The following is a 69,595-nucleotide window of genomic DNA, read 5'->3' on the forward strand; positions in this document are numbered from 1 at the left end:
AATTAACAAAAAAATGATTCATGTAAAGCACCTAACTTAACAGGACTTGAGGCTTAATTTGTTGTTATTATTTATTAACTATTTTATTATTATTATTATTATTATTTCTTTTGCTAGGCAAGTGGGTGGTGTTGTCGTAGCCTCCAAACGAACCAAGCCGCCAAGAGCTAAAATTGGTAAGGGCTCATTCAGGCCTGTTTATTATCTAAATGAGTCCTAAACCAAAATTTAAGGCTCATTTATAAACAAGCCGAGTATGAGCATAGCCGGGCTTGATAACTGGCTCAAATGGGTTCATTTATTAAACTCGCTAAGGAGTTCATTAATGAGTTGACCAAACCCCAAGAATCCAATCGGACCCAAACAAAATAAATCTATTATAATTAGGTCATTTATAAAATTTCAGCACGAGTCCATGCCTGAACTGCAAATGGATTGAGCCCCAACTTGAGCCCAACTTTTTGAGCTTGAACCGAGCTGAGCTCAAGCTGACTCTACGAAGCCAAGTCTGCACATGCTGAAGCTCGACCTGGCTCGGTTTGTTTGCAACCCTAGTCCCCAATCTATCATCCCTATACATACTTGTAAGTAAAATACTTTGAAAATAGTTTTAATTTTACCCCACCGTTGTTCTCCAAAAATTCCAAGTTGGCGAGCAGTGTATCCAAATAAATAGCATTCATAATCCCGAATTATTGATTAAATTATATACAATACCAAAATGGGAAATAGTCATGAAAGTCAATAGATTGGAGTAGTGTCTAAAACTGCCGATTGAGCCTGACTGACTGACACTGAGTTGAGGAGGGCAGTCCGTCTCAACTGCACCTGGCACGCTGCATCCTCACGCATGTGCCTCATGGCCTCATGCCCCTACCCTGCAAAATGCAAAGGGGGATAGGATATATCCCCCACCTCAATCAGACGAGCTCACAACAAGTTTCAAATTGCGAAATGATAAGACATATCTTTTGAATTTTGAAGGAATACGTTTCCAAATATCCATTGTATTTTTTTGGTCGAATGTGATTTTTGAACATCTTTTGCCACCGTCTACCATCTGTGCAGCAAGGAGACTTCACTCAGGGACACAAATTCTCATGGAATTCCTTTCCATGGTCACAAATTTTATGTGCAACTCATCCAATCCAATCCAACATCATGGCAGTCAGCTGGAGCTTTTCTACGCCTAGGAATTAGTATTTTATGAGCGCTGGTAGGGAGGCATGAAGTTCAACTAAGCACTGGAAGACCCAGTTTATGAGTTGTTCTCTTGGTAGCTCCAGAAGAAGTTCTCCCTGCAGAAAACATAGAAGAAAGAAAAGAAGATTAACCAACCAAGCCAAACCAATAAAAAATAAAAAACCACCTCTAACTTCCAAATACAGCACTCACAACTGTACTAAGGGCATAAATACATGTATCTTAGGTGTCAACATCATACACATTGAAGGCCCCCTGTCACTGGCCACACATTGCAGGCACATTCACAGGTTGTAAAGCAAGACCTGGTGATGGATTCCGCTTCATTCCAGCAAGGCAGAATCTCGGCTGAATGAACACCAGTCCATTTGTCACGGTTTATTTTTATTTTTATTTTATTTTTTATTTTTATTATTATTTTTTCTAGCTGATCACCTAAAACATGATCATCTAGAATGCTTACTCATCACACCACAAATTTCTAGTCATCACCAAATGAATGAGGGTGGACTGATTGCTGTAAAATCAGTAGAAAGTAAACTTTTGGCATAGGATAGCTGGAAGTTTCTTCCGTGAACACTTTGCATGCCAGGTATGCCTGTGCTTGGTTGCAGTGCGTGAGAGAGGGAGGACTAATTAAGATTAAAATCAAGTATCATTACACAGAAAACAAATAAACATGTAATTAATACCTTAATCTGGCCATCCTCAAACACCAGAGAATTTCGGTGAACGTCAGAGACTATTGAATCCATTATGAGTTTGAAAACCTCTTTACTCATGTTCGTTTTCAGACCAACCATCTTCCCTAAAGCATAAATTCTGGAAATCCCAAGATCAGCCGCCATTCTCCTCACATAAAGCTTCTTCAATAGAATTTCCATGGAGGATGGCTCTTTTCCATATTGGCGACGTAGATTCTCTGTGAATTGCATTAAACTCCAAATGTCCTTCTCAGCAGCTTTCTCTGCTTCGCTTAATATTTTCATTGGGTTTTCCAGATAAGTTATATACTCGGAAGGGAGGTGAGGATTAATATTTATGTCAAGCTGACACAAGAAATAAAATGCTAAAAAAGTAAGAACTAAATTTACTTTATCTCTCCCTAAATTAATAAAAATAGGAATTTACACAGGCACCCAAGAATAAAATTAAAATAGTCAGAGAAGCATTATACATCCATAAATGAAATAATTGTTTTCATGTTGAACTGAATAGTAAGGGCCAGACAAATAACCATATACTTTTTATTGTTGAGAAAGTTGACCATAATGACAAAATGTATCAGACAGTAGCACGATATAAGATGCTAATTTCTGGCCAAAAATTTTTCAAGGATCTCCATCTTTGAAACCATAGGTGCATCAGGCGCTGGCCATTTGACCAGATTCTGAAAAACTTTGACAACTAAATGTAATTGTTTGGCCACAATGATAACCCAAATCATAATTGACAAAAACACAATATAAAATTGAAAAGATAAATTAAATTACAACACAGAGCTTTACAAGGTTGGCAGCAGACCTACATCCACGGGTAATCAAACATGAGTTTACTTACTATCAAGGTGTAGAGAAATACAGGAAACCTACAAGCCCTTTTTCTAGCCCAAGAAAATAAATGTGCAGGAGGAAGAATCCTAGATGAACCCCTTATAAACTCTCTCTTTGGCTTTAACTTACTCTCCACAACTCTTCTTCTTCTTACATTGTTATGAGACACCACTCTCCATGTAGACTCAACATGCTTATATAATGATTATTAATGACCAACCAACCATTGAACAATCAAACCAAATATCTATGTATTTGTTACAAAAGCCGACATGGCTTCGAAATATGCTTTTGCATGCTTGGAGAGCAGCCACGCACATGCTTATGTAAGGAGTCTTCGAAGAAAAAACAACCATGCTACAAAAGGTCAATCATGCATGCCTTGGACAGGAGCCTTCACTAATACAGCATCAACAAGCCTTAAGTTTCACTAGGTAGGGTTGGCTACATGAATTATTTTTCTCCAATTCACCTAACGAGAGCATTTAGGGCTATTAAATCATTCCTCACTACTTCATTCCAAGTTATTTTAGGTCTACTCCTACCGCTTTTCATGCTAGAAACAATAAATAACTCACTATTTCTTACATGTGCTCTATGAGGCCAGCATTTCAAATGCCCAAAATCATCTAAGTTGCCCCTCCCTCATCTTATCTTGATTAGTGTTATGCCTAAATTATTGTGTATATGCTCGTTCTTTAGTTTATCTTTTAATGTAATACCACTCATCCACCTTAACATTCTTATTTCGACAACTTTTACTTTTTGTACATGTAGTTTCTTAGTTACCCAACGTTCTGAACCATAAAATATAGCTAGCCTTATAGCCATCTTTATAAAATTTTTCTTTTTAATTTTAAGGGTATTCTACAATCACACGATATGCCCCATGCACTCCTCCATTTTACCCAAGTTGCTTTAATTTTATGTATTACATCTTCTTCAATTTCCCCTTCGCATAATAGATCCAAGACAACTTGGTCTCATAAACAAGCTTTGCACAGCAAACTGTGATTCCCATATAGCAAGCTACCTGCCTGTGATGCACTCTGTCGATTATTTCCACTTTGCGCTGGTATCAAGACCAGCTAAAGGAGAAGGGTTGTGTTAGGTTGACAGCCAATGTAGAACTTGTCAGATCACTTCTTGCTGTTTTGTTTGAATTATTTGCGTATTGTCAATTGGATGGGAACAATCCAACACCTATGAGATTTTAGAAGTCAAGTTTTCTCCAAAAGCACTAATATTTCAATAAAATCCTAACTTAAAATTTTCCTGTCTATTATTTTTTAGTTCAACCAGAATTGTAATATAGACCAAACTGAAATTCGTGGTTTTAAAATCCAGACTGGTAACCAACCCAGTGAAGCTACTGGGTAGGTCAAAACAGGTGGAACAATGGGTCAACTCAGTGATCGAATCAGTTATGTCAATATAAAATAATAATAATAATAATAACAATTATTATTATTACTATAAATATAATACTACAAATATGTGATCAAACTCATAATCATGTATTAGCTAATTATAATCCAACAATAACTGTTAGAAATAATTTATATAAAATTTATAATTATTTATTTAACAAAATGTTCTTCAAATTTATTACATAGTAAAAAATTTCTTATATTAACAGCAACAACAAAACCAAGCCTTAGTCCCACTAAGTGGGGTCGGTTATATAAATCATTTTCTGCTAATTTATGCGATCATGGACCATTTCTTTTGATAGATTCAAGGATATTAAATACTTACTCATTATCTCCTCCCAAGTTATTTTAGGTCTACCCCTACCCCTTCTACTGCCCCCCATAGTAACTAAGTCACTCTTCCTTACAGGTGCACTATAAGGCCTACGTTCAAAGTGTCCATACCATCTGAGTCGTCCCTCCCTTATCTTATCTTCTATAAGAGTTACACCTAATTTACCACGAATATATTCATTCCTTAATTTATCTTTAAATGTTCTTCAAATTTATTAAATAGTAAAAAATTTCTTATATTAAGAAAAAAAAATATTCAAAGGCCAAAAAGGAGTTTAATATTTTAAAAAATTCTATGTTATGCCTGGGGCTGGTTAGTAGTTACATACAAGAGCATGGGTATCTAGATAGAGGTGGAAAAAATTGATTTTATATATATATAATATTTCTTCTAAAACGTATCACAGATTGTTATCCGGCTCACTGGTCATACACTCCTACAGCCCTACTCTCCCTATCTCCCTAGTGTGAGGTCTTGGTTTCAACATCTGCCTCATAAAATTGTGCATCCATTTTTCTTTTTATTGAAGAGAACTAGGGTCTGGGTTAACCTGTCCGGTTCAACGGTTCTGTCTGGTTCAGGCCGAGTTGCCCCAGTCTACCCAGGTTGATTTTGGTTCATCCCATATTTGGTTTATTGACATGAACCAGACCAACAAAGTGACCAGTTCCGGTCCAACCAGATCAGACCGGCTGATCTGGTCTGGGTTTTAAAACCATGCTGAAATTTATAGCTTCAGTTTGTAGCTTCAAAACCTGGTATCTATATTCGACTAGAAATATATAAGCATGAAAAGTCACTCTGATATTTTATTTTTCTTCTTCTTTCATAGTATGTTTCTTCTGAGATTGAAAAATAAATAAATACCTGTACTGATTGGTAAGGAATTGAAAACAGCCGATGTTCTTCAACCTGGAAATTGATAAATGAGAATCATACAACACAAACATCAATATTTAGATCAGAAGACCAAGTCAGAGTGTATGCTGGTTAAAAATATAAAAAATGAGACTACTCCAGCAGTGTAAATAATAAATTGGCTGGCCTGTTTAGGCTTGAACTCCTATGCTTTATTCCATGGAACCTAATAGTTAAGTTAACCGACAAGCTAGTCATGATCCAGAAAATACCTTGGACAAGCTCTCAAAAAGCATTTCAAAGAAGAGATCAATGCCTACATTTCCAATATCCCCCGTCTGTTGCTCACCAAAGATATTACCAAAGCCTCTTATACCCATGTCTCTCTCTGAAAGTTGGAAGCCTTGGCCAAGATCGCGGCATTCTTCAAGAGCTGCGAGCCTCTCCTGAAGTAAAACATGAGAAAAAAATTGAGTGTGACAATAAAACAGGTGCAAATAATATAGTACATAAGCGTAAAAATTGGTGATCCACAAGGACAAGAAAACAGGTACAAATCATACATAGTATGTCTAATGATCCATTAGGTATAATAAGTTGAGAATTGATCAAAAAGAAGAAGAAAAAGAACATACCAGCGCTTGATCAGATAGCAGTGACTTATCAGGGTAAAATAAATGCGCATAAGCTTCCTTGTCTGCACGCCCCACCCTTCCACGCAGCTACATGAATTTAAATGAAGAGGAAAACACAGAAAATAAAGAAATGGAAGTTTAGATTCTTCAATTAGAATGTGGACGTATATTAGTGTTACCATAAAAAAGCTACAAAATTGGATTTTGATATGGAATCTGAAAAGGAAAGAAAAGGAAAGAAAGATACATTTTGATAGAGATAAATGAGAAATTAATTCAATAAGAGTTCTTTTTTGGGCCCAATTATCAACTAGAAGATTTAGCTTGTATGAATCGCTATTGGTTTGATACCAATAATGACAGTTAACATACATCCCTAAACCCCACACACATAAGTACTTATATCTGCATATATGCAATGATACAAGTCAATTAGAGTGAAAGATCTTCAAAAGATTAGGGCATTATGCTTGCCTGTGACTGCATGTCTCGTGTGCATAGAATGGGTTACTATCATGTATATTAGTGATTTGAAAGGCGTAATTGAGGCCGCCTTGAGGCGATTTTGGCCTAAAACGCACCAAGGCATAAGTGAAAAAGCGTGAGTCCACGAAGGCGAACACATTAGGCAAAAAAACTTGCCTTTTTGGGCCTCCGATGCAAGGCGTACGCCTTTTGGGATTCTTGGTTTAAATCATATATTTAAAAAGCCAAAAAACTAGAACACACTTGAAACCCTATCCTCCCTCTCTCCTGTGAAGCTTCTTCACCTCTGCTCTCTCTTTGAAGCCTCCAGTCTTCTCCTCTCTCGATGATTCCTCTCAACGAAGCACTCTCTCAACGATTCCTCTCTCGGAGAAGCTTCTTCTCCCTCTTTGAAGACTCAATGATTACCTCCAAAGATTCGTCCAAGCTTCGTCAAGAGAGCTTGGCTAGCTTCGTGACTGCACTTTTACTATTTCACTTTTTATCTGTCCAACATATATAAAGCAAATTTAAAAGAAAATATCTTTTAAATGTATAAATAGATATAAGAAATTGAAGAGGATGTGATATTTTGTATTAAAAATTGGAATCAAAATATAAATTATTTTTTTTACAACTAAAAATCTTGAGACATGTTGTAGAAAATAATTCTTATTTTAATTTTTAATTTTGTAAAATTATAATATAATAATTGAATTTACAATTTTTTCAACATTTATATAAGAAACATAGCAAATATATTTTTTAAAGGATTTTTTAGATAAATATTTAAAAATTAAAAGAAAATTTTATGTTATGAATAATTTTTTTATTTATTAAATATTTTAAAAAATACAATCCCAAAATGCTTACGCATTAATGCCTTGAGGCTTATGCCTCGCCTCCCAAAGGGTAAAACGTCTTGCCTTTTAAAACACTAATGTATATACCAGTGTAAGGTTAATCTTCGAACAAGTTGACGTTTCCCAGTGCCAGAGCTAGAATTGCGTATAAAGCTCTTTAGGGGAGGGTGGGTGTTCATCATTCTATAAAACTCACTAGTCATTGTAAACATGTTTAGCCTACTTGCCTCCCTCACTAAACATACACGGTTAACGGAGGTGTTGGTTTAATGAATTACATTGCTTCGATGTTTACCACTTGCTTGCCATTGCTTTCATGAACTGCTTATTTTTTTCAATAGCAATGAAAGTGTTTTGTTGGTAAGCCATGGTAAACTTTCAGCCGACTAGTTAAGCAAGAGTGCTTTAACTAGTGCCACATGACCCTTCACAAAAGTGGGAAATATTCAGCCCATGACACCTAGTATCAGAGCTTGGTTAATTTCTGCGTGAATTCAGTTGCCTTTGTTGTGGGATTAGGAAAACTTTGGTAAGATATGATATCAATCAATGTTGAGAAAATTGGACTACTAGAAGCACAGGTTGAGACAACAACCAACAATGTGGCCATGGAGATGGCCTGACTTACTAAACATCTTGATGAATTGGAGAGATCACAAAAGCATCAACAAAGTTCCATGGGGGAATTGTCAAAGGGCCTTCACCACACTGTAGAGACATTGCAAGCTAAGATAGTTAATCTCATTGCCATAGTAGTCAAAAGTAGGCACGAGGCACAGTGGGGTGACAAGGTGCCCTCATTATTATTGAGGTGAGGCGACCTTTAAGAGGCACAGGCAAGCGCACTGAAGCACTAGGCACAGTAAGTTGCACCTTGAAATTTTTGAAGCTATTAATAAAGAAAATGTTGCCAGAACAAGCCCTAGCCCTCTTACAACATTCCAAGTTTTGACTCAAACCAGCCCTACTGCCCTAGCCCTTCGTCTTTGAGCCTTTGACTGGAACCAGTAGGATTCATCTTCAACCCTTCGAACCAACACGAAACCAGTTGGAACCCTTCTTCTTCAACCCTTCGAAGCAGCACGACACCAGCAGGAGCCTTTCGTGAGTTCGTCTTTGAGCCTTCGTGAGTCGTCAATTCATCTACTTTGTGAGCCTTCGTGAGTCTTCTTCTTCTTCTTTTTTAGTTCTTCAGTTCTTCTTCTACCTGCTGCTTCTTCTTATAATATTATATGTAATTAATTAAGTAGTTCAATGCAAGTTCATAAATAATATATAACATTTTTTTTTATTGAATTTAGCTGCTGTTTTGTAATTTGTTTGAAAATACAGTATGCCAGTGTACAAACTATAAATTTTTCTGAAATATATTATACATTGCTTTTGCATTTAGGATAATAGGTCATAAATCTTAAATGGATTCAAAAAGTGAAAACTTTGCCTTTGCAAAGAAAGATCCTACATGGAAGTATGCACATTTGGATGATAAAAAAAAAAGAAATAATTTGACTTGCAATTTTTGTGACAAAGTCACAAAGGGAGGAATATTTCGGCAAAACAACATATTGTGGAGGATTTTGAAATGTAAAAGACTACTCATGTATGTGAAGAGATTAGGGAGTATATGTTGAAGAAAGATATAGAGGAGGAAGAAAATGAGTTATTGCTGACTTTGATGACATAGATCATTATGACAAAGATGAAGAGGATGAAGTTTAGGAAATTGACTCTCGTGGCAAAAGAGTGCTTAGTAGTGGAAGTCCAAGTAGAAGTTCATACCAACCCACCTTGAAGAAACCAAAACAGAAGGGGCCTATAGACTTGTTTTTTACTCCTGATCCAAAGAAAGAGTTCAAGCTAGGAAAGAAGGGATGATGAAGCAAACATCAATAAATAAGGCGTGCAAGAAATAATTAAGAAAAAAGGCAATGGCAATTTTTTCTAGGAGGATGTATGATGCTGGAATACCATTTAATGTTGTATGTTTGGACAGCTTTGTAGTAGCACTTGAATCGATTGGGCAATATGGTCCTGGAATAAAGCCGCTTAGCTATCATGAAGTGAGAGTTCCTTTCCTAAAGCAAGAAGTTAGTCAAATGAAAGAGTTGATGAAGGTCCATAAGAAGGAATGGACAAAATATGGATGCTCGATTATGTCTAATGGTTGGAGAGATTTGGTTGCTAATAAGGACATAATAAACTTCTTTAGCGAACTCTCCAAGGGGATCAGTGTTCATCAAGTCTATTGATGGTTCTAATATTATCAAGAATGTAGATAGAATGTACAAACTACTTGATGAGATGTTGGAGAAAATTGGAGAATTAAATGTGATTCAAGTAGTAACTGATAATGTTTCAAACTATGTTGCAGCAGGTAAGAACTTATTTCTAGAACTACATTTTATAAGTGTATATATTGTTTATTTTAATATTTTAATGGTTTCACTCCTTGATTTTTGAATAGGAAGATTGTCGGAAGCAAAGAGGCCACATTTATATTAGACAATTTGTGCTGCCCATTGCCACGATTTAATATTGGAGGATATTGGTAATATTTTTGAATGGTTATATTTATAACCGTGTTGGTGTGGTGAACTTGATGAGATAGTTCATTAAAGGAAAGGAGTTACTAAGGCTTGCAGTTACAAGATTTGCAACTGCTTTCATCACTCTTTGTTTGATCCACCTTCAAAAGAACAACTTGAGGAAGATGTTTACTTTTGAAGATTAGAATACTACTAAAGGGACAAAGGAGGCAGCTAGCAAAACAGCAGCTAGTATTGTTTTGATGCCTAACTTTTGGAGTACCATTGTCTATGCTCTTAAATTGGCAAACCCACTTGTCCATGTACTCTGTTTGGTTGATGGGGAAAAGAAACCTACAATAAGATACATTTATGAAGCAATGTGTGACAATTCAAAATAAATAAATAAATAAATAACACACACACACACACACACACACATATATATATATATATATAATAATGGATGATAAGGATGGATGCATCCTTATCATCTAATCAAATTGAATTCAGATTCAAACTTTGAATCTGACAAAGAAGACACCCCCCCAACGTGCATCTCTCTCTCTCTCTCTCTCTTAACCCTGAAGAAATCCCCTGCAAAAATTACAATTTCACCCTCCCCGATTCCCTATAAATAGGATCATTTCCTAATTCATTTTCATAAGAAATTTTCAAAGAAGAAGTAATGTAAAAAATTGAGGAAAAAGATTTAGTAGTGGACGAAGAATTTTTATACACTTAAAATTCTCACTCTTCCACTCTTTCCAATCTCATTTTAGGAATTCATCTTTAACAACGTTAGAGGAATAGATCAATGGAAGTAGATTGGATTATGTCAATCTTTTATTTAAATATACCTGATTTAATTTAAAGTACGGGGATTGGATTATATCCATTTTTATTTAAATATACTTGATTTAATTTAAAGTACGGGGATTGGATTACATCCGTTTTTATTTAAATATACCTGATTTAATTTAAAGTATGAGGATTGGATTATATCCGTTTTTATTTAAATATACCTGATTTAAATTAAAGTACAAGGATTGGATTATATCCATTTTTATTTAAATATACCTGATTTAAATTAAAATACGGGGATTAGATTATATCTGTTTGTATTTAAATATACCTGATTTAAATTAAAGTACAGGGATTGAATTATATCCATTTTTATTTAAATATACCTGAGTTTATTGCTTTAAAGGAAGTATTTTAATCCACTCGGGTAAATTACAACGTTATAATATTCTATTAACAATAAATAATTATTAACACGCAAATCGTGTGACATCAGCTTAGTACATATTAATTAAATGAATAAGGATGAGATTTTTTTTTTTTATGTTATATTTATTACTTGTTTTATAATGAATAATGATGGAATTTTATTACATGTTTTATATTGAGAAATGATAGAATTTTTATGATACAATTTTATTGCATAAATTATAATGGTATGTTTCAAGAACCCTGATGGCTTGGCGATTACGATGCTTGGTACCATAGCTTATGATTACAGATGATCATAAGTGCACTCACACTATTTACAGAGTGATTTTACATGGAAGTGAATTTCTCCTGAGTGCAGAACTGGGTCGGATCAGGACTTAATAGGGGAAATCACACTTAATGATGATGTTGATTTAGTTTGGTTGGCCAACCGGCTAAGTCCAATCTTTGGACCACACAACTCAGTCATGGGGGTAAACATGACTTACAGTTAATAGGCCAAAAGAAGTTTTTTTTATACGTATTTATATATTTATGTGAACATGACCATTTAATAGGCCTAAATGATAATTTGAAGGAAAAATATGCATTATATATATATATATATATATATATATATATATATATATACAGGGCCACATTAAAAGGGTTTATACGATGATTTACAATATATACATATTTATATATGTGAACAGGACCCCGTTTAATAGGGCTAAATGATGATTTACAGGAAAAGTATAAAGGGAAGTATATATAAATATATGCATACGACTATTTGGATGAAAATAATTAATAAATGATTTATAGTTGTGCAAATGTGGTTTTTAACAGTTACAATATTAAATATTAATTATTGAATGAATTTTGATACTATAAAGCTCACATTAACTACACACTGATAATAATCTTTTCCACTTACTGAGCTTCGTCTCACCATAATTATTATTCCACATTACAGATAACTATGCAGGACGTACTGGGAATCAAACATAACAAGCATCTGGGCGGGATTAAAGAATGCAGTTTAGAATAAATATTTGTATAGTACTAGTTAAAGATGTTTAATATTTCACAGAATGTCAATATTGGAGATACCCATGTATGTACAGTTGTTTAGTACTCAGGTATAAAATATTCAAGATTTTTATTTACTTCCGCTGCTTTATAATTAATGGAAAATTGCACCCTAGACACGACTGGGTTTGGCGTAGCGACACAATGGATAGGGCTAAGGAAGTCATAGCTAAGGCTTTCAGTGAGAGAGACGATAAATTCAAGGAGGCATTTGAAATTATTGATACGAGGTGGGGATGCCAACTCCATCAACCTTTTCATGCAACTGCACACTACTTGAACCCGAAATTTTTCTATTCAAACCCCCACATTTCACAAGATGAAGAAATCATGGCGGGTTTGTACAAATGTATTGCAAGGTTGGTGCCAATCCTTGAAGTGCAAGATAAAGTTTTAGATGAGTTGGAAAATAACACTAGCGCTAGTGGCTTCTTTGGAATTAATTTGACAGTGAGACAAAGGAAGATAAAAGCACCGAGTAAAGTGGCATTTTTACCACCTCTTTCTATCTTTTTTTTGGCTATTTAGCTAGCAGTTTTCATTTAAAATTTATTTTATAATAGCGCAATGGTGGGTGTCATTTGGATCATTGGCTCCAAACTTGCAAAAGTTTGCTGTGAAAATCCTTAACCTCACGTGTAGTGCAACTGGCTGCAAAAGAAATTGGAGCATATTCCAAAATGCAAGTCATTAGGATATCGTGGATTAAAGAACATGATCTACCAGTCTACTACTTTTTAGAATCATTATTTACTATATTACTTTAAACTTTTTGCAACTTCATAGCAAAAGGAGAAATAGGCTAGCCAAACAACGCTTGAATGATTTGGTATTTGTGAAATTTAATCGAACTTTGAGGCGTCAATACAGCAAGCGTGACACCATTGATTCCATCCTTCTAAAGGACATTGATGATATTAATGAGTGGTTGATTGGTAGGATGGATGGTGATTCCGATGAGGATGATGAACTTGTGTTTGAAGATGATCTTTAGACTTGGGTTTTGTTGCTAGAGCAGCTAGAGTAAATACGCCCCTGCATCACACTAGATCAAGAATGAGTGCAAATATATGTCATCATCTTCTAGAGGAAGAGCTTCATCTTGCAGTACTAGGGGCTGAACCACAATGTTGGAACTTGAAGATAAGGATGAGATCGAAGTGGATAGTGCAGAGGAGACAAAAGATGAAAAAGATGTTGGAGAAGAAAATCCTGATGATGAAGAGGAAGATGACGATATCTTGGCAAACTTAGTTGCTGATGAGTGATGACTGATGATTGAGGAGGACTTTTAGATTTTAGACTTTGAAACCTTTTATTGTACTCTTTTCTTTTGATGTTGAACTATGTTGATGCTTTTGGGCTTGCGGCTTGGCAATTTCATTAAATTTCCAAATTTGGCATTGAATATTTTGGCATTTTAAATTCTAATGTTACTAGATGTGTTCACATATCAATTACCCACCCAATAGGCATTGTACACAATTTTAATAATTGTGCGCCTCACGTTCCTGAGGCGTGCGCCTTCGCCTTCGCCTTGCCCCTCGGCTTCAAATACACTTTGCGCGTCGGTGCGCCTTGCGCCTCTAACTACTATGCTCACTATGAAGGTGAATGTGATGGTTCTTGCTGTGGAAAACCCTAAACCTCTGGAGTTTAGCAGGACCAAGGTACCAAAACCCATAACGTAGGGGGGTGCTCTGATGCCAAGGAGTTGGAGAACTTGTTTGATATGAAGCAAAACTTTCACGCTACGAGGACGAACTTAGGCAAGAACAAAACTTCATAGACAAAGAAATCAAGACTTGTTTACTGCAAAACACTTGACTGACTACGCTGGAAAGAATTCCTCTTCATCCAAAGAGAGTGGCGTGGAAGGAAACAACAAGAAGTACTTCAAGAATGGCAAACCCAAAAGTGGGGCAGCCAACAATAAGGTATTAACTTCAAAGGAAGCTTCATCATCTCAAGCATCCAACACACCCAATGGGAAGGGTAAGACTACATGCTTTCGATGTCGAGACCCTACCATTATTGAATGCCCTCACAAGTAATCACTTAATGCCTTACAAACATCCATCAGGGAGGGGGCATTGAAGGATGATGAGGATGAGGAGGATACCTCGAGGATGGGTGCAATGCGGCTAGTGAATGCATTGGAGAGACAGGCGAAAGAATCAAAAGTTACACAAACGAAAGGGCCGATGTTTGTTAACGTGAGGATCAATGGGAAGAGCACCACACTATGGTGGATAATAGGGTTGCCTATAACTTTGTTTCACAACCAAAAGTGAGGAGACTTAACTCATCCTTGGAGAAGGATTCAGAATGCATAAAAGCGATTAACTTTGCAGCCCAATCTACTCTGGGCGTAGCCAAGCAAATCACTGTGAAGCTTCGACAGTGGGCAGCACATGCAAATTTCACAGTTATGCCATCAAATGATTTTCAAGTCATTCTTGGAATGGAATTCTTGAGTAAGACTAAGGCAATACCAATGCCTTTTGCTAGTTCCCTTTGTCTGATGGAAGACCACCCTTGCATGGTGCAAGTCATTGCAAAGAAAGATGACGACAAGAAGTTCCTTTCTACTATGCAACTCAAGAAAGGATTAAGGGGTGAACAAATGTATCTATCCACACTAGTGGTAAACGAAGGCGGCCAAGAGTTGGTGCCTACAACCATCCAAGCTATTTTGGATGAGTACAAAGAGGTGATACCAGATAGGCTATCTCACAACTTGCCTCCGCAATGGAGCATGGAGCAAGAGCTTAAGTTGTTCCCAAAAGTGAAACCAACTACTAAGGAACCATATTGGATGGCAACTCCAAAGCTAGTAGAGCTAGGAAAGCAACTTGATGAACTGTTGGAAGCGAAATATATTTTTCCTTCCAAAGCCCCGTTTAGAGCACTGTTGTTATTTAAGAGGAAATATAAGGGGAGCATACGGATGTGTGTAGACTACAACGCGCTCAACAAGGTGACAACGCACAACAAGTATCCTATTCTATTAATTGTTGATCTATTTGATCAGTTGAGTCATATAAAGTACTTCACCAAACTTGACTTAAGGTCAGAGATGGTGACAATAGTTGATGGGGATATACCAAAGATGACTATGCTATTTGGGCTGATGAATGTGCATTCGAAATTTCGTACCTTGATGAACCAGGTATTTCGTGAGTACCTCCACAAGTTTGTCACAGTATACTTGGATGATATAGTTGTCTATAGTTCCACTTTGAGGGAACATAAAAAGCATCTATGGAAGGTATTTAATAGGCTGAATGAGAACAATCTATATGTGAAGAAAGAGAAGTGCTCTTTTACTCAGAGGAGCATAAAAGTCCTTGGTCATGTGATTGAACAAGATCGTATCAGAATGGATATGGAGAAGGTAAGAACCCTTCAAGAATGGAAGATCCCAACAACAATGACGAAGCTGCATTCCTTTCTTGGTCTTGCCCATTATTACAAAAAGTTCGTATAGGGGTACTCAAGGAAAATTGCTCCTTTAACTGAACTGCCGAAGAAGGTTTAGCAATGGAACTGGACAGAGAAATGCTAGGGAGCCTTTGATGACTTGAAGGATGCCATGATGAGAGATTCAGTACTTGCTTTTCTAGACATATGAAACCCTTTGAGGTGCACATAAATGCATCGGACATTCGGACAACTAGGAGGAGTCTTGATATAGGAGGAATATCCTGTTGCGTACAAGAGTCATAAGCTTAGTGAAGGGAAATGAAAGTACACAGCTTGGGAGAAGGAGATGCTAGCAGTGATCCATTGTCTCCCCATTGGTGACATTACCTACTTGGGTCAAAGTTCATGGTGAAAATGGATAACTTGATTGTTAGCCACTTCTTTAGATAGTCAAAGTTATCACCCAAGTAGGGCCAATGGTAGAAATTCTTGGTAGAATTTGATTTCTCATTTGAGCACAAAGCGGATCGAATGAACTAAGTTACTGATGCACTAAGCAGGATGGCTGAGCTGGCAACCTTACAAATGGTAACACACTTGATGTTGAGTATCATTACCAAAGCGATGTAGGAGCTCATCAAGGAGAACTTGGCTAGAGATCTAGTTGCCCAAAACCTCACGAAGTTGACAAAAGAGGGCAAAGTATGCCAGTTCTAGATGGAAAATGGATTACTAATGATCCATGGTAGTCAGTTCTTTGTGCCACGAGCTGGGGATCCGAGGAAGACATTGCTCAAAGAATGTCATGATACCATATGGGCCAAACATCCAGTATGTTAGCGCACTTTGGCATTATTGAAATAGAGGTATTATTGGCCGCACATGTGTGATGACGTGATCGATTATACCCAAACTTGTCTCACCTGACAAGGTAGAGCGGAAGAAGATTGCACGATTGCTGGAACCCCTACCAGTACCAACCAAACCAAGGAAGAGTGTCTCACTGAACTTCATCACCAACTTGCCCAGAGTGGGAGATGCAAAGTCTATACTTGTGGTCATAGACAGGTTCTTGAAGTACGGTACTTTCATACTTGCACCGAAACACTATTTGGCAAAGGAGACGACACTACTGTTCTTCCAACATATTGTGAAGTATTGGGGTGTTCCCCAAGACATCATCAATGATCGAGACTTAGGATTCACTAGCAACTTCTAGACATAACTTTTTAGAATCCTCGGTTCATAGCTTGATATCTCTTTGAATTATCATCTATAGACAAACAAATAAACAAAGATCTAATGGGCTACTAGACGATTACTTGCGCCATTTTGTCAATGTTAATCAGAAGAATTGGGTGCAACTACTTGACATTACTCTGTTATGTTTCGATGCCCAAAGGAGCTCAACAACCAACAAGAGACCTTTTGAGCTTGTTAAAAAGCAGCAACCGCTGTTACTTACAAAGCAGACGATCCATACAAAGAAAAGAGTCCTAAAGCATACATCTTCACCAAAGAATGGAGACAATATGTAGAGATTGCCTGAGCCCACCTAGAGAAAGCTTCAAAGCAGATGAAGAAGTGGGCAGATTAGGGGAGAAGACCGTGCACTTCAACGTGGGTGACTTTGTGCTTGTTAAGCTCAATTCTGAATAGATTGGGTCACTATGGGGTCAATATAGGAGACTACTTCATAAATATGAAGGACCAGTCCCCATATTGGCAAAAGTCAGGAGATCTTTTGCAAGATTGAGCCTTTGTCTTGGACAGTGCATCCTGTGTTTCACATCAATTGCCTCAAGCTGTTCAACACCAACACCGAAGATCCGAGCAAAATTCAATCAACCAGGGCATTAGGGAAGATAGTGCAACCCCCAAACAAGAAGTTGAAGTCATCCTTGCAAACAAAGAGTTCACATCCTTAAGAAAGAACCAGCACGAGTTCTTAGTGAAGTGGAAAGGCCTTGGAGATGAAGAAATCAGCTGAATTTATATGGAAGATATGCAACCGTTCATGGGCAAAGTTGAAGAATACCTAGCATCGTCATGAGCCAAGCTTGTTTAGGGCAATTATGCTTGCCTATGCCTGCTTATCTCATGTGCATGGAATAATGAATTGAAAAATAAGGAAATAATTGTGGGTTGAAATAAGGAAAGAAATCTTTTGCTTTGCTGTTTGCTATTTTGTTGATAGCCACCCTCAAATTGATGCAGGTTGATCAACAAGCATCAATTTGCTACTTAAGAAGCAATGTCAATGACGAGTAAGAGCCTTGGTGAAGATATCCGCAATTTGTAATTCAGTGGAAATGTGTGTAAGAGTGATAACACGTGCTTCAAATGCTTCACAGATAGAGTGACAATCGACTTCAATATGCTTCGTGCGCTCGTGATAGACAAGATTGACCGTGATCCAGAAAGCACTCGTATTATCAGCATGTAGAGGTGTAGGATCGGTCTCAAAAAAATCTAGCTCAGCAAGCAAACCTCGAAGCCAAATAATATCAAAAAAAGATAGAGACATTGCCCGATATTTAGATTCCTTCAATGACTTAGAAACTCTATCTTGCTTTTTACTCTTCCAAGAGATCAATGCATCACCTAAGAACACAAACCAACTAGTGATGGAGCAACGTGTATCAGCACAACCAGCCTAAACAACATTGCTATAAGCATCAAGGTGAGAAGAATTGCCTGCAGGGAATAATAAACCACGGGCAGAAGTGGCCTGAACATAACGTATGATCCTACGGACAGCAGCCAAATGAAGATGACGAGGAGTCTGAAGAAACTGGCTGACTTGCTCTACAGCAAAAGAAATGTCTGATTTGGCAATGGTGAGATAGACAAAACTACCCACCAACTTCTGGTATAAATTGGGCTTAGCAAGTAAGTCACCCTCTTCTTTGCGAAGCTTGACATTTAATTCCATGGGAGTATCAACAGAAATACCTTTCTGAAGGCCAGCTGTGGCCACCAAGTCACTATCATACTTATGTTGATTGAGTGAAATACCCGAGGGACTAAGATTCACCTCAAGACCAAGAAAATATGTAAGAGACCCAAGATCTTTCATATGAAAGGACTTTGAGAGATGAGTCTTGAGCTGAGCAAGTAAAGCAGAATCGGAACTAGTAATCACAATATCATCAACATAAACCAAAAGAACAACAATACCCATGTCTGATTTCTGAAGAAACAATAAAGTGTCATACTTGCTCTACTTGAACGAAAATTGTAATAAAGTGGTGCAGAATTTATCAAACCAGGCCCTCGGAGCTTGTTTGAGACCATAAAGAGAACGACAAAGCTTACACACATGTGAAGTCAGAGAGGGAAACAAGCCCAGGTGTCACGAGCTAAGCTTGTTCAGGGCATTATGCTTGCATGTGACCGCTTATCTCGTGTGCTTGGGATGGGTTTCCATCATGTAAATACTAGTGTAGGGTTATTTTTTGCTAGTAGAGTCTTTGTAAGCCAAATAAGGCAGTATGACTCCTCGGTCATTTTGATGTTTCCTAGTGTCAGGATAATAATTACATAAAAACCTCTTTAGGGGAGGGTAAGTGTTCATCAGTCATTGTAAAACCCACTAGCAATTGTCAATGTGCTTAGCCTACTTGCCTCCCTCGCTAAGTACACCATGTCAACGGAGGATTTGTTAATAAATTACGTTTGCTTCAATGTTTACTGCTTGCTTGCCACGGCTTTCATGAATTGATTACTGTTTCCGCTGTTATCTAAATGAATGTTAATGAAAGTGCGTCGTAAATGAATGTTGGTAAACGATAGGCTAGCTAGTTAAGCAAGAGTGCTTTAGCTAGCGCCGCACGGCCCTTCACAACAATGTGAAAATAGTCGGACTGTGACATTTGGTATCAGAGCCAAGTCGGTGACACTTGGTGAGAGCCCAAGGTTGAGTTGCTATGTGAATTCGATTGCCTTCGTTTGGATTTGGAAAAGCTTTGGTAAGTGACCATGGCACCAAACACTGCTGAGAGGATCAGCGTGCTAGAAGCACAGGTTAAGACAACAACCAACACTATGGCCGTGGAGGTGACCCAGATGAGAGAACTTGTTGATGAAGTGATGGGATCACAAAAACGTCAAGTAGGTTTGATAGGCGACATGTCAGAGGACTTTCGCCACACAATTGAAACTTTGCAGTCGCGGATGGCAGATCTGGATGCAAAGATGAATGTGATGGTTCTTGCTATGGGGAACTCCAACACTCCGGGAGTTAGCAAGCCCAAGGTGCCAGAACCCAGGACGTATGGGGGTGCCCAAGATGCCAAGGAGTGGAGCAGTACTTTCGCGTTGTGAGGATGGCCTCAGAACAGGCAAAGGTGGATACTGCGACCATGTACTTGATTGGTGATGCCAAACTGTGGTGGCGTATCAAGTACTAAGAAATTGAAAATGGAAGCTGTGTAATTGATAGTTGGGCAGACTTGAAGAGAGAGCTCAAGACCCAATTCTTTCCTAAGAATGTTGAGTATAATGCAAGGCAAAAACTGAGAGATCTCAAGCATACGGGGTCGATCAGCGAATATGTGAAACAATTTTCTGCTTTAATGTTGGATATTCGGGATATGTCGGAAAAGGACAAGTTGTTCTATTTTCTTGAGGGATGAAATCGTAGGCAAGAACTGAACTTCATAGGCAAAGGGTTCAAGACTTGTCAACTGCACAAGCGGCTGCAGAACACTTGACTGACTACGTTGGTGATGATACCACTTCGTCCAAATGGTTTGGCGGAGAGGGAAACAGTGGAAAGTCTTTCAAGAATGGCAAACCCAAGAGTGGGGGAGCCGACTCTAAATCATCAACCTCAAAGGAAGTTTCGTCGTCTCAAGGGTCAACACACCCAATGGAACGAGAAAGAGTAAAATTTCGTGCTACTTGTGTAGTGGGCCTCATAGAATTTTTGAGTGCCCTTACAAAGCATCACTTAATGCTTTACAGGCTTCTATTGTAGAGCAGGCAGTGGAAGACGATGCGGAAGAGGATGATGCCCCGAGGGTGGGTTCAGTGCGGCTGGTGAGCGCATTGGAAAAGTAGAAAAAAACGCCAAAAGTTACACGAGCAAAAGTGTTAATGTTTGTGGACTTGAGGATAAATGGGAAGAGTACTCGCGCTATGGTAGATACGGGGGCTACTCATAATTTTGTTTCGCAGTTGGAAGCATGGAGACTCAACTTATCCTAAAAGAAGGATACAGGACGCATGAAAGCAGTTAACTCTGTAGCCTAGCCTACTCTGGGAGTAGCCAAGCAAGTTACTGTGAAGCTTGGACAGTGGGAAGGTCATGCGAATTTCACAGTGGTGCCATTGGATGACTTTCCAGTCATTCTAGGAATGGAGTTCCTAAGGGGGACGAGGGCAGCGCTGATGCCTTCGGTTGGTTCCCTGTGTTTGATGGGAGATCACTCGTGCATGGTGCAAGTTGTTGCAACGAAAGGAGACAACGGGAAGTCCCTTTCAGCCATACAACTCAATGAGGGATTGGGTCAAGGTGAGCAGACATGTCTAGCCACGGTGGTGGTAGACTAAGAAGTAGGCCAAGAGCTGGAGCCTACGACCATCCAAGCGGTGTTGGATGTGTATAAGGAGGTGTTGCCGGATAAGCTGCCTCCCAATTTGCCTTCACGACGGACTGTGGAGGATGAGATCAAGTTGTTATCAGGAGTGAAACCACCTACTAAAGGGCCATGTCGGATTGCGCCTCGAGAGATAGTAGAGTTGGGGAAGCAACTTGATGAATTGGAAGCGGGATGTGTTCGCCCTTCCAAAACACCGTTGGGAGCATCGGTGTTGTTTCAAAGGAAACATGAAGAGCATCTACGGAAGGTGTTCGACAGGCTGAGGGAAAATAGTCTGGATGTAAAGAAGGAGAATTTCTCTTTCGCTCGGCGAAGCAACAAATTCCTTGGTCAAGTGGTTGAACAAGGTCGTATCCGGAGGGGTATGGAGGAGGTAACGATGATTCAAGAATAGAAGATCCCCACGATAGTGAAGGAGTTGCCTTCCTTTCTTGGCCTTACTAAATATTGCAGGAAGTTCGTTGAGGGGTATTCGCGGAGAATGACTCCAATGATAGAACTACCGGGGAGGTATTATTGGCCGCACACGCGGGATGATGTGGTTGATTATACCAAAACTTGTCTCACTTGCCAACAAGACAAGGGGGAGCGGAAGAAGTATGGTACTTTCATAGCCGCACCAAAGTACTGTTCGGCAGAGGAGACGACACAATTGTTCCTTGTGATTATTGTGAAACATTGGAGTGTTCCCCAAGTTATTATTTGTGACCGAGACTTAATGTTCACTAACAACTTCTTAACAGAATTTTTTAGGATATTCAGGTCACATATTGACATCTCTTCGAGTTCTCACCAACAGACAGACGGACAGATGAAGAGATTCAGAGAGCTGCTAGATGAGTACTTGTGCCATTTTGTCAATGACAACCAGAAGAATGGGGTGCAACTACTTGATGTGGCTCCATTCTGTGGCAATGCCCAAAGGCGCTCAACAACCAATAAGAGCTCTTTTGAGCTTGTTACAGGCCAGCTGCCGCTGTTACCTCACATAGTGGGTGAGCCGTACAGACGAAAGAGTCCCAGGGTGTACATCTTCACCAGTGAAGGGAGACAAAATGTAGAGTTTGCCCAAGCCTATCTAGAGAAAGCTTCTGAGCAGATGAAGAAGTGGGCAGATAAGGGGAGAAGACCGCAGTTTCATGTCAGCTGCCTTAAGCCGTTCAACGCCAACACCAATGACCTGAGCAAAAGTCAGTTCAATAGAGCAGAGTTGAAGATAGTGCAACTTGACAGACATGACGTTGAAGAGATCCTTGCAGATAGAAAGTTCATATCCTCAAGGAAGAAGCGGCAGAAGTTCCTAGTGAAGTAGAAATTCCTTCATGACAAAAAAATCAGCTGGATTTATGCGGAAGATATTCAATAGTTCGTGGACAAACTTGAAGTGTACCTACCGCCAAAAGTCTACGAGGACGTCGACCGCATAAGTGGGGGAGAATGTCACGAGCTAAGCTTGTTCAGGGCATTATGCTTGCCTGTGACCGCTTATCTCGTGTGCTTGGGATGAGTTTCCATCATGTAAATACTAGTGTAGGGTTATTTTCTGCTAGTAGAGTCTTTGTAAGCCAAATAAGGCAGTATGACTCCTCGGTCACTTTGATGTTTCCTAGTGCCAGGATGATAATTACATAAAAACCTCTTTAGGGGAGGGTGAGTATTCATCAGTCATTGTAAAACTCACTAGCAATTGTCAACGTGCTTAACCTACTTGCCTCCCTCGCTAAATACACCATGTCAACAAAGGATTTGTTAATAAATTACGTTTGCTTCAATGTTTACTGCTTGCTTGCCATGACTTTCATGAATTGATTACTGTTTCCGCTGCTATCTGAATGAATGTTAATGAAAGTGCGTCGTGGATGAATGTTGGTAAACGATAGGCTGGCTAGTTAAGCAAAAGTGCTTTAGCTAGCGCCACACGGTCCTTCACAACGGTGCGAAAATAGTTGGACCGTGACACCAGGGGTGGCTTCATATAATACACTCTTTAAGATCCCCGTGAAGAAAAGCATTCTTGACATCCATTTGATGTAGTGGCCAATCACTGGAAGTAGCAATAGCTAGAATTGTACGAACAGTAGTCATCTTAGCCATAGGAGCAAAGGTCTCTTCATAATTGACACCATATTCCTGATTATTCCCAAGTGCAACAAGGCGAGCTTTGTAACGATCCAGACTTCCATCAGATTGGACCTTGACGGACTAAACTCATTTACAACCCAGAGGAACAATGGTGGAAGGACAAGGCTCAATGTCCCAGGTGTGATTGGCCTCTAGAGCGGCAATTTCTTCCTGCATAGCTTGTCGCCAACAATCATGCTTGGCAGTGTGTGAGTAGGATGTGGGAATATCTAAATTGGACAATGCAGCGGTAAGAGGTGAAATAGAATTGCCAGAACTTGAAGAGGGAAACCCATACCTATCCAAAGGGTACAGGCACTCGAGAAGAGCGACATAACAAAGGCTCAAGAGGTGTTGCAACCGACTGAATCTGGAGCGTGGTAGGATCAGATATCGGATAAGCTACTGGAAGAGACTGTAGGCGGGAGCATCGCATATACACAATACCTGGTTTAAAACGAGAACTGACTTGATAAGGATCCAAAAACTGCTCCTCAAAGGAGGGGAGAATCACAGTAGAAGAGGAGGGTACAGAGGACATAGGAAAAAAATGTTGATTTTCAAAGAAAATAACATTCCTAGAAATGCGTGTACAATGTAATGTTGGATCATAGCAAAGAAATTCCCTTTGACACACATTATATCCCAAGAATGCACATCGAACAGATTGAGCAGATAATTTATGTCGCTCATGAGGAGGTAAATGAACAAAACATACACAACCAAAGGTATGAAGGTTATCGTAACTAGGTTGCTTATCAAATAAGCAGAAATAGGGAGACTCCATGAGTAAGACTTGAGAAGGTAAACGATTAATCAAGTAAGTAACAATTTTCAGAGCCTCAACCCAGAACAAGGACTAAACAGATGATTCCAGCAAAAGAGTACATACCACATCTAGGAGATGACGATTTTTCTGTTCCGCAACTCCATTCTATTAGGGAGTAGCAGGACATGAATGTTGATGAATAATACATTTAGAAGCCTTGGAATTCAGTAGACACATATTCACCACCAGAATTTGTGTGTAATTTCTTAATAAAAGTAGAAAATTAATTGTCAACATACGCTAAAAACTCAGTGAAAGTACGAAAGACCTCAAATTTAGAGCGAAGAAAGTAGACCCAAGTAAATCAGCTATGATCATCAATGAAAGTCGCATAGTATTTAAATTTTCATGTGAACTAACCGGGAAAGGTCCCCAAACATCACTATGGATAAGATCAAAGCACTGAGAAGCTCTACTAGCATACAAAGGGAGGGAAGAGTTATGCTTTTACCAAGTTTGCAAGAGGCACACTCAAGAGATAAAGAAGAACGTTCTTTATTACCAAGTAAACCAGAGTTCAATACATGAGATAAGATCAGAGTATTGGGATGGCCTAAACGACAATGCCACACCATACTAAGATCTGAAACATTATTACAAGCAAAAGACTTAATAGAAAAAACAGGAGAACGTGCTGGAACAGGCAAAAGTAGTGGAAACAAGCGCCCCACTTTAGGTCCCTTCGCGATCGGCTCCGCCGTTACCTAGTCATGCACAACGTACACAACCATTACCAGAAAAAATTAACAGCACAATTGTTATCAACTAATTGACCAACATAAATAAGATTCGTGGAAAGCTAAGGAGCAAGAAACACATCAGTGAACTTAGAAGAGGCATCTCAAACAGCAGCTATTGGCAAAGAATTGCCAGTGGCAATTTGAAAAGCAAATTGACCAGCATAGGGCCGAACATGACACGAAGTAGTGGGTTTATTCGTCATGTGATTAGAGGCACCCGAGTCCACATACCAAAGTTTAGTAGAATTGTTACCTTGGAGCCCCATTGCTGATAATGCCGAAATTAGCATCTGTTGGACCATTTTGGGTGTGCAGTAATTCGTTGTAGGAGGTGCAGGAACAAAGGAGTCACCTGAAGAAGAGCCATGGGCCGCAAAATTCATTGTTGGGGGAGGTACACTAACAGAAGTCTGTAATGCCTGGGCTTGACGATTCTGCGGGTGGATACGACAGTCTTTGATAACGTGACCATTTTTCTTGCAATAAGAGCAAAATTTCTTGGAACAATTAGCAGCGATATGCCCAAATTCTTTGTAGAAAAAACACTTCAAAGCGGTCCTCGTCGTTAAGCAGCATAAGCCACAAGGACAGACCCTAAACTACCATGAGATTGTGCTAGAGTAACTTGAGTACTAAGCCATTGTTCTTCACGAAGTAACTCACCAAAACAAACATCAAGAGAAGAAATAAAAGAGCGATTCAGCAAAGATGAGCAAACAGATTCATGCTCGGGGCGGAGTTTCATAAGAAACTGATCATGACGACTAGTCTCGTGAAGATGTTGAATAACAGAAAGAGAGGCAACGAGAACATTGGCAGTAACCAGATCAAAATATTCGTTCCAAAGAGTCAGAAACCCCAAATAATAGTCTTGGATGGAACGATTGTCATGTTAAAACATGGCAATCACATGCTCTAACTGAAAACAACAGGCACCGTTATCTTGATGATATACTGTTTTTAAATAAGTACACAAGGATTGAGCAAGTTAGGGACAATATGTGGCTTAACCGAGCCAAGATGCCAAGACATAATCTGAGCATCAAGCACAGCCCATGAAGGACAAGCTGCTGAATCCTTGGCACCAAGCACAACCCATGAAGGAAAAGCCGCTAACTCCTTGGACTCATCAGGATTGGGTGCACAATCCGTGCCATCAATATGATCTCAAAGATCTTTTCCCTTCAGGAAATGTTCAAATTGAAAAGCCCACGTAGAATAACTATTGCCTAAACTTGGCACACATAGGTGCGGAGTCCATGCTAAATAAAGGAGAAAATCGAGAAGCCCAAATAAACAGACTGTGCCGAAAGAAAAAGACCACCAGAAAATCTAGAAGCCCAAAAAATAAACAATGCAGGTACAAAGAAAACCAAGAACAACCTGCCTTCCAGCACTTAAAAATCTTGAACCAAGAAACCTGCTGTGCCGAGACAGAGAAGTACCAGAAACAGCAACAGAAAGCTGTTGCCTGCTTGCCAGGACTCACAAAGAGCAACAGAAAACTGTTGCCTGCTTGCTGAGAATCACAAAGACAGGAACCTGCTGTGCCAAGACAGAGAAGCACTAGAAACAGCAACAGAAAGCTGTTGCCTGCACTAAAATAAATGGCAAACCAGAAAAACTACTGTGCTGACAGCCACTCAGCCACAGAAGTACTGAAAGAACAGAGAACAAAAAATTCCAGAAGAGAAAAAAAGCACTACAACAGCCACGAAACCGAGAAGACAAAAAAATTCGAAGGGGAAAAAAAAACTTAGCAGTCGGCTAGCTCTGATACCATGTCAAAGTATTGTGCGAATGGCCAAATGATTTGGCCTTGAGTTCTGTATATTATATATAGACTTTACAACAATGCCATACATGGAAAGTAAATAAGGTCTAGCATGATTCTAACCCTATACATGTAAACTATAATCTGTCAATCCCTAAATAAGGAGATAATTGTGGGCTGAAGTAAGGAAAGAAATCTTTTGCTTTGCTATTTGCTGCTCCATTGACACATGGGATGGGTTACTATCATGTATATAATAGTGTAGGTTTATTTTTTAAGGATAGTTTTGTCCTAGGCTAAAAATGGGAGTATAACTCCTCAGACAAGTTGATGTTTCCTAGTACCATAGCTAAAATTGCATATAAAGCTCTTTAAGGGAGGGTGGGTATTCATCAATTTGTGAAACTCACTAGTTTTTGAAAACATGTTTAACCTACTTGCCTCCCTTGCTAGACATACACAGTTAATGGAGGTGTTGATTTAATGAATTACGTTGCTTTAATGTTTACCACTTGCCTGCCATTGCTTTCATGAATGGCTTACTACTTCCGCTTACATTTCTTTCAATAACAATAAAAGTGTTCTATTGGTAAACCATGGTAAACTTTTGGTTGGCAAATTAAGCAAAAGTGCTTTAGCTAGTGTCGCACGAACCTTCACAAAAGTGTGAAATATTCAGTCTGTGACACCATGCAATGCACGCACGCACACTCTTGCACACACATATAAGTGTACACATAATATTATTAGAAAAAGAGATGAGGGTGGAAAGAGAGGAATGAGAAAATCCCAATACAGCAAGTGGGAAGGATCAGATGCTTTCAGGACTCAAATATGGGTAGTGAGTGCATTCATACTTTCTTTCTTTTTTTAACAATTTCACTTAAAGGGGGTGGGTTTCCTATTGGAGCACCCACTGCCTTATTGTGTTATTCACGGGCGCTCTAAGTGTCAAGGTGATCAATTTGGTTGTATTTTTCTAGTGACTGTGGGAAAACAATAAGGGTTCTGTATTCTCTAATAGTTGTTCAAAAGGGCCTTGCCACCCCTTATATGCCTCAAATTGCATTCCACGCACCTTTAAATCAATCCTATATGTCACATTTTGGTTCCATTTGGATCCATTTGCCTGCCCTAGATGATCTGGTGTCAGTCACACACTTGGTCCTTCAACTGTTAGCTGATCAGGAAAATTAGCCTTTTTTTACCCCTCAATTTGAATTGCCACTCACCTAGAGTTACAAACCATCAGCTCTCATTCCATTTGTTAGCATTAGGAGAGACCTCATCCGTGGACTTGATACACATGGGTGAGCATGAACTTGACCAAAAAGCTAAAGCCTTTAGGTCTTGGGCCCATTGATGTATATAAGCCACACATTCTCTACTCAGTTTTCAATTTCAGACAACACTAACAAGTAGAATTTCCAACATTTTTGTCACCAATAGATTAGTAAAAGCCCAAAAAAAGCCATATGGAACAAAGGCACTTGCCTAGCCAGAAAAATTGAAGGAACAATCAGCCTCTCCTGATCACTTGGTTTAAAAGGTATGACTGGTGACAAAAACCAATGTGGTCTATCAAGCCTTATTCACTCGTGGAAAACATCTTTCCGTTGTTTTTAGACTTTCTATAAGACTTATATAAATCTTGGAAATTGGAAAATAAGGTGGCATTTTTGTAATTATTTGAAAATGTGGAAATGGAAAATAAAAATTGTTTTTCACAACTAAGCATGCCCTAAAATATTGTGCAGAAGATTTTTTTACATATAATAAAAGAAAATATTTTAAGAGAGGAAAAGGAGAAAATATATTAAAGAGGACAAGCAATCCTCAAGATTAAAGATAATAATAAAAACAAAAATAAAAATAAAAAATTAACATAACTAACAATTCAAATAAGAAATCCCCTCTCTAAACCGTTGCCTTCATAATTCATTGAGCACTTCAAATTTTCTAAATCACGCTGTCCTTTCTTCAATTTCCTTTTAGCCCCATTCAAGTGAACTTATTTATCTCTAGAATTGGATAGCCACAAACCCATCTCATCCAAACAATTATTGAGCTTCTATGTCCTTTCAATCAGCCTAATCTACAGAAGTGGGCAAACTTCCATCCTTGCACAGCTGCTCCTTAACCATTCCATCTTAAATTATTAAAGAACTCTCTAAACCTTCCATTGGAGATGGTGGCATGTACAAAAATCCCCAAGTAAACAGAATCATAGACATATTGTTCTTGAATCTCATCCAAAATCAGACAGCCCCTATCTACTACTTGTACAGAATTTTTTGGGGTCTAAAGTTTCAATATTTATAAGCATGTTTCACGACGTTGCATTAGATTATTTTTCATATTTTTTATGAGAAAGAGATCACAGGAAGAACAAGGAAAACACTTAATGAGGATGAGAAACAGCAGAACCTGATACAGCTGTGCCAAGCCAAATTGTTGAACATCCTGAATTATGATGGTGTTGGCATTTTGAATGTCAAGCCCACTTTCTACTATGTTTGTGCATATAAGAATTTTTATTTCACCTTGTGCAAATTTATCCATAGTTTCCTCAAGCTGCTTTGAGTATTGCTGCCACAAAGCAAATAGTATAATGCATAAACAACCAACACTAAGACAGCTCTTTCCAAACATACCATGCTCCAAATATGCGACAGAAATCAAGAGCCAGCACATAATAACAGTAATTTTTTTTTCTAGCAAGAAATATAGATGAGAGATTATAACAATTGCACATCAACTACACCTAACAACTACAATGGTTTAAATAGTGTGTCAACACCTTACTAACTTGATAGATAAAAATTTTCATCCTCATATTTGATTCATTGTCTTATGAAATAGATGCAAGTTCCTCATAATGACCACACAATAATTTATGCAAACAATATTAAGGAGTTCAGAAGAATCAAAGTCTATGTGGAAGACCTTCAACAAAATCTGTTATTCAAGTTCCATGACAGTAACTTTAACATTATGTTTGACATTAAACATTGAAAGGAAGTTCAACAGCTATCACACTGCACTGTTTAAATTGTCAGGTAAATCTGTAGGCATTATAGCCAACAAATGCATCCATAAACATAGGACTTTCAGGAAATTTTCTCATGAATGATTGGGTATGCTATTTGATGAGGAACATTCCATGACTAGTGCATCACAAATAACTGCTTACATGTGTGCCTGGGGTGTGAATTGAAGCCTACTTACATGAGTGGGAGCAGGTGTGGAAAAGTAGGGAGATGTATAAAGAGTTAATGGCTCGAAGGTTGGAAGCATTCAGGAAGCATCAATGTAACTTATATCTACCATTAACAAAAAACATAGAGAACTATAAAACTTTAATTAACAAACAATCTATATCTATTACACAAACCAAAAAATTATGTAAAAGATAGTATCTTCCCATAACAATATAATTATTTTGCTATTCAACCCAAAATAATAAACTCTTAAACCTTCAACTGCCAAAGGTATTTTGAGATTTATAATGATAGTAGAAAGGTTCTATTATAATAGAGAGAAATGTGATATGATCGGAGATAGGTACCATTAGGTTTCTACATGAGAAGTGCCAAAGTGAGGCTCCAAAGCAGGAGCTCCACCTAGTATAATTATCAAGAGTATCCTCTAAGCAAGATGTGAAGTGTGAAACACCCTCCCCCCCCCCAAAAAAAACATTTACTAAATTATTTAATAGATTGCACCATGGCAAACTTCAAATAATGCTCATTATAAAATGTATTCTTCATTATAAAACATTAAAGATATTGCACATCTGTACCAAAATGTTATGATTGGGTCATTGCACATAAATTAAACACATTTCTGCATGTAAATATAGGTCAATGAGTTAAGAAGTAAACTTCTAACTACTTTAAAACAGATACATGTGCTACTTGTAATAAACTAAACTTAAGCCGAATTGTTACAAAAAAGATCCTGAATCCATCAGCAAATATATAGGAAATTAAATGCAGCGGATGATGGATGTGTAAAATCAAACTAAAACAGTGCTTAAAAGGAACAGCCTAAGAAGATAAAGACATTAGTTCAACATGCATAAAATTATACAATTCCATCTATTTCACACATGTTTGGAGTCTCACTAGGAGCAATCAAACCAAAGAAAAATTTCTGAATTCTCAACCTTTGATAAAAGCGTTAGGAGCTATAACTAATCTTATTATCATAAATTGAGTTTACTTCAATATTTTAGATATGGAGTCGCAATTTCGCAAAGCTTAAAGATGTAATCACCTATATTATGATGCACAACTTCAAAAATCATTGCCAACTATCAGCATCATAAAATTTCTTCCCTGGGGGTATAAATTTAAACTATACTAGGGCATTGAGAACATATCAAATATGTTTATTTTCAATAAAAGAAGATATTACCTTTCCATGTGCAATAGCAATTTTAACATTTGGAAATGACTGTTCAAGGAATTCCATCACTTCATCAAGTCCTAACACGAAAATTGTCGTGAAACTCACATCAGGAAATCAAAACATAAAGCAACTGCAATACATATAAATAGTGGGATTAATCCACATGCCTATAACACCCCTGTAAATACATATACATATATAAAAATTACAAATTTATGTAATAGATCAAAGTTTTTATATGCTTCTGAGGCATGCACAATGTTCAATCCTTATCTATCCTACTAGATGAATAAAATCATAAATAAAATATACTTATCAATCAAAGGATCACCAATACAGAATTTTCATCCAATATTAAGTAAAATTAATAAAGTTAAAAAAAATTTCCCTATATATGCAGTAATATGATAAGCAGGGTAAAAAGCATACACCAACGAACAGAGGAAGCCAAGAAGGAGACACAGAATAGGATTTTTCAGGGGCTCACCTTTAATACGAGGCAATACATAGAAAACTTGGCCACCGCGATCCAGCTCAAACTTTATGGCCGATGTTACCTTTTCTTTACTGTATGCTGAAAGATGGGTTCTTATGGGAACTCTTTCTGGCGGTGGAGTTGAAATCAAACTGGTAAAAGAAAAATGGAAAACAAAAACAAAGAAATGTTATAAATATCATGAAACTTAAAGATCAACATGCACTAATTTGAATGATCTCTTATTAAGGTAAAGTCTGATTTTCAAGGACAAAGACTGCAGCACCCATCTTATAGAGCCAGCGTTATTTAAGCAACATAATGGAATTTGGACCATATGCATAATTTAACAAATGTTCCAAGAGAGTAACATAAAACAAGGATGGTCATCAATCTTTTTAAGCTTTTATGCACATATATTTAGAAGTTATCGAACTCTAAATTTGTATTCTCCAAATTTATTAAATATACCAGTGTCCTCAAATCCTAAGTTTTTGGACTTTTACTATCAGGCAGCCCATGCTTGTACCAGATTCGAAATAGTTTCTGTACCATGGATATTTGGGTGAGCATACAAGATTAGCATTTTATTATAAAGGCTCATTTATCCTCTGAATGACATTGTTCAACAGCTCTGTTTGTTCTCACATTTCTTTTCATTAAATAAAAATCTATGGAAGGGGAATAGAGAGTAAAGATAGTGTTTAGCTCAGGAGGGAGGCCAGCTAAAATCTAGCCCTTGTCCTCACATTTTACCATGCACTCAAAAGTCAAAAGGAATAAAACTTCACATTGAGATGGTAGAGCAGGTCAAGGACAAGCAGGAAAGAAAATATCCATTCTATTCTGAGACCAGCATATCACCTAGCATCACGAAACCCAGTTAATGCTAAATAAAGGGTTCGTGGTATAGGCGTTGCAGATAGAGTAAGAACATCAACTGAAGTTTTGAATGAAGCAATCTTCTCCTTCTGTTTGACGCCAAACCTCTGCAAAGCAAAGAAATAATGCAAATGCAAGTCAAGTATCAAACCAAGAGTTTGGTATGACAATCAAAGTTATATCATCTCAATTTCAAAATACTGGTGCGGGCAATGGAAGACTAGAGTTTTCAAGATTCCTTTTTTCAGCTAATCTCCCATTTGATAGAGGGGACAGGACATTCCTTTATAAATATAACAAGAATTTGTTTCGTGCTGATCTCAAGGACTAAAGTTAATTCACTCAAGATAACTTAGGAGGCTCTTTATTCTGGATGATGTCCTTAGTTGCCAACATAGACTACTTGTCACTAAAATTAATAAAACAAAAGGAAGAACTAAGCAAGTCAGATGCAGATCAACACGGAATGAATTATTTATTTATTTATTTATTGGATGAAGAAAATAACTAATGTGGAATGGGAATTATACAATTAATGGAAAATAAAAGCAAAAAGGTTCAAGAGGAAAACCTGTTCTTCATCAACCACAAGGAGTCCTAAGTTATTATAAACAACACGACTTCCAAGGAGGGAGTGAGTCCCCACAATAATGTCCAGGTAGCCATGTCTAATCATGTACAGACACTCCTCTTTCTCAGCTTTAGTCTACAAATAATAAGAGATCTCGTTAGTCTCACTGAATATTTTATGTAGGTATTACAATCATCCCTGGACGCTATCCAAACAACGTGATAGCAATGAATTGCCCTGCTAATGCTACACTCATAATTATTAGAGCTTCAAAAAGAAGCAATCGATTATAATCTTCTTTCTCAGCTAGATGAGCAAGGGACAGGGCTTTGGGGGTTTAATCAGTGAATCAACTAGCCTCTTTTTCTGACTTTGTCATTACGTTCATAAAAACTTTGCAAGCTATGAGCCTGACATGCAGATGAGAAAAGCTTGGTTATGGTTTAATCATTAATTTAAGAGAAATCTATGAATAAGAACCATGCAGCACAAAATCAAGGCCAAGGACAGGGCAATAGCTAATTTGTTATACAGATTAATTGTACATCCAGAAACCATAAAACAATTGGAGAATAGAATCAACCAGAATCAAGGGAAAAGGTGAACTAGGAAATCATTCGGTCTATGATGATTATCATTCCCATCATGTTTGAATGAACATTCTTGAGCACTTCAATTAATAACTAGATGAATGACAAAAGTACCACAAAATATGGTGTTAATTTGTCAACAGTAAAACAAACAATGCTTGAATGAGAGAATCATATAGGCTATATTATGGTTTAATGCAGCCAAAGTCTCAGGAAAAGTATCAAGCAAGTGACACAACACAAATTTAGGGGCAAATTCAGGGCAATAGCTAGTGTACTATATCAATTAACTTGAACATATAGAAACCATGATGTAAGCAAAATAACAGAATCATATGAACAATACCAGAATGAAGGGTTAGAAATGAAGAAAAGAATCATTAAGGCTTTTATGAGCATCATTCACATAAAGTTTATGAACATTATGAAGCACTTCAATTTAGCAACTAGCACAAAACGGAAGTGCCAGAAAATATGGTGTATTTTCAGTCAACAGGAAGACAGACAATGGCAACATCAAAGGTATACATATACATTGATTGTCATTATTCACATTGGGTTTAAATAGCCTTCCTGAAAAAACTGAGCGAATAAAACCTAATATCAAATTAGAAGTGGAGTGCAACTTGAAAAATAGAATTCATACATAATACTGCAAGTATGATAAACTGGCATACACTGGATTAGCAAAGAAGTTCAGAGAGGATTGTAGACATCTTTCTTCCAAACTGTAAGAAGGAACTCATGTACCAGGTAACACCAATATAGTATCCTACATATCTTCAATTAAGGGATGTTCAGTCGAGGACAAGAACTTCTCATACCTGGAACCTGCTTAAAAGTCCAACTTTGATATGAGGATACTTAGAAAACCGCTCCAAAATAACATCAAAATGTTGTTTAGCTAAAACAATTGTCGGTGCCAGAACCATAGCTTGCTTCCCGGCTGACACTACACAGAAGATGGCACGAAGTGCAACTTCAGTCTTACCAAACCCAACATCTCCACAAATTAACCTGTCCATTGGAGTTTCTCTCTCAGTCAAATCCCTCTTGACATCAAGGAAAGCCTGTAATTAGGGTCAAAACTGTAAAAGGTATATACTTTATCGAACATTCTTCCATAACTTCTAACAAAGATGGCCTCCACAGACTTGAAGTGATAGCAGAGAAGAAAAGTTTGAATTCGACTAAAAGTAACTAATGCCAGGCCAGTAAAGTTTTGAACATCATAAGGCATTTTGAGAATGATAGAAACAATCTATATACACCACTTGATGGTTGTACAAATGTAAGCATGCAACCAAATAGAACCTGTAACCATGTCCAATAGCAGAATTGCATTTAGGAAAAAGGAGGACAACCTTAGGACCCAATCAATACACTTCTCTAAGAAGTTGAACAATAATGAAAACAACAATTACATAATTGTACCTTTTTTTGATCAGGTGTGGGCTCATAAGGAAATTGTGCTACAAATTCAGCTATGCCATCACTTTCTGGGTAGGGAGGCCTTCTTTGTTTCAGCCTATGTAAATATAGCTCCATCAAGTCAACAACCATTTTCTGAATTGCAATCTTTCCTTTTATCCTTCTTCTCTCCCATGCACTAGTGTCACTTAATTTACTCAAAGGCCGTGACCTTCTATTTTCATTGGGGCTGGGAAAAAACACAATATTATATGAAAAAATCCCAGGTATTGCAACTACAACTACATGTGTGTGGACAATCAACAAAAAACAAGGGCCTGCTCTGACTCTGATTTAGAGCAATTTGCAATAGGAAAACATAAAACAGAACTTTCTCCTATTCTGAGGAGAGATTTTAGGAAATACAGTATCAAATTAGTGAAGAGAGCAAAAAATCTACATATGACTTCAAAGGGGGAAAAAGGACAAGACTAGCAGTTGGCACAGTGCATTCACCTGAGGCGAAGAAAAGTTTCACAACTCATAGCCAATTGTATAGGAAGGACATTGAAGTCCTCAAGATATTTAGAGAACATAATTTTTTTTCTGCCAGTATGCAACCAAGTTTGCACAATTCATATAACGCACAGATTCAAGAATTAACTAAGTTACATGAGAAAGTCAAGATATCTATTATCAATCACATATAGAAAGTGGATTCCCCTTTTGGTGTCCACTTTTATTCACCATAGAATATCTCTATAAACATTGGTTAAATGGCAAAGATGATGGCAATATAGTAAAATATTACCGATCCCGCCTATACACTCCCATCTCTATGTACCCAAAAAACCTACATTCCCTCTTCATTTCTAATAATACCTGTACTCTTACTTACACCATAGAATATCTCTATAAACATTGGTTAAATGGCAAAGATGATGGCAATATAGTAAAATATTACCTATCCCACCTATAAACTCCCATCTCTATGTACCCAAAAAACCTACATTCCCTCTTCATTACTAATAATACCTATACTCTCTCTCTCTCTCCACAACTCATAGCCAATTGTATAGGAAGGACATTGAAGTGCTCAAGATATTTAGAGAATATATTTTCAAGATATCTATTATCAATCACATATAGAAAGTGGATTCCTCTTTTGGTGTCCACTTTTATTCACCATAGAATATCTCTATAAACATAGGTTAAATGGCAAAGATGAAGGCAATATAGTAAAATATTACCTATCCCACCAATACTCTCTCTCTCTCTCTCTCTAGCCAATTGTATAGGAAAGACATTGAAGTCCTCAAGATATTTAAAGAATATATTTTCAAGGTATCTATTATCAATCACTTATAGAAAGTGGATTCCCCTTTTGCTCTCTCTCTCTCTCTCTTTCCACAACTCATAGCCAATTGTATAGGAAAGACATTGAAGTCCTCAAGATATTTAGAGAATATATTTTCAAGATATCTATTATCAATCACATATAGAAAGTGGATTCCCCTTTTGGTGTCCACTTGTATTCACCATAGAATATCTCTATAAACATTGGTTAAATGGCAAAGATGATGGCAATATAGTAAAATATTACCTATCCCACCTATACGCTCCCACCTCTATGTACCCAAAAAACCTACATTCCCTCTTCATTTCTAATAATACCTATATTCTTACTTACATTTTTCTTCGTGTACTCTCTCTTTCTCTCTCGGTTATATATATTTTTAAGAAGACACATGAATTTCACATAAAACATTTTACTAATGCAAAGTATTGGACAGTAAAATCTTCAGAAATTAATTATATCATACTGAATTTAATATTTGCATGTTTCTTAACAACGGTCATCAGAGGTGTGCTTTTCCTCATGCACAGAAAAAGGTTATGGTTAGCATTTTAAAGAGCACAACGCCGTGGTTCATGCATTCAATGAATAATGAATATTCAGCGATCCCTAATCATCAAGAAATCTTCAAAGAACATGAAGAACAAATGCAAAATTATATAATGCAATGAATTAAATGCATGGTATTAACTACGTTGAATGAGAAAGTTCATATACTGGCCCCTCAAGCCAGCCGGACACCAAGTTTGACTTCTGGGACAAGGGCTTTTCAGATGAGGCGAGATTTCGTATTTAAGTGGGGAAGGGTAAAGTGGTGGTACATTATCCCAATATACTGAACTTTATCTACGGATGTTTCTTAACAATGGACAATTCCTTATGGCCATCAATGCAAAGAGAACAACTTCATAGTGCAAGCATTTAGCAAAAATTTTAGTAATCCAAATTAATCACAAGGACACCTTCAAAGAATATGATGAATGTATGGAGAATGAAAACCCTACAGGTTATATTGTCACGGGCCGACTATTTCACACCTTTGTGAAAGGACCGTGCAGCACTAGCTAAAGCACTCTTGCTTAACTAGCCAGTCTATCGTTTACCACAATTCATCCACGAAACACTTTCATTATCATTCAATCAAATATCAGCGGAAGCAGTAAGAAATTATGAAAGCAGTGGTAAGTAAGTAGTAAACATTGAAGCAACGCAATTTATTAACAACACCTACATTAACATTGTGTCTAGTGAGGGAGGTAAACACGTTGACAATATCTAGCAACACAATTTATTAACAACACCTCCATTAACATTGTGTCTAGCGAGGGAGGCCAGTAGGGTAAACACATTGACAATATCTAGTGAGTTTTACAAGTTGATGAACACTCACCCTCCCCTAAAGAGTTTTCTATTCAATTCTCACTTTGGCACTAGGAAACACCAAAGTGGCCAAGGAGTCATGCTGCCTGATTTGGCATAGGGAGAAACTACTACTAGAAAATAAACCTACACTAGTATTTACATGATGGAAACCCATCCCAAATGCACGAGACAAGCGGTCATATGCAAGCATAATGCCCTGAACAAGCTCGACTCGTGACGCTCCCCCACTTATGCGGTCAACGTCCTCATAGACTTTGACGCTAGGTACACTTCTACTTTGTCCACGAACGGTAGCATATCTTCCACAGAAATCCAGCTAATTTCTTCATCACCAAGGCCTTTCCACTTCACTAAAAACTCACGCTACTTCTTCCTTGAGGATATGAACTCTCTGTCTGCAAGGATATCTTCAACTTCACGTCTGTCAGGTTGCACTGTCTTCAATTCTGGTCTGGTTGGCTGACTTCTACTCGGATCTTCAGTGTCGGCATTGAACGGCTTGAGGCAGCTGACGTAAAACACAGGAAGCACTTTCATCCAAGCCGAAGGAACGATTATGTAAGAGGCCTTCCCGACTTTGGCCAAGATGGGGACTGGTCCTCCATATTTGCAAAGTAGTCTCCTATCTCGTCCTTGTAGTGACCTGATCTATTTAGGATTGAGCTTAACAAGCACTAAGTCACCTATGTTGAAGTGTTGCGGTCTTCTCCCTTGATCTGCCCACTTCTTCATCCGCTTAGAAGCTTTCTCCAAGTAGGCTTAGGCAATCTTTGCATTCTGTCTCCATTCTTTGGCAAAAATGTACGCTACACCCTGGGACTCTTTCCTCTGTACAACTCGTCCACTGTGTGAAGTAACAGCGGCTGCTGGCCTATAACAAAGCTCAAAAGGACTCTTGTTGGTTGTTGAGCTCCTTTGGGCATTGAAACATAACTGAGTCACATCAAGTAGTTGCACCTAATTCTTCTGGTTGGCGTTGACGAAATGGTGCAAGTACTCTTCTAGTAGCCTATTGAATCTCTCCGTCTATCCGTCTGTCTGTGGATGGTAACTCGAAGAGATTTCAAGTTATGAGCCAAGGATTTTGAAAAGTTCTATCCAGAAGTTGCCGGTGAATCATGAGTCCCGATCACTAACAATGTCTTGGGGAACACTCCAATATTTCACAATATTCGTGAAGAACAATTGTGCCATCTCCTCTGCCGAACAGAACTTTGGTGCGGGTATGAATGCACCATACTTCGAAAGCCTATCTATAACCACAAGTATAGACCCTGCATCTCCCACTCTGGGCATGTTGGTGATGAAGTAGTAGCCCTGCAATCTTCCTCCGCACCACCTTGTCTTGTTGGCAACTGACAAGTTCGGGTATAATCAACCACATCATCATGCATATGCGGCCAATAATACCTCTGCTTCAGTAAGGCCAAAGTGCGCTATCATCCCGGATGTCCGACCCACATGGTATCATGACACTCTCTCAACAGTGTCTTCCTTAGATCACCAGTTCGTGGCACAAAGAGTCGGCTAGCATGGGTCATCAACAATCCATCTTCCATCCAGAACTGGCATGTTTTCCCCTCTTCAGTCAGCTTCATGAGGTTTTGCATAACTGGGTCTTTGGCTAAGTTCTCTTCGATGCGCTCCCACATCATCGTGGTAATAGTACTCACAATCAGGTGTGTTACCATCTGCAAGGCTGCCAGCTTGGCCTTCCTACGTAGTGCATCCGCAACTTAATTCAAGCGCCCCGCCTTGTGCTCAAAGGAGAAATCCAATTCTGCAAAGAATTCTTGCCATCGGCCATGCTTGGGTGTCAACTTCGACTATGTGAAGAAAGGGCTAACTCCGGAGTTATCTATTTTCACCACAAACCTTGACACAAGTAAGGCCTCCACGCGCAGAGACAATGTATCACCACTAGCATCTCCTTCTCTTGAGTTGTGTATTTCCGCTCTGCTTCATTAAGCTTACAGCTCTCATATGCAACAGGATGTCCCTCCTGTAATAAGACTCCTCCAAGGGCAAAGCTTGATAGATCTGTTTGCACCTCAAAGGGTTTCACGACATCCGGAAGAGCAAGTATCGGATCTCTCATCATGGCTTCCTTCAAGTCATCAAAGGCTCCCTGACACTTCTCTGTCCAGTTCCACCCCTAACCCTTCTTCAAGAGTTCTGTCATAGGAGTCGTTCTCTGTGAATACGCCTCTACAAACTTCCTATAATAGTTGGCAAGGCCAACAAAGGAACGCAACTCCTTCACTGTTGTTGGAATCTTCCATTCTTGAATCGCTCTTACCTTTTCTATATCCATCCTGATATGACCTTGCTCAATCACATGACCAAGGAATTTGATGCTCCGTTGAGTGAAAGAACACTTCTCTTTCTTCACATACAGACTGTTCCCCCTCAGTCTATCGAACACCTTCTGTAGATGCTCTTCATGTTCCCCCAGAGTGGAACTGTAGACAACAATATCATTCAGGTACACCACGACAAACTTGTCAAGCTACTCATGAAATACCTGGTTCATCAAGGTACAGAGTGTTGCAGGAGCATTCGTCAACCCAAATGGCATCACCAAGAATTCATACGGCCCATACCGCGTCATATAAGTAGTCTTCAACTCATCCCCATTAGCAATTCTCACCTGATAGTAGCCTGACCTCAAGTCAAGTTTAATGAAGTACTTGGCATGACTCAACTAATCCAACAAATTAACAATCAACGGAATAAGATACTTGTTGCGCACTATCACCTTGTTGAGCGCGCGGTAGTCTACAGTCTCTACACACATCCGCATGCTCCCATCATGTTTCCTCTGAAACAACATCGGTGCTCCGAACGGTGTTTTGGAAGGGCAAACATACCACGCTTCCAATAACTCATCAAGTTGTTTCCTCAGCTCTACTAGCTCTGGAGGCGCTATCCAATATGGCCCCTTAACAGGTGGTTTCACTCCTGGTGACAACTCGATCTCATGCTCCACACCGCTTGGATGGTCGTAAGCACCAGCTCTTGGCCTACTTCTTCATCTACCACCACCGTGACTAGATATGTCTGCTCACCCTTCCTCAACCCCTTTTTGAGTTGCATGGCTGAAAGGAACTTCCCATCGTCTCCTTTCGTCGCAACGACTTGCACCATGAAAGGGTAATCTCCCATTAGACATAGGGAACCAGCAAAAGACATCAACACTGCCTTCATCCCCCTCAGGAATTCCATTCCCAAAAAGACTTGAAAGTCATCCAATGATACCACTGTGAAATTCGCATGACCTGTCCATTGCCCAAGCTTCATAGTCACTTGTTTGGCTACTCCCAAAGTAGGCTCAACCACTAAATTTACTGCTTTCATGCTTCCTGAATCCTTCTCCAAGGATAAGTTGAGTCTCCATGCTTCCAATTACGAAACAAAATTATGAGTAGCCCCGGTATCCACCATAGCCCGGGTACTTTTCCCATTGATCCTCAAATCCACAAACATCAGTCCTTTTGCTTGTGTAACTTTTAGTGGTTTCGCTTGCTTTTCCAATGCATTCACCCGCTGCATTGCACCCATCCTAGGGGTATCCTCCTCTTCCCCATCACTTCCACTAGCTACTCCACAATGGAAGCCTATAAGACATTAAGTGTTGCTTTGTGAGGGCACTCAAAAACACTGTGAGGGCCTCGACACAAGTAAGACGAAATTTTACTCTTTCCATTGGGAGTGTTGAACCCCCGAGACGATGAAGTTTCTTTTGAAGTAGATGCTTTTTAGTAGGCTCCCCCACTTTTGGGTTTGCCCTTCTTGAAAGACTTTCCGCTGTTTCCCCCCACGCCAAACTCTTTGGACGAAACGGTATTATCACCAGCATTGTCAGTCAAGCATTTTGCAGTAGCTTGTATAGTAGACAAGTCTTGAACTCTTTGCCTATGAAGTTTTATTCTTACCCACAGTTTCAACCCCTCAAGAAAATAGAACAGCTTGTCCTTTTCCAACATGTCCCTAATATCCAACATCAAAGCAAAAAATCACGTATTCCCTAATTGACCCAATGTGCTTGAGGTCTCTCAACTTCTTCTTAGCATTGTACTCAACATTCTCATGAAAGAATTGGGTCTTGAGCTCTCTCTTCAAGTCTGCCCAATAATCCACAACACAACGTCCATCTTCAATTTCATTGTACTTAGTATGCCACTATATTTTGGCATCACCAACCAAGTACATGGTCGCAGTATCCACTTTCACCTGTTCTAAGATCGTCCTTATAGCGCGAATGTACTGCTCCATATCAAACAAGAAGTTCTCCAACTCTTTAGCATCACAAGCACCCCCATACGTCCTGGGTTCTGATACCTTGGTCTTGTTAAACCCCAAAGTGTTAGAATTTCCCATAGCAAGAACCATCATATTCATCTTTGCATCTAGATCAGCTATCTGAGATTGCAAAGTTTCCATCGTATGGTGAAAGTCCTAACATTTCTCCTATCAAACTTGCTTGATGCTTTTGTGATTCCATCACTTCATCAAGAAGTCCCCTCAGTTGGGCCATCTTTATGGCTACATTGTTCGTTGTCGTCTCAACCTATGCTTCCAACACACTAATTCTCTCAGCATTAGTTGGCGCTATGGTCATTTACCAAAACTTTCTCAATCCCACAATGAAGGCAACTGAATTCATGTAGCAACTAACTATGCTCTGATACCATGTGTCACGAGCCGACTATTTCACACCTTTGTGCGTGCGGCGCTAGCTAAAGCACTTTTGTTTAACTAACCAGCCTATCGTATACCACAATTCATCCACGAAACACTTTCATTATCATTCAATTAAATATCAGCGAAAGCAGTGACAAGTAAGCACTAAACATTGAAGCAACGCAATTTATTAACAATACCTCCGTTAACATTGTGTGTCTAGCGAGGGAGACCAGTAGGCTAAACACATTGACAATATCTAGCGAGTTTTACAAGTTGATGAGCACTCACCCTCCCCTAAAGAGTTTTCTATGCAATTCTCACTCTAACACTAGGAAACACCAAAATGATCAAGGAGTCATACTGGCTTATTTGGCATAGGGAGAAACTACTACTAGAAAATAAACCTATACTGGTATTTATATGATGGAAACTCATCCCAAACGCACGAGACAAGCGGTCATAGGCAAGCATAATGCAATGAATTTAATGCATGGCATTAACTAAGTTGAATGAGAAAGTTCATATACTGGCCCCACAAGCCAGCTGGACACCAAGTTTGACTTTTGGGACAATGGCTTTTCAGATGAGGCGAGATTTCATATTTAAGTGGGGAAGGGTAAAGTGGTGGTCCATATCCCAATATACTTATTCTGCCGATGTTTCTTAACAATGGTCAATTCCTTATGGTCATCAGTGCAAAGATAACAACTTCATAGCGCAAGCATTCAGCGAAAATTTTAGTAATCCAAATTAATCACAAGGACACCTTCAAAGAATACGATGAACATATGGAGAATGAAAACCCTACAGGTTATATCGATACAGCATGCGAGAGGCTTGCTTAATTGGGAGTTTTGCCATTCCATCTGCGTACTCCAGAAACACATACTCAACCGGCTCCGAAGAATCTTTCGGAACGTCAAATTTAATTCCGACAAAACGCCCAATTCCAACCTTCTTGTGCACGACATAATCGCCGGAACGGAGAGTGTAGGGATCGACCTTGTAGCTGAAAACGCCGTCATCCCTACCTACCCTATCGCCTTTCAGCTTCCGCAACCCCCTCTGCTGCTGCTGCTTCACCAGCCCGATGTACTTGCCGGCCTCTTCAGAATCCATGGCAGGTGCGGAAGAGGAAGCGCCTGGATCTCTCTTACGGAGGTCGCGTCGAATCCGGTCATTGAGAATGGAAATGTCATCATGGAGGCCGGAATCGGCGTTCTTCTTGTGCGTTGTGGGAGAGAACTTGGCGGGAAGTGGTTCGGTGTAGAAGGCATTGGGGAGAAAAAAGGAGGGGCTGTCCGCGCGGCGACATGGGCAGTAATAGTTGGGGCCGGAGAATGGGCAGAAGTAGCGGATTGAAGAGGAACGCAGATTGGAGAGGAGGAAGGAGGAGGGATTGGGTTCGGAGACTGAGAATGGGAGGAGAATTGCAGCATTAGGCGCGCCCATTTCAACCAAGGATAACCAAATTATTAACAATATATAATAATAAAAGAGTATATGCGCGAGTGTGTGGAGTTTTTTATCAAAATATTATTAAAAAAAAATCAAAAAACACAATATGAAGGAAATTGAGAAATTTTACATAAATGTATTAACTTTCCAAAAGTCAGTTTGGACTTTTAAAAAAAAAAAAGTTAGCTGTAATTCTTGACTGTCAAAATAAAAAAAATTGAGAACTGACTTTCCAAAAGTCGGTTTGGGCTTTAAAAAAAAAAAATTCAGCCGCAATTCTTTACTATCAAAATAAAAAATAAAAATAAAAATTCAAAACTAACTTTTCAAAAGTCACCCTCCAAAAAATCAAATCCCAACCCCCCACCAAAAATCAAATAATAAAATATATATTATTTTAATTTAAATAATAATAAAATATGTATTATTTTTAAAAATTTAAGATTTAAATAAAAATTTGTAAATAAAAAAATATTTTTTAGTGTCATTTAGGATAAAAAATATTTTCTACTTTTTATTTATTTTTCAAATGAATTAAAAAAAGTAAATTAATTTTTTAATTTCAAAATATTATATAGAAATGAATACAATAACAAAAAAATTGAAATAATTTACTTTTGAGAATAATAAGACAAAAATGACATCTTATTTCCTAATTACATAAAAAAAAATTATAGTAATCGGGAAAAATAAAATTTTAAAAAAATAATAATAATAATAATAATAGTAAAATAATAAAATAAAATAAATTAATTAAATTAACAAGTAAAATGAATAGTATGAGAAGGAAAATATATATATATGTGTATATATATATATATATATAAATAAGTTATTATGATATATATATATACATAATATATATAAGTTAAAGGTATATATATATATAAAGTTATACAAGCTTCTTCAAGAAATTTTGCTTTAATTAATAGTTATTATGATATTAATATATATATAAAACTGTACAAGCTTCTCTAGGAAGCTTGCTTTAATTTTGGACAATCCAATTGCTTTAATTAGTAGTTATTATGATATTAATATATATATATATATATATATATATATATATAATTGTACAAACTTCTTCAGGAAGCTTGCTTTAATTTTGGACAATCCAATTGGAATTGGATTTCCTGTGCCAGTGCTCTCTCTCTCTCTCCTCTCTCTCTCTCCTACGACTCTCTCTCTCTCTCTCTCTCTCTCTCTCTCTCTCTCTCTCTTCGATTTCGGGTCAGTTTTACGCCGAATCGACAAATCGAAGCCACCATGACGCTCTTGGCAAAGTTCTCTACAAATCTGCCGGAGCGGATCGTTGGAGAAAGCAATTTGGAAATCATTCCTATGTTGAGGTAAGACTTTTTAAGTCAAATTTGAAGTTGTGACAGTTGAGAAAAGTATTATACGCGTTGAAATATTAAAGTTTAATACTGGAAGTTTTCGTTTCCAAGGGTGTTGAATGGGAACGTTGGGAATCATCCCATCCCTAAGTTGAGGTAAGGCTTTTAAAGTCAAATTTGACTTTGTGGCTGTTATATAAAATGTTGTATGTATGAAAATACTGAAAATTTTCGGTTTCAGGGTATTGGTCAAGAAATCTTACAGGGGTTAGACTAGATTGTTTTGAGAGCTTTCTCAGTAGTCAGGTAAGGGATAAACTAAACTAGTTTTGTTTTGAGAAAATACTTGTATATATATATATTTAGCATCTGATTTATGGAAAATAAATATATTTATATATATATATATATATATATATATGTGTGTGTGTGTGTTATATTTGCAAAATACTGTGAAAATGTTCGTATGATTGAATATGTGAAAATCCGTTTGTGTGGCATGAGTAAAAATGTTGTGAAATACTGTTTTATGGGAATGTGGATGATATGAATTTTTATGATGGAAAACTGGCGTACGGGCTGATATTTTTATATGATTTGCCTGCGTACAGGCCGTGCTATGTGACTGTGATTTGCCGGCGTACGGGCCATGCTATATGGATGTGATTTGCCAGCGTACGGGTTGTGCTATGATTTGCCGGCATATGGGTCGAGCTATGATAAAATGTGTAATTCCGGCGTACAGGTTGATGATTTTTATGAAATATGTATATGTGAAAAATGATATGATTGATTTGATAATTATTGATAGAGATATCCATGTATCACGATTTTAGTATATGTATATGATATCAGAACCTGGTTGGCTTGGTCTAGGCTAGCACTTGCACGGTACCGTTGCTATGTGTCCATGGTCTTCATGATCATGATATTTGTGTTAACGCTGCTGTACGGAGTGGTGTGAGATTGGATGGTCGATGTGGTTTATAAGAAGTGTGCTGATCGCCCTTGGTGTACGGACCAGGTCTGGCAGACCCATCGGACCTACAAACGACTGTTTGACTTAGCAGTGGTCGGCCAACCATTGTCAGGTCCCGCCTTCGGGCCACACAACCCAGTCATGTAAGGGTAATACATGACAACAGCCAGCTAACCTACTAGGAATGTTTTATGTTATTATTATTATATGAGATGAAATATGATTATGAAAAATGCAGTATGTTCTGCCATGTTTTGATGGTATATGTATGTTTTCCCAGATTTGATAAACAGTACTGAACATGTTATGTATGATATGTGTTGAACACAGAATACTCATGTTGCCACACACTAGTATTAGTTTATTTCCCTTACTGAGAGGTGTCTCACCCCTAAATCTTATTAACTTTTCAAGAACCCCAGATAAGAAAGTGGGAAAAGCCCCGCTGAACTAGTGCTGTGTATCTGCCCTTTTGAAGGGTAAGTTTTGTAGGGACGATTAGATTTTTGGGGAAATGTCCCTAGGTCTTATTTTTGAGATGTATATATGGAAATACGGTGGTTGTAATGGCTCTGATATTTGTCCTAAAATTATGGATGTTTTGTATTTACAATATTGTGAATATATATATTTCCTGCTACTTAAGCTTCCAATTGTGTTTTGATATATCCCTGGTACCCATGAGTCCAGGTGGATTATGATTGGTTGAGCTGGGTTTTGAGATATATGATATTAATTTTATTTAAAAAAAAAATGAGAAAAATAAGCAGGTCGTGACAGCTTGGTATCAGAACCTAGGTTGCTAGGTTCTTTAGACTCTAGAATGCAGCAGAAACAATACCAGAGTTTAGGAAATGATTTGAGGTTTTGTTCTACAATCTAGAGGCAGGACTTCCGTGGTAGTTTCTGTGTTTTTCCTGGGGTGACGATTTCAGGAAAACCATAGTAAGCTATTGTCGGGTTGTGTTCCTAGAATGTAGGACTGGGGATTAGAAATGAGTTAGAAATGTTGAGATAAGTGGTGAGGATAGGTAGGTAAATTATGAGGATAGGATTATTGAATTGTAACTGCTATTTTTCAGGATGGATCCAGAAGAAAATAGTGCCCATGCATGTGCCAGTGATGGAGCAGGACCATCAGGTGCAGCTGGGACCGACTCTGACGCGGTATTACGTAGCGTGGCTCAGTAGGTTATGGCCGAGATCGCTAGGAGTTCGAGGGAGCAAAGTGGTCCATCTGTAGACCAGGGGTGCACCATAGAGAAGTTCACAAAGATGAATCCTCCAGCGTTCTCAAGCGGAGTTGATCCTATAGCCGCTGAGAACTGGATGCAGGAGACCGAGAAAATCTTGACTGTACTACAGTGTATTGAGGAACAGAGGGTCCTCTTTGCCACCTATAGATTGACAGGAAAGGCTGAGAGGTGGTGGACTACGGTGAGACTATTGGAGCAGCAGAGGGTGACTTCGTTAGCTATGACATGTGACCGATTTAAAGATCTGTTCCTTAACAAGTATTTTCTAGCTACTGTGAGGGAGGCTAAGGTAGAAGAGTTCCTGAGTCTGAAGTAGGGACAACTATCCGTCCAGCAGTATGCAGCACGTTTTATCGAGCTCTCTCATTTCGCCCCATACATTGTTCCTGATGAGGTGAAGAAGGCGAGACAGTTTGAGAGAGGCTTGAGGCGGAGTATATTCAAGCAGGTAGTGGTGCTGCAGATCCAGGACTTTACTGAGTTAGTCGACAGGGCAGCCTTGGCAGAGGTTGGTGAGCGTCTTGATGCAGAGGAGCAGGGACAGAGAAAGAGATTTGCATCTACGGCTACCAGCAAGGTCATAGATCGGGCCAGTGGAGGGGAGGAAGTTATGGCAGAGGGCAGAGGTAGGAGACGGGAGGACGCGAGGTGCAGACAAGGCAGGGCCCTCCAGTCTGTCAGACATGCAGTAGGAGGCACTGGGGAGAGTGTCGAGCTGGTGGTGTAGTGTGCTATCGTTGTAGTAGTCAGGCATATAGTACGGGATTGTCCTACCCCACCAGATGCAGCTCCGGTGTGCTATCGCTGCGGTAGATCGGGGCACATGGTACGAGACTGCCCTACTCCACCAGATGTAGTTCAAGCTCCTAGACTATACCGGGGAGATTATCAGGTACCACATGGGGGCCAGCAGAGGAATACGGCTCCAGCCAGAGTGTTTACTCTAACGCCGGGTGAGGCTAAGACGGCGGGTGACGTGGTAACAGGTATGGTTGTTATGTTTTCTTTTAAAGTTATTGCATTATTTGATTCAGGAGCTACACACTCGTTTGTATCCTCGGGGTGTATTAAATTATGTGGGGCTGAAATACAACTGTTAGATGTTGAATTGTTGGTATGTACACCGATTAGGTCAGTAGTAAGGTGTAATAGGGTGCTCCAAGGTCGTCCAGTTGATATTCAAGGGAAGGCTTTGTCTGCCGATTTAATAGTGCTTGACATGCACGGGTTTGATGTTATATTTGGCATGGATTGGCTAGCAGCTAATTTTGCTAGCATAGATAGCCGTGCACGAGAAGTGATATTCAGATCTCCGGGGGAAGCAGAATTTAAGTTCATAGGGTTGCAAGTACAATCCCCGCCTCAGCTAGTTTCAGCTATTCAGGCCAGAAGACTGCTGCTGAGTGGGTGTTAGGGGTTTGTGGCTGTGGTGAAAGAGATGTCAGAAAATGAATTGAAATTTGCTAGCACGCCTGTAGTAAAAGAGTTTACAGATGTATTCCCAGATGAGTTACCACGCTTGCCACCCGATCGAGAGGTAGATTTTTCCATAGATCTACTTCCAGGTACATCGCCTATTTCCAAAGTACCTTATCGAATGGCGCCAGTAGAGTTGGCAGAATTAAAAAATCAGTTGCAAGATCTGCTTGATAAGGGCTTCATACGACCCAGTGTATCTCCATGGGGAGCTCCGGTGTTATTTGTGAAGAAGAAAGACGGGACTATGAGGATGTACATAGACTACAGGGAAATTAATAAAGTAAATATCAAGAACAAGTATCCTTTACCCCGTATTGACGATTTGTTTGACCAGCTCCAGGGTACAAGGGTGTATTCAAAGATTGATCTCAGATCCGGCTACCATCAGGTAAAGGTGAAAGCAGAAGACATCTCGAAGATGCCTTCAGGACCCGATACGGGCATTACGAGTTTCTCGTTATGCCGTTTGGATTGACGAATGCTTCTACGGTATTTATGGACTTGATGAACATAGTCTTCCACCGATACCTAGACTAGTTTGTTGTTGTTTTTATTGATGATGTACTGGTCTATTCTAGGAACTATGAGGAGCATGAGACACACTTGAGGCAGGTTTTACAGACACTTCAGGAAAAGAAGTTGTACGCCAAGTTCAGTAAATGTGAATTTTGGCTTGAGAAGGTCGTGTTATTGGGGCATGTTATATCTGGAGACGGTATTTCTGTGGATCCTAACAAGATTGAGGCAGTAGTGAATTGGGTTAGACCGAGAAATGTCCAAGAGATCAGGAGTTTCTTGGGGCTAGCTGGATATTATCGTCGTTTCGTTGAGGGATTCTCAGCTTTGTCAGGACCTTTGACACGACTGACGAGGAAGAATGTCAGATTTGAGTGGGACGACTGCTGTGAGCAGAGTTTTCAAGAGCTGAAGCAAAGGTTAGTCACAACACCAATTTTGGTTATCCCATCTGGGGGTGAGGGTTATGTCATTTATAGTGATGCGTCCTTGAAAGGACTTGGCTGTGTATTGATGCAGCATGGCAGGGTAGTTGCGTATGCGTCCAGGCAGTTAAAAGAATATGAGAAGAACTACCCTACACATGATCTTGAATTGGCTGCAGTAGTACACGCATTGAAAATTTGGAGGCATTACCTGTATGGCGAGCAGTGTGAGATTTTCTCTGACCACAAAAGCTTAAAGTATTTCTTCACGCAAAAGGAACTGAATATGAGGCAGAGAAGGTGGTTGGAGTTGATTAAGGATTTTGATTGTACCATCAGTTATCACCCGGGGAAAGCGAACGTAGTAGCTGATGCGTTGAGCAGGAAATCCAAGGAGCCAGTGTTGGCGGCTATGGGGATTCAACATCCGATCATGATGAATCTAGAGAGACTCGGCATAGAGTTAGTAGAGAGTGATCTCCCAGTATGTATTGCCAGCCTAGTGGTACAGCCTACTCTGTAAGAAAAAATTAAAGCCACTCAAAAGGAAGATCCAGTATTAGTAGAGGTGATATGCAAAGTGCAGATGGGTCAGGGGGAGGATTTCAATATTGCAGATGACGGAGTATTGCGGTTCCGTTCCAAATTATGCATTCCTGCCGATACTAAGATCAGGAAGACTATTTTAGAAGAAGCTCGCAGATCTTTGTATACCGTTCATCCTGGTAGTACGAAGATGTATAGAGACTTGCATGAAACATTCTGGTGGAGTGGCATGAAGAGAGAGATTGCTAAGTATGTAGCCCAGTGTTTGACGTGCCAGCAGGTAAAGGTTGAGCACCAGAGGCCGGCAGGGCAGTTGCAGCCGTTATTCATCCTAGAGTGGAAGTGAGATCATATATCGATGGACTTTGTGTTAGGACTGCCAACGGCGTTACATAGCTAGAATGCCATCTGGGTGATTGTTGACCGTTTGACTAAGATCGCCCCCTTTATACCTATTAAGATCAGCTACTCCCTCAGCTGTTTAGCAAGATTTACATTCAAGAGATAGTACGTTTTCATGGGGTGCCAGTATCGATTGTGTTGGATAGAGACTTTGCGATTTACGTCATGATTTTGGAGGAGTTTGTAGGAGGCTCTAGAGTCTCAGTTATCGCTTAGTACGACATTCCATCCTCAGTCAGACGGGCAGACTGAGAGGAGGATACAGATATTAGAGGACATGCTCAGAGCATGTGTACTAGACTTTGGGGGTAGTTGGACTCAGTTCATGTCGCTGGTAGAGTTCACGTATAATGGAAGTTAGTTTTTTTAAATAATTTTTTTATATATAATTAGGAAGTAAGATGCCCTTTTTGTCTTATTATTTTCAAAAGTAAATTATTTTAATTTTTTGTTATTGTATTCATTTTTATATAATATTTTGAAATTAAAAAATTAATTTACTTTTTTTAATTCATATGAAAAATAAATAAAAAGTAGAAAATATTTTTATATTAAATGACACTAAATTTTTTTTTATTTACAAATTTTTATTTAAATCTTAAAATTTTAAAAATAATATATATTTTATTATTTGATTTTGGGTGGGGGGTTGGGATTTGGTTTTTGGGGGGGGGGTGACTTTTGAAAAGTCGGTTCTCTATTATTTTTATTTTTTTTTATTTTGGCAGTCAAGAATTGCAGCTGACTTTTTTTTTTTAAAGCCCAAACCGACTTTTGGAAAGTTGGTTCTCAATTTTTATTTTATTTTATTTTGACAGTCAAGAATTGCGGTTAATAAAGCCCAAACCGACTTTTGGAAAGTTGGTTGGGTACATTTGTGTAAATTTTCTTTTCTTCATATTTGTGTTTTTTGATTTTTTTTAATAATATTTTTGTAAAAAACTCAGAGTGTGTGTGTATATATATATGAGTGTGTGTATGTGGGCGCGCGTGTGAAATTAAATAATTAACTAATTTACTAGGTTTTTAATTTTCCTCAACTATACATGATGTAAGGGTATAGAGAGGTTCAGTGTTCTAATCTTCTTAGGTTTCATTTGGTATGCAAAATACATATTTTTAGGAATTGATTAAAGTTTGTTTGGTATTGTTGTAATAAATCATAAAAACATATTTATTTATATTGTTATTTTTCTATTTTTGTAATTAGTTTTAAAATATTTGTCAAATAATTGAAAATCAAATTTTATGATTTTTAGTTGTTTTGCAACATGTTATCAAAAATTTTAATATTCAAAATTAAATTTTATAGATTAAATTATTTATTTTATACACTTCTAAACTAAAATCAATATTAAATTATCATTTGAATTTAAGTATAATTAAAATAAAATATATTATATTTTAAAAAATAATGATAAAACTATGTAGAAAATATTTCTACTATTTTTCAATTGTCATGTCCAATATTGATAAGAATAGTGTAATCCAGGGGGAGAATTGAGTATTTTAAAATTTCTTTCTAGGTTAGATTAAAATCACAAACAATATTACGCAGCTTATAGTCTTTTTATGCAAATACCAATTCCACAAATAATGAGATATGCAAGAATTTAAATCATGCACAACGACATAAATATGGCATTCAAGTGCAGAAATTACAAAGTATAGGGAAAGAGAGAGAGAGAGAGAGAGAGAGAGAGAAAGACACGCACACAGTATTTGTTATCGAAATTCGGTCAATCCTGCCTACGTCCTCGCCTCAAGCTAAAAAGTAAGAGGATTCCGCTAAAATGCTCACTTAACGGTGTGGAGCGTCACCAATTACAGTCTCTCCTTACGGGCGAGGAATACCCCAGCTCACATTACAGGACTGAGCTCAACCTAGCCACATTTTACGGGCGGTACCAAAACCTAGCCACACTTTACTGGCGGTGTCAAAACCCACACCTTACAGGATGGTACCTCCTCTTTCAACAATCACACGCCGGGAATACAAAATGTATGAATATTTTTCAAACAAATAAATGTTTTTTAAACAAACAGAGATGTACAACAATAAGTGCAATGCACTCTAGTATGATGGGAGTTTCGCTTAGTAGAATACAACAAGTATGAATATTTTTCGTACAAATAAATGCTTCTTAAACAAGCAGAGATGTACAATAATAAGCGTAATGCACTTTAGTATCATGGGAGTTTAAGCTCAGTAGAGTTTATATAATTCCTCTAAAAAATATATATGTGAAATACTAAGGGAGATGATAGTATATATGATCTTTTTTTGAAATATATAATATTTGCAAAGAGTATATCAAAGATCTTAAAACTCAATATATATCTCCTAAATCAATTTTTCAATAACAAATTGTAGGAGATAATGATGATTAGATTTTTGAAATAGGAAAAACTCAAGCTCACTATCTAAAAATGATTTACAATTATGAATGAATGAGAGAGTATAAGCCTTTAAAAATATATAAGAATATGCCCACAATAATGTTTATCAATCACTCTTCAAGTTGCAATGAGTTTGCAAATGAAGAGGATGAGAATATATGTTTTCTCTTTCTAAGATGATTTTGCAAAGGAATAATAAGAAAGAGAATCAAATATGCTTGAAAATCAAAGAGTATATAATTTTTGCACAAAATATTTTGGAGAGAATTTTTAGCTAATCAACCTGCTGATTATGTTTATAAAAGGGGTATATATAGATTTTTGGAAAATCTGACCGTTAGGGGATACACTAGGTATTTTTCAAATTATTTAATTAAAAATTAATTGTTTATAATTTGAAAAACTTGAGGGGTTCGGTCGACCCAGGGCTTTCGCCGGTCGACCGTCCTAAGTCAAATTTTGAATTTTTCAAAGAAGCTCGGTTGACCCAGGGAGACGCCGGTCGGCTGACGTTGAGCGATTTTGAACCCTTCGTAGGTTCGGTCGACCTAAGCTCAAGGCCGGTTGGCTGTCATTGAAGGTCGGTCAGCCGTGGTCATTTTTAACCAAATGGCCAGTCGGCTGAGCATTAGAAACCACACCAAACTATCAAAGGTTGTTCGACTTGCCTATAGTTCGGTCGACCGAGCATTTAAGGCACAAGAAGGGATGGTCGGTTGGCCCTTTGACTTGGGTCAAAAACCAAGGACGGTCAATTGTGGTAAATATAATGTGTATGGGTTGGTCGACCGAGGCATGAAATTTTTCAATTTTAGCCCTATTTGTTACCTTAAAAATATTTCAAAAACTTTTGTAATTTTAGCATTTTTATGAAAAAGGTTTTTCTTGAAAATTGTTGGTCCCCTAAAGTTTGTTGATGGTCATTCTGAGTTCTCATCCACATTGTAACGCACCAGAAAATTATATGCATGGAAGTGTAAAAATAAATAAAAATAATAAATAATAAATAATAATAAATATTAATTATTAATTAATTAATTAATTATATAATATAAGTATATATATATATAAGATTTAATATAATATAATATAACATATATATATATATATATATATATATATATATATATATAAAAGTATAACCTCAAGCTTCTTTGAAATTGAATCATTTGAAATCAATAGATGACAACCCCTTGCGCAAACACTCACTCTCTCTCGCCAATCTCGTCTCTCACTCCTCCATCCTTCCTTCTCTCTCTCCTCGATTTCCTCAACCCAACAAGCACCGATCAGAAAACAAAAAATACCAATGGGTTCCTATCTAGGCCACCAACACTTTAATCGAAGTGGATTTATGATTAGGGCGTTTTAGGCACCATTCCTGGGATAAGGTAATGTAATGTCCCGACCCGCCACGTGGGCCCAAAGTGCTACTTTAGTGATGTTTGTGTACCTGATACCTTATTCATCATATATGAAACACATATACGCAATGAAAATAAAATACAAAGTCCTCAAATTACATTACCAAAGTTCTAATAACTTATAGCGGAGGAATACCGTGGTTACATTCCGAGTCCTAGGAGATTACATATACAAAAGAAAAATTCTCCCAAAACTAAAATGCTACACTAATTACACCATTACATGTACCTGCAAAAGAAATACTACCTAACTACTTACATTTTATCCAATCAAACTTCTTGGAATAAATGCGGATACCTCTGCCTCATCTGCTCCTCGGATTCCTAAGAAACCTCTTCAATTGCATGATTCCTCCACATAACTTTTACCTGATGAATCTTCTTGTTACGTAACTCCTGTACTTTCCTATCCAGAATCTGTATTGGTACCTCCTCATACACCAGTGAATCACTAAACTCTAATTCATCATAACTGATGATATGAGAAGGATCTGAGATGTATTTTCTCAACATAACAATATGGAATATGTTGTGGATCCTGGACAACACCGATGGTAAAGCTAGCCTGTAGGCTACCGACCCCACTTTATCTAGAATCTCAAATGGATCGATAAACCTAGGACTAAGTTTACCTTTCTTCCCAAATCGCATAACCCCTTGCATCGGAGCTATCTTCAAAAACACATGATTACCCACATCAAATTCTAGATTCCTGCGGTGATTATCAGCAAAACTTTCTGTCGGCTCTGAGCTATACTGATCCTGTCTCTGATAAGTCGAACCTTATCACGCGCTTGCTGCACAAGCTCTAACCCCACTACTCACCGCTCACCCACTTCATCCCAAAAAAAAGGAGAACGACATCTCCTACCGTATAAAGCCTCAAATAGTGCCATGCCAATACTGAATTGGTAACTGTTATTATATGCAAACTCTACCAGTGGCATGAACTGAGTCCAACTAGCCCCAAAATCCAATACGCATGCTCGGAGCATATCTTCTAATGTCTATATCGTCATCTCAGTCTGTCCATCTAACTGAGGATGGAATGTCGTATTAAATGACAACTGAGACCCTAGTGCTTCCTGCAAACTCTTCCAAAAACGTGACGTAAAACGTGGGTCTCGATCTGACACAATTGATATTGGCACCCCATGAGAACGAACTATCTCCTGAATGTAGATCTCCACTAAACGGTTGAGGGAGTAGCTGATCTTGATAGGTATAAAGTGGGCAGTCTTAGTCAAACGGTCAACAATCACCCAGATGACATTCTGGCCATGTAATGCCATCGGCAGTCCTGACACAAAGTCTATAGATATATGATCCCACTTCCACTCTGGATAAATAATGGCTGCAACTGTCTTGCCGGCCTCAGGTGCTCAGCCTTTACCTGCTGGCACGTCAAACGCTGGGCTACATACTCGGCGATCTCTCTCTTCATACCACTCCACTAGTACGACTCTCGCAGATCTCTATACATCTTCGTACTACCGGGATGAATTGTATACAAAGATCTGTGAGCCTCCTCTAAAATAGTCTTTATGATCTTTGTATCGGAAGGAACGCATAATTTAGTATGGAACCGTAGAGCTCCGTCGTCTGCAATGCTGAATTCCTCCCCCTAACCACTCTGTACTCTGTCTATCACCTCTGCTAATTCCGGATCTTCCTTTTGAGCGGCTTTAATTCTTTCTTGCAGAGTAGGCTGTACTACTAGGCTGGCAATACACACTAGAGGATCACCCTCTATCAACTCTATGTCGAGTCTCTCCAAATCCATCATGATCGGATACTAGATCTCCATAACCACCAACACTGGTTCCTTGGATTTCCTGCTCAATGCATCAGCTACCACGTTTGTTTTCCCTAGGTGATAACTGATGGTATAATCAAAATCCTTAATCAGCTCCAACCACCTTCTCTACCTCATATTCAGTTCCTTCTGCGTGAAGAAATATTTTAAATTCTTGTGGTCGAAGAAAATCTCACACTGCTTGCCGTATAGGTAATGCCTCCTAATTTTCAATGCGTGTACTACTGTAGCCAATTCAAGATCATGTGTAGGGTAGTTCTTTTCATATTCTTTCAACTGCCTGGATGCATACGCCACTACCCTACCATGCTACATTAATACACAGTCAAGTCCCTTCAAGGACGCATCACTGTAAATGACATACACCTCACCCCCTGATAGGATAACCAATACTAGTGTTGTGACTAATCTTTGCTTCAGTTCTTGAAAACTCTGCTCATAGCTGTCGTTCCACTCAAATATGACATTCTTCCTCGTCAATCATGTCAAAGGTCCTGACAAAGCTGAGAATCCCTCAACGAAACAGCAGTAATAGCTAGCTAGCCCCAAGAAACTCCTTAACTCCTGGACATTTCTCGGTCTAGCCCAATTCACTACCGCCTCAATCTTGCTAGGATCCACAGAAATACCGTCTCCAGATACAACATGCCCCAAGAACACGACTTTCTCAAGCTAGAATTCACATTTACTGAACTTGGCGTACAACTTCTTTTCCTGAAGTGTCTGCAAAACCTGCCTCAAGTGCGTCTTATGCTCCTCATAGCTCTTCGAATAGACTAGTACATCATCAATAAAAATAACAACAAACTGGTATAGGTATTGGTGGAAGACTCTGTTCATCAAGTCCATAAATACTGCAGGAGCATTCGTCAAACCAAACGGCATAACAAGAAACTTGTAATGCCTGTACCTGGTCCTGAAGGCCGTCTCCAAGACGTCTTCTGCTTTCACTTTTACCTTATGGTAGTCGGATCTGAAGTCAATCTTCGAATACACCCGTGTACCTTGGAGCTGGTCAAACAAATCGTTAATACGGGGTAGAGGATACTTGTTATTGATTGTCACTTTATTAATCTCCCTATAGTTTATACATATCCTTATAGTCCCGTCTTTCTTCTTTACAAATAAAACTGGAGCTCCCCACGGAGATACACTGAGTCGTATGAAGCCCTTATCAAGCAGATCTTACAACTGATTCTTCAATTTTTTCAATTTTGCTGACGCCATTCGATAAGGTACTTTAGAAATCGACGTTGTACCGGAAGGTAGATCAATAGGGAAATCTACCTCACGATTGGGTGGCAAGCCTAGTAACTCGTCTGAGAAAACATATGTAAACTCCTATACTACAGGCGTGCTAGCAATTTTCAATTCATTCTCTGACATCTCCTTCACAACCGCCACAAACCCCTGACAACTACTCAGTAGTAGTCTTCTGGCCTGAATAGCTGAAACTAGTTAAGACGAGGATTGCACTCGCAACCCTATGAACTTGAATTCTGCTTCCTCCAGAGATCTGAATATCACTCCTCGTACTCGACAATCTATGCTGGCAAAATTAGCTACTAGCCAATCCATGTCAAATATAACATCAAACCCGTGCATGTCTAGCACTATCAGATCAGTAGACAAAGTCTTTCCTTTAATATCAACTGGACAACCTCGAAGCACTCTACTACACCTCACTACTGACCTAGTCTGTGTAGATACCAACAATTCAACATCTAATGATTGTGTTTCAGCCCCATATAATTTAACACACCCTGAAGACACGAATGAGTGTGTAGCTCCTAAATCAAACAATGCAATACCTTTAAAAGAAAGCATAATAACCATACCTGTCACCACGTTACCGGTCATCTCAACCTCACCCGGTGTCGGAGTAAACACCCTGGCTGGAGCCGCATTCCTTTGCTGGTCCCCACATGGCGCCTGATAAAACCTGGTATGGTCTGAGAGCTGGAACTACATCTGGTGGGGTAGGGCAGTCTCGCACCATGTGCCCCGATCTACCGCAGCGATAGAACACCACCCCACCGGCTCGACACTCTCCCTAATGCCTCCTTCTGCAAGTTTGACAAACTGAAAGACCCTGCCCTATCTGCACCTCGTGTCCTCCCGTCTCCTGCCTCCGCCCTCTGCCATGATTTCCTCTCCTCCACTGGCCTAGTCTATGACCTTGCTGGTAGCCTGTAGATGCAAATCTCTTCCTTTGTCCCTGCTCCTCTGCATCAAGACGCTCACCAATCTCTGCCAAGGCTGCCCTGTCGACTAATTCAGCAAAGTCCTAGATCCGCAGCTTCACCACCTGCTTGAATATACTCCGCCTCAAGCCTCTCTTAAACTGCCTCTCCTTCTTTACTTCATTAGGAACAATATACGGGGTGAAACGAGAGAGCTCGATGAAACGTGCTGCATATTGCTGGATGGATAGCTGTCCCTACTTCAGACTCAGGAACTCTTCTACTTTAGCCTCCCTGATAGTAGTTGAAAAATATCTATCAAAGAACAATTCTTTAAATCGGTCCCATGTCATGGCTATCGGAGTTACCCTCTGCTGCTCCAGAACTCTCACTGCAGTCCACCACCTCTCGGCCTCTCCTGTCAGTCTATAGGTGGCAAAGAGGACCCTTTATTCCTTAATACGCTGCAACACAGCCAAGACTTTCTTAGTCTCCTGCATCCAGTTCTCAGCGGTTGCAGGATCAACTCCACCTGAGAATGTTGAAGGATTCATCTTCATAAATTTCTCTATCGTGCACCCATGGCCTGCATATGGACCACTCTGCTCTCTCGAGCTCCTAGCGATCTCAGCCATAACCTGTTGAGCCACGTTATATAATACCGCGTCAGAGTCAATCCCAGCTGCACTCGTAGGTCGGCAAATCATAGCACAACCCATACGCTAGCGAATCACATCCATAGCTTGGCCCATACGCCGGCAAATCATATCCATAGCTCGGCCCATACGCTGGCAAATCATAGCACAGCCCGTACGCTAGCAAATCACATTTATAGCACGGCCCGTACGCAGGCAAAATATATCCATAACTTAGCCCGTATGCTGGCAAATCATACACATAGCATAGCCCGTACGCCGACAAAATATATAAAAATCTCGGCCCATACGCCGATTTTCCATTATAAAAATCCGTATCATAATCATATTCCTAATAGTATTTCATATAAATTTCTACTCATGCCACACTAAACAGGTTTTTCGTATATTTAACATATCATCACTTTCAATAGCATTTTCCTAATTTAAATTTTATATATGAACATATTTATTTTCCTGAAATCAAATGCTATATATATACATACATTTTCTCAAAAAGAACTAGCTTAGTTTATCTCCTTACCTGATTCCTGAAAAGCCCCCAAGAAAATCTGCCCCACACCCGCAGGGTTCCCAACACAACACCCTGGAAACAATATTCCCCAGAACTAAAGTTCAGTATTTCTATGTGTATAACATTTTCTACAACTGTCAAAAATCCAAATATTGAGTAGAAACCCTTACCCTGGATTTGGGATGGTCTCCAACTCAGTCCCACCAATGATCCGCTCCGGCAGACTTGCAAAGAACTTTCCTAGGAGCGTCGTGGTGGCTTCAGATCCTCAAATCGGCGAAAATCCAACCCAAAATCGAAGAGAGAAGGAGGAGGGACCGAAGGGTAGGAGAGAGAAAGAATCTACACAGAAAATTTCAGCTAAAAATGAACTTCAGGCCTATTTAAACTATGGCCTTCATCGACGAGCCACGTCACCTCGTCGACGAGGTCAATAGAAAATTCGTCGACGAAGTCTCCCCTTCGTCGACGAAATTCAGAAATCCCAAAATCACCCCTCGGTATTTCTTCATCGACGAGTCCTGTAGAAAGTTTGTCGACAAACTCCAACACTCATCGATGAGTTCCTGTTATACCCTCGTCGATGAGTCCCCTGTATACGTCAACGAGGTGTTGAAAAATTCCTCAGGATTTATCCTTCCCAAAATGCAATGTCGTCAACTGCCTCCTTCTGTTTTTAGTTTCCATTTCCCTTTCTTTTATTATTTAATTACCATTATTCTTTGGGTCGTTACAAAATGTATTATATATTGTAGTATTAAATGTAGTTGGGGCGAGGTAAACACTCCGGCCGAGGGCTTGCTGAGAAAGGCGAGTGCCCTGATAGATATTAGATGTAGCCATACTGGGTTGCATAACGTAATAGGGCAAAGGGAAGCTACTTGTATGGGCAGGTAATCTTCCGTATTCTCAGGAACCTTCATTGATAAATAATTGTGTGATTGTGTGTGAATACGAGAGAAACTATCCATCTGAGGGCTTATTGAGTAAGGTAAGTGTCCTGATGAGCATTAGTTGTAGCCATACCCGGTTGCATAAGGTATTAGAGCAGAGTGGTGCTACTTGTATGAGCGGGTAACCACCCTAATCCTTAGGAAACTCTCGTTAATAAAATACGCTGCATGTGTGTGAATAGCGACAGAGAATGATTTCATAATTGTGGATTAATTTATAAATGATGATTATATTTTGTACACAAACCTTATGATAGCCACACACTGGTATTAATCTATTCCGTCTTACTGAGATGTGTCTTACCTGATATGAATCTCATCTTTTTCAGGACCTCCGCGTGATTGAGCTTAGCGAGCTCGAGGTTGGGTTTGTTGGCATAATATTTTTGTAAGAGGGTACATATTTTGGTTGTATTTTTGGTTTATGTTATTAGTTTTTTGAGATGTATATATGGATACTGGATGTTGGGAAATACTATTTTGGGATGTTTATATAGTATTTTGGTATATTATTGAGGATGTTTATTTACTTTTCCGTTGCGTGATTGAGGTTATGGTATTAGACACAGGTGATTGGATCACATCACACCCTAGGCTCCACTTGGTGGGTTCGGGGCATGACAGGGACGGTGAGGCTATGCATTAATTATTGGAAGTTAAATCACGTTACATTAAAAATTGGTATCGACTTCTAGGGATTGGTGGATTATTTGATTAATTGGTAAAATCCCAAAATTTTTTAAGGTTGATTTGCAATTAAATTATCACCAATTAAGATTTGGGAATTACACATCCCAAAGATAGAATTGAGTACACAGTAAGATTGCTATAAGTTTCTAATGTTACCAATTGGGGTTACCAATGCACCTTACATTTTCATGGATAGGATGAATCAAGTTATTTAACCATACTTGGATCAATTTATTATAATTTTTATGGATAATTTTTTGGGTATTCAAAGACTTAAGAAAAACATGAACAACATTTGTGATTAATTTTACAAACATAATGAAAGTATCAGTCATATGCTAAATGGGAAATGTGGGTTCTGGACAACTAATATGAAATTTTTGGGTCACGTCATAATCAACGGATAGTTATCTATTGATTCTTCTAAGGTTATGTTGGTGTTAGATCTTTGGAAGACTAGTGATGAAAATTGAAGTTGTTGAGTGTTGGTACTGAAGTAAGGTGTATTAGGACATGATGTATAATCCATCGATTTATGTTAATTGCTAGTTCTAATGAAGTTGTTTAAAATATTAACTCAAAACTTGTTAGGTTAACGATGGATTTTACTTGGGATTGTATTCAACAAATTTCGAGGACAAAATTTTTATAAGGATGAGAGAATGTAATGCCCTAGAAAATTATATGCATGGAAATGTTAAAAAAAGGAAAAAAAAAATCAAGGCGTTACAGATTATATGCATGGAAGTGTAAAAAAGAAATAAAATAATCATAATAATAATAAATAAATATCAATTACTAATTAATTATTTAATTAGATAATCTTGAAGCTTCAAAAAATTGAATCTTCTGAAATCAACAGAAGACACCCCCCTGCGCAAACACTCACTCTCTCTCGCCAATCTCGTCTCTCACTCCTCCGTCCATCCTTCTCTCTCTCCTCGATTTCCTCGACCCAATGAGCATCGATCAGAAAATAAAAAATACCACTGGGTTCCTATCTCAGCCACCAACACTTTAACCGGAGTGGATTCATGATTAGGGCGTCATAGGCACCACTCCTAGGGTAAGGTAAACTCTCACTCTTTCAATTTTTCCTTAAATATTTAGCCAAATCGACGATCGAACACCTCCATGGGGTCCTATCTCTGATCCTCATCATTTTAATTTAAGCAGATTTTTAATTTGGATTTCCTAGGCACCACTCCCAGGCTAGGGTAAGGATAGTGAAATTATATCCGTTAATTATTTTAAAAGTTTAATTAGAATTGGGAGTGTGTGGGCCTATGAAATATTAAAATAATTATTATTCTGAGAATTGAATTGAATGATTTTGGAGAAAATGTGAATTTCAAGGTTTTGAGTTTTTAATGCCTTGGGCATGGGATTGGGTATTTTAGCAGGTCTCTTAGTAAGTGAGGTAAGGGGAATAAATTCTAATAGTTATTTTTTTAGAAACTACTGGTTGAGTAAATATGTGAAAATGAGATTATGATATATTCATTGTGATAATTATAATGAGAATATCAGGTAAAAAATTATGTGGCATGAGGAATTTTGAAATAATAAATTTATATTAGAAAAGTGTTAGAAATTGAGAAATGTGTTTTGTACTAAGAAATGATACTATGTTATAATATGGAAATGTTTTACTCAGAAGTGAAAATATGAGAAACCCAGTATTGTTATATATATATATATATATATATATATATATATATATATATATACATGTGCATTTTACTGAGAAATGATGAAAGTGTTATACTGATGAGTATTTTCTGAGAAATGATGAATTGTGAAACAGAGGTGTATTTTACTAGGTAATGATAAATGTGTTATACAAGTATGTTTTCATTGAAATACTTGAAATGAGATATATACTATTATGAGAATGGAATATGTATTGAAATGATGAGAATGAAACATAAAATGATGAGAATATTACTGATGTGATGAGATGAACAAATATACTGAATTGTGAATACTGAACTATGAATATGGAAATGTGGAAATGAGAATCCTGATGGACTGTTGTTGATAAAGAGCACGGTACCGTTGCTAGTGGGATGATAAGTGCAACCACACGGTCTTATGGAGAGTGTGGCGTGACAGTCGATTGTGCCAGTAAGAAGGGTAGTTTTGTCACCTGACATCTAGACCAGGAGTGGGCAAGCCAATCGTACTACAGATGGGTAGTTTCATTGTTTTGATTTAACCGGGTAAGCCAACCGCGGTTTAGATCCAGCATTAGGGCCATACAACCTTGATCATGGGGGGATGCATGACATGGAGAATATCCTTAGGGCAGTCATGAGTTACAGACAGTACATGGATGGGTTACCGTGGACACTTATGAGCTAGAATGTGAAATGAATATGAGAAATGAAAGAGTGTGAGTTTAATTACATAAATAATTAAGGTGAAGTAAAACTCTCGGCTTGAGGACTTACTGAGTAAGGTGAGTGCCCTGATAAGTATCAGTTGTAGCCACACCCGAACTATTTGGGCAAGGTTACAAATGATATCAAAGCAAAAGGGCGTTACATGTGTGGGCGTGTAAACTCCCTTATCCTCGGGAACTTTCTCGGATAAATATTGGTTACATATGTGTGAGTATGAGAAATGGTATCAAAACTTATGAAATTATGTTTTATAACTATATGATTATGTGTAAAATTGGTATTTTTTCTGTAATGATATAATCACTTAAATGAGTATAATATGATATAATTAAACTTGTTCTGCCGCACATTGTGAATAATTTATTCCATCTTAATAAAAGGTGTCTTACTCAAATATCTAAAATTTTCAGGGAATCGTGATCGACCTGTAGATAAAGCTCCAAGATAGAGAGGAGCTGGTACCCTGATAGACAGGGTAAGTGTTTTGAGTTGGGGAAGTGTGTTTTGTGAAATCCACTCGGGTATTTTGTGGAGTTGTGGAGATGTATATGTGCATGTATAGATATATAGTACTCTGGTATTTGTATTCGGAATGGTATGTAAATATTGACTTCCGCTGTTAGGAGTGTTCATATATGATGAACTGATTACCTGGGTAAGATAAACATGTTCAAATGCTAAATACACACATAAGATGCTTGTGCTTTATCAACATCAAAACATGGATTGGACTCAAAAAGTCAACAATTTTCCCCTTTTTGATAATGACATACACATAAGAATAAAATGGGTTAAGCCCAAAAGGACTCCTCCTTACAATATGCATACTTTAAAAATAAACAGTATAGCTCAAGCATATTCACAGAAGAAGACGTTTCAAATTAATCATGCATTTTGTTGAGTAATAAAACACATGCACTTGATACTTGTAGCTCAGATATTTAACACATTTAAAATTATTTACCCCTTTACAAAAATATTTTTCAAATATTCCTCATTTTGCTTAGAATAATTCTCCCCCTCTTGGCATCACCAAAAGGGTTAGACTAAGTGTAAAAAAACAAATTAGCAAAAAAGGAACTTTAGCGTAAAAAGAAACTCCCCCATTTTTGATAAAAACTTGGGCATAAATAAATTTATAATTGTCCAAAAAAATATGGCAATTAAGCATACAAAACAAAGTATAACTAGTCATTTAAAATAAAAATGACATGATAAACAAAGTCAGACCAAAAACATCCTCAAACCATTGCAATACAAACACTTTATAAGACCCGCAAGAGATTAGAATTCAAAGCCTGCGACATATAATAACAAGAGTAGGTTTGAGCAAAGAGTGGTCTAACTAGTTCACATGTATATCTATGCATGATTAATGAACCAGTTATGCAATTAAAAATATTAAAGTAAGAGATAAGATGTATTTTAGTTTTAAAAACCACCTCTTGCAAGAAAAAGTTTTATTTAAAAAATATATCTCCCCCTTGGATGATATCAATAAGTGTTTGGGGGCTGTGCTTGTTGAAAAAGAAGCTTTAACAAGGAAGATCATGGAAGCCCAACTTTTCTAGTGGTCATTTAAACACGAAACAAAAAAATTACTAGAAAAATACAACCATATGGATTCTAAGGATATGGTAATTTTAAGTCAAGATCATATGGCTATAGAAATGATTTTGGTTAATCAACATATTATGATTTGTAATGAGAACATCACATTTAAGCACATGCCACAATGAATTCAATGCACATCTAAGCCTTAGAGTGGGTGAGCGCAACATGATAGAATAGTAAGTTCAAGAACTCCCCCTATGAATTTGAATATGAGCTTAGATGCAATGAACTGCTTATACTAATCTAAGATGGTTTCACTAAGTATGCCAAGAGTATAAGCAATCATTTTAAATCTTTTAAAACAAATATGCTAGATCAAGATTGATTAATCTATTATGCAACCAGTATAATTATCCATATAATTCATACATGCATCAGAAAAGAAATATTAAGGCATACACTAATGCTCATAACCTTGAGAACAATCCATATCTAATCAAAAGAGCCTCAATATTCAAAAAGAGACATGATGCATAAGAGTCCTTTATGTTCTTTTTCTAAGAGTGGAGCTCAACTCTTTTAAATATTCAATTAAATTTTCACTCATCCTTTCAAAAATATTTTAACATTCATTTTGTCATAATCATCTTAGCACATGACTTTGTCTTTGGGAAATTTCAAGCAAAATTTCAATAGTATGCTGTTTGTAAATTGGACATTTTCCTATAAAACCTGTACTTGAAACCTGGTTGTTTTCAACAAATAATTCATGTTAAGCATGTAACAACCTAAATCCACTACCATCATACAGTTCACATCACTGTATTAGTTATGCAGGTGGCATTCAATACAAGCATGCATTCCAGTAGTTCCATCAACAATTCTCATAATATATTAACTATCCATCAGAAGATATGATCATTTAATACAATAAGGATAGTAAGCTACAATGTTGTTCACATAAGGCATATAAGTGAGATAAAATCATGAGAGCATTTAAATTATAGAGCCATGAAAAAGAATGCTCCTCCTGAGTTATGCACTTCTACCATCTTATGCCTTTTTCTTTTTGTTCTTTAATTTCTTGGCCAAGTGTTTTAGTTTTTCAATGATTTAACTTTGACTTTGAATGCTTTGGCTTAGAGGACCAAAAAGTCACAAGCAATACTTCTTCAGGTGAACTTAGCCTATTTAGCCCATTTTCTTATGAATCTCAATTCGTGAGAGGCTTAAGTTTGAATGACTTACCATTTTTACTACATGTGCATAGATTTCCTTGAAATTTGTTTCTTCATTTAGATTGAAACCTAATAATCATCTTAACCATTCAACTTCATTATAAAGATACGAAACTCTAAGGGGTATAATTTAAAATTTGAGAGCTTATGAGAGAAGTATAGGATAAAGTGATATATGATATAAGATGGATCCCTAAAACTCAATTATGTGCAATGGACAAAAGTATGCTTAACTTTAGATTTTCATATATAGGCATGAGTTAAGCATTACGAATTATTTACCAGTCAAAGATGCCTTGTCCACTTGGAAGTGGGTTTTACTCAAGCATGCTTCTTAGATATTATTTAAGATATGATGATTTACTTATCCCAGACAAATAAGGTTCTAGATATTTTATTTAGTTAAGTTTTCCACCTTTACTTCGAACAATTCAGAGGAATGATTTCAGATATGTGAAGACAAACGTCCCACTTAAGCCAAGATTAGCACATTCCTTTTTAGTTCAAAGTTTGCATGCAATAGCCAATATTTTCATATCTTACCCAATCATTATGATGTATATATGCATTAAGTTCGGATTGGATATTTTACTTAAGATTTCATATTGGCTTGAATATCTAAGATTCTTAGCATGTCAGTAGTGTATAGTGAATGCATATACTAAGATTTGATATTTAATGTAGTGACTCGAGGAATAATAGCATTTTAATAATAAAGAGGGAGAGAAAATAGAAACAGAAATAGAAGAAGGCCGTCCGCGTTCATCGATGACATTGCATTTTGGGAATAATAGAAATTTTAAAAATTTTCCAGGCTTTGTCGACGAACACAGGGTTTCGTCGATGAAGGACTACAGAATTTCGTCGACGAACACAGGGCTTCGTCGACGAGAAAATACCAAGAGACGGTTCAGGCGTCTCTGAATTTCGTCGACGAATATAGGGTTTCATCGATGAAATTACTAAGGATTCGTCGACGAAGTGACGTGCCTCGTCGACGAATCTGGCCCTATAAATAGCTAAAAACTGGATTTTTATTCATTTCTCTCACTGCTCTCTCTCTCCTCTCTCTCTTCTATGACTCTCTCTCCCTTCTCTCTTCATTTTCGGCCCCATCAGTCGCTAGATTGACGATCCAAAGCTACCACGACACTCCTGGCGGATTTCTCTGCAAGACTGCTGGAGCGGATCGTCAGGAAAATGAAGTTGGATTTCATCCCAAATTCAAGGTAAAGACTTTTATCCAGTTTTGACTTCCTGGCAGTTATAGGAAATGATGTAGGTAGAAAAATACTGATATTATGTTTTGACATATGTTGGTTTCAGGATGTTGTGTAGGAGGCCCTGCGAGAATTGGGCTAGTGTTCCATAGGGGCTTTTCAAAGTTAAGGTAAGGGAAATATGCTATGCTAGGAAATTTCTAAATATTATACAGTTTATTTATTTACGAAAATTATGTATTAAAGTATGGTGTGGCTTGAGAATATGTATGTAGTACGGGGATATGTTTTACGAATTGTAGTTTCATGATTTTTATAAATTTCAGTACTATGATTATGTGAATTTTAGTACCATGATTTTACAGATTTAAGTACTATGATTATGTGAACTTCAGTACCATGATTTTACAAATTTTAGTACCACGATTATACGAATCTCAGTACCATGATTATACGAATTTCAGTATTACGAATATGCAGTTCCATGTTATGATTATTCAGATTTCAGTACGTTATGTAGCATCATGGTTATTATGATTACTTCAGAATCATGGTAAATCAGATAGATATGTATAGAAATATATTATATGATATCAGACCCTGTTGGACTTGCAGCTACAGAGCACGGTACCGTTGCTACAGATATTACGTTATGTTATGAGTGCAACCACCTATTTAGATAATACGTGATAGTAGGTCGATCACCTAGGCCCTTGACGTGGACAGGCTCCCCATATGGATATGGGTTGAGGTGGGCAGATCGATCGAGGGAGTATAGTGATTTATTCCTGGTTGGCCAGCTAGGGTAAATCCAGCCTATGGGATGCACAACCTTGTCATGAGGGGTTATGTCATGACACACAGATAGCCACAGGGAACAATTTCAGTTACTATTACATATATATGGATTTACAGATTCGGGGACCCTACTTATGTACACTAGAAGTATTTTGAATTATAACCTACAATACTGTTATGTTAAGCAACATGGAAAGGGGATGCATTTTCTTACTTATACTGTACTTAACATATCAAGTTATACATGTTTATATGAAATCGGATTTTGCATAATATTGTTAGCTCATTTGCCACACACTAGTAATAACATATTTCTTCTTACTGAGCGTTGGCTCATCCCAGTGTTGAAATATTTTTCAGGTGATCCAAATATGTGAGCAGATTAGGCTCACAGATAGAGGGGCTTCAATAGTGTCATGTCAGTGAGTAAGTATATTTTGGGAATGATTTTGTGTAGCCCTATCTAGTTGAGGGCATTTTGGGGATACAATTATCTTTGTTTATTTTGGAAAACATTTCAGAACTCTAGTATTGTATATAATGGTTTATGGTTATGTTTGTATGATTTCTGCTTCCTACTGCTTAGGTTAATATTATGGTATCAGAGTATGTTATTTGCTATTATGGAAAAAAAATCAATTTATTAAGTAGGTTGTTACAGTTTGGTATCAGAGCCTAGGTTGCTAGGTTCTGTAGACTTTAGAGTGCAGCAGAAGCAATACCAGAGTATAGGAAAAGGATTTGAGGTTTGTTCTGTGTCTAGGTACAGGATTACTATAGTGGTTTTTGTGCTTTTCCTAGGGTGACGATTTTAGGAAAATCATAGTAAACTATTGTTTGGTCGTGTGTCTAGATGACAGAACCGGATATTGGTTAAGGATAGGGAAAGTAGTTGATTTTGAGT

At 38.1% G+C, this 69,595-nt stretch overlaps 1 protein-coding gene across 6 annotated transcripts; it reads right to left on the minus strand.

Annotated features, from left to right (window-relative positions):
• Positions 1 to 661: 661 nt before the first annotated feature.
• Positions 662 to 43,941, minus strand: LOC131168518 (ATP-dependent DNA helicase At3g02060, chloroplastic). 6 transcript variants are annotated; one of them, XM_058128008.1, is made up of 13 exons: positions 43,251 to 43,941; positions 35,041 to 35,266; positions 34,431 to 34,676; positions 33,017 to 33,151; positions 32,428 to 32,552; positions 31,576 to 31,715; positions 31,095 to 31,165; positions 29,103 to 29,264; positions 6,017 to 6,103; positions 5,654 to 5,827; positions 5,391 to 5,435; positions 1,896 to 2,252; positions 662 to 1,298 (listed from the first exon to the last, which is right to left on the minus strand). In XM_058128008.1, the coding sequence occupies exons 1-13, from the start codon at positions 43,892 to 43,894 to the stop codon at positions 1,197 to 1,199; spliced, it is 2,514 nt and encodes an 837-aa protein (XP_057983991.1). In that variant the 5' UTR covers positions 43,895 to 43,941; the 3' UTR covers positions 662 to 1,196. The 6 variants fall into 6 exon arrangements, with proteins under 6 accessions (XP_057983991.1, XP_057983992.1, XP_057983994.1 ...); XM_058128009.1 differs by having other exon boundaries at positions 662 to 878; positions 43,251 to 43,895; XM_058128011.1 differs by lacking the exon at positions 34,431 to 34,676.
• Positions 43,942 to 69,595: the final 25,654 nt, after the last annotated feature.

This window comes from Malania oleifera, chromosome 11 (genome assembly GCF_029873635.1).
Source record: "Malania oleifera isolate guangnan ecotype guangnan chromosome 11, ASM2987363v1, whole genome shotgun sequence".
Classification (NCBI taxonomy): Eukaryota; Viridiplantae; Streptophyta; class Magnoliopsida; order Santalales; family Ximeniaceae; genus Malania; species Malania oleifera.

Excerpts from the sequence above, each read along its gene's own strand:
- LOC131168518 (XM_058128008.1), bottom strand. The coding sequence starts at position 43,894 with ATGGGCGCGCCTAATGCTGCAATTCTCCTCCCATTCTCAGTCTCCGAA. Across the intron at positions 5,828-6,016 it reads TGCTATCTGATCAAGCGCTG|GAGAGGCTCGCAGCTCTTGA; the intron begins GTATGTTCTTTT and ends GTTTTACTTCAG. Across the intron at positions 2,253-5,390 it reads TTCCTTACCAATCAGTACAG|CTTGACATAAATATTAATCC; the intron begins GTATTTATTTAT and ends TTCTTGTGTCAG.